This window comes from Ambystoma mexicanum, chromosome 3q, assembly GCF_040938575.1.
Source record: "Ambystoma mexicanum isolate Mex_15411 chromosome 3q, UKY_AmexF1_1, whole genome shotgun sequence".
Lineage (NCBI taxonomy): Eukaryota > Metazoa > Chordata > Amphibia > Caudata > Ambystomatidae > Ambystoma > Ambystoma mexicanum.
Window position 1 is genome coordinate 1,063,729,072 of NC_090926.1, and position 72,089 is coordinate 1,063,801,160.

Below are 72,089 nucleotides of genomic sequence, written 5' to 3' on the forward strand. Positions count from 1 at the left end.
TTTGTATAGTTGATTGTGAAGCACAATTGTTGGGAGCAGCATATCTGTTTTGGAGAGACAATAAGGCTTTTTGGTACATCGATCCTCAAATTAACAAATCCTCCAAGTACAGTTAAACATGGTGGCCTTGCTTCTGGAGGAAGGCTGCTACTGGCGCCAGGCACTTTGTGAATGTCCTGGGTGCCGATTAGGCTGAATGGTAGAACCCGAAATTGATAATGGCTTTCGTCCACTACGAACCAGAGGCATTTCCGGTGCCTTGTGTGTATTGGCACATGAAGTATGCTTCCTTGAGGACTAATGCCGCGAGGAAATCCTGCAGCTGCATGGCTCTTATTACCTCTTGGAGCGTTACCATTTTGAAATTTTGTTTGACGTCGGTTCAGTATTCGTAGATCCAAAATTGGTCACCACTTGCCATCTGTTTTTTTTTTTTAACCACAAAGTACCTTCAGTACCCTCCCTTTCTGCTCTCCGAGAGGCACTTTATCGATGGCTATTTTTCTTAGCATGTGCCGTAAGATGTGATGGTGTGAGTGAGATACCGTTATTGGGGGAATTGTGATCTGTGGGCGCTTGAACTCCAACAAGTGGCTGTACTGGATTACATCTAGCGCCCACCTGTCTGTAGTTATGGATTGCCACTCGTTGAGGTAGAACACCACATTTCCTCCTACTTGCCCTCACAGCAGTCGTTTTTTACTCTGCTGACCTGTTTGGGAGGTAGAAACTCTGCACTTTCTTTGCCCCTGGTAATCTCCAATGCGCTGGGAGGATTGGTAATTGCACTTGTAGCCCTGAGAATAATATCCAGGTATACTGTAGCCCTGGCTGCCTCTGGAGCCTGAGAATCTTGAGCTACCCGAGAATCCTCAAAAGGACCTTCTGTTTTGTAGAGCAGTGAGATTTAGCCATGTCTGAGTCTGCCTTCATGGCTTTAAGGGCTTAATCAATTCTGTAGCCAAATAGATTTTCTCCTTTGCACGACATATCAATAAATGTGCTGCATTTCTCTGCGAAAGTCTGTGCAGCGTGGCCGTGCCTGGCATCCAAGGACTACCCCATTGGCTTTATAATCTGTTTAAAGCCAATCTGTTTAAAGCCAGTTTTGGCCAGATCTACAGCTATATTGATGCTGTGATTTGACACCTCTTCTCACACCAACAGCATAGCCTCGTCTCTGTTCTGGCAGGTGTTCCAATAAAGGGGCCAACCGGTGCCACATCTCTCAATCTTAGCGAGCAACAATAGCCAAGGCACTGGCTGCTTTTAAAGTTGACACTCCAATGGTGTGAACCTTTTTTTTTACCAGACAGCAATTTTTCCATTGCCATTGTCTGGAGGAGATGCCACTTATGCTGTGTGTGAGCCTTGCTGCCACTAGGGGCTGGTTGTGAAATAAGGCATTTTGGAGTGGAATCTGGAGCCTTAAACTTCTCCAATATTAGTTTCACCGCAGGCTCGATAAAAGGAAGTTTTATGGTGCAGAGGCCCTCCTGCCACACGTGATCCAGAATTGGTATGGAAAAGACACCTTTCCTTCTTTTTCCCCATATGGATACAGAGGAAACAATCCTTCTCTTCATCAGGGATTAGGCCAAACTCCTGGCATGCTTTCGACATCATGGAGTGAAATGTTCAGATATCATCCAGGCGTGAAGGTTGTGCCGGGCTACCCGGTGAGTCTTTGTCTGGATCTGTGTCCCATGTGTCAGCTCTCCTTGGAGAGGAAGTCGTATTTCTCGGATACGTGTCCTGGTCCGTGTCAACCAATTCACCGTCTTCTTGTTCCCTCCTTTGTGGACTAAATGTACGTGGAGGTGGCAGTCTAGGAGTTTGCCTCCTAGGGTGTGCGCCCTGGTCTCGAGAGGGGTAAGATGCATCTCTTTGTTGAGGGGAAACATGCAGGTCTCCATAAGGATGGATAATTGGAGCTGGAGGAAGAGGAAGTCTGGCATCAAGCTGACCCAGTAGATTGCAGTGTAGAAAGGACCTGCATGGATAGCAGGGATTGAGGATTTAGAAGGAGTATTACATTTGCATACCTATTCCTGCAGATGTTGATGGTAGAGAAGGAGTGTGAGACCTTAGAAGCAGGTCTACCATTGCAGATGGTCCCTGGATGGTTCCTTCCTCAGGATCCGATTCAAATACCCCTTGGCATTCGTATGGAGGAGGCTCGAAATCTGATGTGATCTCGTGCTGCAGAAAATCTTCTGGCATGACAAATGGGTTTTGAATTTGGGACATTTCCAGGGAAGCCTGGTCGCGCTGTATCATGGTCCCAGGTGGGGTTTTTTTTATATATCCTTAGGGGACAAAACATTGGCTTCTAATTCTGAAACCTCCAACCTGGTGGTCAATAGATGTGTCGGCTTCTCAGCAGGTGATTCTTTTTCTTGGTCGACGAGGTAGTCGCCGAAGTGGTCTACTGGAGACGAGCCATTGACCCTGACAAAAATGTGGTCATGGTTGATTCAGTCGATGGGGTTCACAGTTTTGACGATTTGGTAGTTGACTGTCATTAAGATGACTCGTGGCCAGAGGAAAATCTGAGATTCTGACGAGTAGATTTTTTTCACAGACAAGGCGGAGGAGGTCGTCGTAGCCGGTCTGGTTTTATGTTGCCCTTCGAAGGAGATTTGCGGGACGAGTCAGTGGATTTTGAGGATGGGTGATAGCCCTTCTCTCGGCTTGTCCTAAGGGTACTTCATTGAAGTCGCCGTTGAAGAGTGTTTAGACCCCGAGTGGGACTTCACCACTGGACAGTGGTCTTTTTTAGAGGAAAAGTGTTTGGCCTTGGCATGGCCCGTAGACGATTTTCCCTCACCCATCTTCTGCTTCTTAGTCGCCGGGTCCTCTGACCTGGACCTCTTGTCAGAGGGAGTGGTTGCACTCCCACTCGGACGAGCCAACCTGCGATGCCGGATAGGCCACCACTTTGAGCTTACAGATAAGGCGTTGATTCCTTTCCTGAAGGGTCTTCGCCGATCCCTTGGCAGAGGTTTGAATAAATGACGCCATGTTGGTATGGTGACAATTAAAATATGGCAGTGTTAAATACACATTGATCCGTTGAGGGGCCAATTCCTACTGTTTCCGTTCTATAATTTGAATAGCCTAACTAGCATCCAAGTCTAGTGGACCATAATTAGATCTATATTTTTATTGTATATAAATGGAAGACGTCCATGGTGACAATATAGCGCTACAATTGCAGAACCCATGCATCTGATGGTAAAGATCATATTTGATAATGAGTCAAACGAAATGTCTTAAGTCTTTATAATGCTCATGGGCTTTAGGGCATGTACCCAAGTATAGTTTACCTAATATGGTCGTGCATATGCTGTCATACATAAGTAGGTGCGAGAACGGTCATAAGAAAAAGGTAAAAAAGGTCCTAGATTGTGAGAAATCCACTTCAATAGGAGAAGGCTGTGATTAGTTGTGAACCATTGGTAAAATACTCGGGAGAGCTACCAGGTGATTATCACCCATATAGAGGGGGAACTAGTATAGAATCACTCAGAGGATTCCTTATATCTTGATCGTTAAATCAGTGAAACCCAAGTAATGACACCAAGGTTCCTCACTTCTGGAGGATTGCCAGCCTCCGAAATGGAGTTTCTCCGTGAGGTTGTGTGGGAACGACAAGGCAACAGCCTTATAGAGGATGCAAGGGGATTTGAAGAGTAGACTTGCAGCAGAAGCCAGTGCAGTTCAAGGAGTGTCAGCGTAATAGTCGAATTTGCAGAATCCTTTGAGTCGTCGTACTGCTGGATGCAGGACACATCTCAGTGGTGCCACGGTGGTTGCCAAGGGCTTCCAAAACGGCTTCGCCACTATGCAGGTCGGAGAGGACCATGGCTTGAACAGCAGATCAGAAGTGGTTTCTGGAATAAAGTACTATTTTCTGCAGGAAAAAGTTGGGATCAAGCCTTGCGTCTTGCTTGCCATGTGTTGGTGCCGGTCAAGGGGCTTTATGCCGAGGGCCAGCTGTGATGCAATACCTTGGTGGTTCATAGAAGACAGCCAGGATGTTTTGAGTTGGTCAGCAGTAGGAATTCAGTCTTGGAGGGGTTGAACTTCAGGTAAGCACTGGACATCCAGAACAAGATCAATGTGAGGCTGGCCTTGAGTCTGAAGGTCTTCAATGGAGGATATCATGAGGAAGATCTGCAGGTCATCTGCATATTCGTAGATGTGGTAGTTGTACTGGACAAGGAGGGTTCAGAGCAGTTCAATGTTAAGATTGAATATCGGAGAGCCATTTGTACAAAGTGAACATACCGCTAACACGGATCCCCATGTGAATCATCAGCGAGTGGTTGTCTAGTGTCAAATGCTGCCGACAGGTCAAGGAGACCCAGGAGGCAAGTGTGATGCTGGAAATGCATTGGAGGGACAGGGCCTCCCTGTCCTTGTCCTGTAGTCATTTTTCATTTGTGTTCTGTATTGTTTTCTGCCCAGGAGTCCATGTGGGACTCCTGGCAGTGCAGCTATTCCTGTTTTTGGTTTGATGTACAGACCCATGGGATACCCTTATGGCACCAATGGGTGGGGGTACAACCCTGTGCCCCTAATGTATGTTTTTGGGCACCTGTGTGTGGCTGACAGAGCAGGGCATGGGCTGGTGGCAGCTCCATGCTGAATTTGACAGGTGCTCTGAGTAGCCTCCATTTTGGGATACCCAGGCCTTGCCATTGGAATCAGTTGATTCCCGATAGGAAACAAGATGGCTCTTAGAGATTTTGCCACATGCAGATCCACAGGGGTGATTTACAGCATTAAGTGCCCGTGTGGATTAATGTATATTGGACAGACAGCCAGATCCGCACGTGAAAGATGGACTGAACATAAATCTCAAATACGGTGTAAAAATGAGAAATCTTCAGTTGCTAGGCATTTTAATATGTCTAGACATACTATTGCACAATTGAGGTTTAATGTTTTGGAAGTGGTGAAGAAACCACCCAGAGGAGGTGACTTTTTGAGAATATTAGCCCAGAGAGATGTTTTGGATTGACCTCTTGGGGACTTTATCTCCAAGAGGGCTTAATGAAGAGTTCTTTGAATTGTTTTGTGTAGGTGTCGAGGTATGGTTGGTGAATGGTTTAAGTCGTTCATAATGCATAAATTTATATGTGTTTGAGGTCACATGGAGTGATTTGTGTTTTCCGGGCGTTACATACTGGTTGTTCCATTAGAGGTGTATGGAAGAGTAGTTATTGGGTTTGTGTAATGAGTACATAACTAGTTTACTTGGTTAATTTTTGAATTTGCCGCGTAGTTCATAATGCATAAATTTATATATGTTTGAGGTCACATGGAGGGATTTGTGTTTTCCGGGGGTTACATACTGGTTGTTCCAGTAGAGGTGTATGGAATAGTAGTTATTGGGTTTGGGTAATTAGTACATAACTAGTTTACTTGGTTATTTCTGAATTTGCCGCGTAGTTAGGTATGGTTGATGGACAGCAATTGTTTTAAGGCACTTATTTATTATTTTTTTAATTTTTTCAAAAATGCAGTCTTTCTTCTATGTCTATCTCCTTTTTAAATGCACACATTCATCTTTGGTGTCTTTTATTTTTTGTTTGATTTACTCACTCAGTACCTGTGTGCTTAGTTAGCATTACCTGTGTATTTGGCAGGTTGCAGGGAGCTTTGTGCATTCTTTTAGTATTCAGTGCCGGCGGGTCATGTGACTTTATCATGCGACTACCAGGAAACAGTATAAAATGAGCCAGGAAGTGTGTTGTGGGTTGGGATCTGTTACGTGAGAATTGGAGAGGAGCCGTTGAATCTGAGGTGAAGAGGTGCGCTTCTGGAAGTAAGTTTAAGATGTGTGGATGTGTTTATATTTATTTATGTTTGTATTGGAAAGGTGGTGTTAGTTTGTAAATGGTATATTTTGTGTTTGTTTTTTAGTTGCATTATGCATTTCTATAATCGGCAGGATGCTTTACATTGGATGCGGGGTACTGGAAGTCCTGAATTTGGATTGGATTGGCTATTGATTTGCCTTAGGTAAATAATATATGTTGGAAGAGTTGCACAATTTAAATTTTGGGTTTTCTTTGAGGATTTGGGCTTTTTAACTTTGTGTTAAGTTGATGTGTTGGCACAAAGATGAGGTGGTGTCACAAGGTTGTGGATTTTGGTGATCGTTGAGCTTCACAGATTAGTTGCCAATGAGTAATAGGTGTTTTTTGAACTAGTTGTTTAGTCATTAAGGTTTGGTGATTTAACTACGTGTAATTGGAGCCGATAGATATGCTTTGGTATTCCAGAGTTCGGCAATCACATTTCACTTGTTGAGGACGGCAGGAGTATTCGCAGGGATCCTGGTTCTGTGTACGTCGTGCACAGACTGATGCACAGACAGAGACTCTATTTTCTTTGACAACATTCCCACTGTGAGGTACATCCGTATAAGTGTTTTAGGTTTTAATGCATTTTGAGATTTACATTTGGAGCCATACCAGTTGTACCACTGAATATACAACCACTTGTGTATGTTATGTAGAATTGTGGTTGGACTTATGTGTACATAATTATTTAATGTATTCTCTTTATTTAATGTGTTTAGTTTGTCCAAACTTTTAATGTTATGTGAGATGTCCTCTAATTGTATATATATATCTATACTTGCAGATATTTTTGCTCCTGAAGAAGGGGATAGTCCCCGAAACGCGTAGAGCTTGAAGCTGCAGTTCAAAATTGGGAGCTTATTTTTTTGTCTGGTTTGATTTGTTTTTCATGCTGGCCATATTGGAAGTCAGTTGATACCTTTTTTCTGTACTTTTATGAAGATTGTGTTACCTATGTTCTAAATTGACAATTCTTTCTATATATAAAAGTGCAAATGTTATGAAATTTGACTGATTTATTTCAGCTTGTAAGGTGTGCAGGGGACGGGAGTGTCTTTAAGTTTTAGACACTTTGTTTTAGGAAACAAGATGGCCCCTGTGGCCTCTTGCTTTCTATTGCCCGTTACCTTGTTTTCCCAAAGTCCTGGGAAGCCCAGACTCCGTCCCTTCACCCTGACTGGCTGTTCGGTGGCAGTTCCATACATGGTGTTGTTGTGAAGTCCAGGCCAGACTGGCTGGAGTCTTCCCAGTGACTATGTTGTGGGTACACCCTGTGGGTGGAGCTGGGTGAATGGAGTGTGTGACCAATATGCACTTGTGGAGGTCTGGTTTCTGGTGTTTGACACAATGACTGAGACAGCCCTGGCCGAAACTGGTATGAATGCAGTGTGTAGTGTTGAATGGCTGGGTACTTGTCCCCATACACATTCCTTGTTGTGTGTGTCTGAGAGGGAGGAGTATGGCCTGAATGCACTGTTTGACTGATTGGCTGGACCTCTCACCACTGGAAATTGTTCAGAAGCTGAAGTTGAAACGGATGCTTAATCTCAAAGCCGAGCCTGAAGAAGGTTGACTGCTGTCTCCCTTCGCCGAAATATGAAAGCTGTTGAGACTGATCCAAGAGAGTACCTGGTTAGGCGCCCTCTTCCTGTACTCCGAGGGACGATTGAGCACCATTAACCTTTGCCGATGCGCCCTGGAAGTCAGACCCTCGAAAGGCTGCCAACTGGAAACTGGGACCGCCGAGGAGAATGAAGATCAGCACAGGACATTCCGTCCACTGTCGACCAGGGTTCGCAAGTTTGCTGCAACCGCTGGAGGCCCGTCGAAGCAGCGTTGTCCAGAAGAGGGGACCTCTTCACGCCAATCCGCTGACGACCGGAGCTGCACGCTCCTTTGCCTAAGACTTTGATTCACAGATGCGCTCATGCGAACCGCAGCCCGCCTTATCCCGCTGGAGAAGGTCAGGCCATTGACACGCTGAGGAGCATCCGCCGGTGGGTTTCCCACCACCCAACGACCGTAGAGACGCTGGACGCCTCGACGCCCTTGCTGGGCCACAGTTCTTCACAAACTGTTTGCGGTCCTGAACTATCGCCACCAAGGTGCCCCGCGCACGCCTCTTCCTTGCAGGACGTATTCACTCCGCCATCTACGAGCACCGATGGGACCATAGCTGCCGCCTCGACGCAGAGTTCACCTTCGTGGGATCTCGACTATCCGTGGCTCCTACTTTAAAGGGAGCCGCTCAAGAAGCATCAGTCGATGACCCGACGTCGAACTCTGCTATTCCAGGTACATTGGGGTGGTAGAAACATAGAAGGAAATAAGACTTATAGAACAATATATGCATGGGCTTGTGATATATCTTTTCTTTACAGGTTGCCCAGGTTGGGGGGCGGGGGGGCGATCTGCACACAGAATTGTGTCTAGCTAACAGGGCCAGTATTCTGCCAATTGTTCCAACCAACTGCTTTCCTCATAGGTCTATTGTTGGTTACCTTTATTAAGTGATGTGTGACATTTAACAAGAGTACAGTTGATGCACGTTAATGGAACCTAATAATGGTGGCACCACTTAGAACTGTTATTTACCATTGTAGATTTTCTGAGCACAAAGTTGTTATTGTGATTGTGTACATAACCTTGAACAGACTGTTTTAACTAATACAGTGTGTGGATATTACTTTGTGGGGCCTTGAGGACTACACTGTACTTAAGAACCAGCCTGCATCACCTCCTGAGAAGCTAGGCCTCGTTTGCTCGTCCATTGCTACAATAGAGAATCTTGGCTGGGGTCCTCTGTGCCTCTCCTCTGCCATATAGTGAGCAGAAGTACAGATTCCCCCCACCCCCCTCCAGTCTTTACAGCAAGGAAGGCCAGAGCATTTTTAAAAGGTAGCTTGTGCTTCATATGGGTCTGAAGGCAGATTGGTAGGATTGAAGGTTATTGGCTTTGGTTGCCACTACGCTCAGATTTTGACTCGGAAGGGAATATGCATGCTGGGGTGGTAGTTGCCAAGGTAGTCGGGGTAAAGTGTTGATTTCTTAACAAGCAGGAGAATTTATCCTGTCTTGCTGTTAACGGAGAGATAGTTAACACCCTGAAAGAACTGGTAAAATCTTCAAGTGGCAAATTCAAATGTTTGGGCATTTTTATAGGTGACATGTATTTGCCAGGCACCGCCATAATTGTACTACCTGGCCATAAAAATTGCAAAAGTTAGTAAATTGTTTTTATCTGGCAAATGCCTATATAAATCAGAAAAGTTGGCTTTAGCAATAGGATCTTGTACTGAATTCCTGTAAACTAGCATTGACAAAGTAGCCCGAGACATAACACCAGGCACTGGTTTGTAGCCCGAGACATAACACCAGGCACTGGTTTGTGTACTTAAACTATTACTTTTAAGAAGACTTAGAAATGCTGGTATTCCCTTAAAAGTACAAAGTTATCTAGCTATGCAGCAGATGGGGTGCTGTAGATGCAGAGCAATATAGGATAGGTGGGAATGGTCATATGGACTAGCACTCCCCAGAACAGAATGGGTTAAAGTCCAAACCCCCAGGTGCCGCTTACCTGCTCACATCCAAACTCTTACCTTTCCCTGGCAATAGTTTTGGCTTTTAGGCAGCGCTCACAGCATCACCTAATAGCAAAAAAAGAAAACGCCCCGCAGATGAGCTGACTAAGCACCAAGGGAGGAAGCCTGCAGCATGATTAGGCACAGGAGACGTCAATTGGTTTAGCAATATTGAAGGCCTTATGATGTAGCAATCCCAAATAAAGATCGCTGCCACAATAGCTACTTCGTTTATTAACTCCCTTTGTAGCAGCGTGGTACTGGTACCATTTACTTCACATACTGCAAAGCTGGACAGAGGCCCTTTGGCAGCCATAGTAAATTTAGACGCCATGGAAGGTGCTCTGTGGAAGCCATTGGGAGTTTTCACACCAATATTATGCACAGCGGTTGCTAGTATGCAGGCTCATGTACCAAGCCATAATTAAAATATGTTTACGGGCTAGGAGGGGCAATCCCGGCCACCCCCACGCACCAATGGCGCTGCAGAATGCAGACACCACCCCGTTCCAAAGAACTGAGAATGTAGCAGCTGTTTCTGAATTTAGTGAGCAGACTCGAACACATGAGACCGTGCCGAGTAAACAACCCCGTGTGAAACCAGCTGCACATATCACTGTGTCCACATCAAAGCACAGGCACACTGGTTTAACTCACGATAAACAAGCACTACTCGGGACACAGGATGCGGGGCGGGCACGTGGGAGGAGACTAACGGTTTCCAGCCAGGATTGTCCCCAGGTTACAAATGCCTGAGAAATGTGATGAGTGTTTTTGTGCATGTAATCCCACGGATACAGATTGGCTGAGAAGCAGCACACATGGAACTGATGGGGTAACTAGGCAGAGATGGATGACAAATAGAAGCTTCCCAAGGTGGGCACCATGGGTAGGACTGCAAGGATATAGATTAACAAATGACACCAAATCAGCTGGAGAAGTCTGCAAGAAAGTGGAATTTTATTTGTTTGCTTGTTAGGCGCCTATAGAGCAAGTACAAAATACTGTTACAAAGTGCCCACAGGGCGAGGGGAGGGAACAAGGGAATGAAATACATTACAAAACAATAAGGGCAGTGGAGGGGGAAAGGATTAACCTACAATGCCTTGCGAGTATTCAGAACGTGCAAGTGCAGCAAGGAAGAGGGCAGAGAGGGGCAAGTGCTGGGGAGTCCAAGCTCAAGGGTGGGCCACAGAAGTGCTTTGGTTGATTAATGCTACAAGGCCTGGAGCCACAAAAGGTCTAAGTGCAAACCTCTAGGGAGGAGAGTGTGCCAAGGCAAGTGCTGAGGTTAGACATGAGCTGGGCGGATTGGGTGTGGGAAGTCAGGGGCCCCATGGATGCAAAAGGGCCCGGGACACCAATTGTGGGGTTTAGCAGAGGGGAGGGTGAAAGTTTTGAGATCCCTAAATTTAAGAAATTAGAAGCTGCGAAAAGGGAGCAAACAAGGAGAATAATGGAGAAGGGATGTCACTAACTGGTGGGCATGTAAGAGCTACTCATCGCATGGACACTAGAATGAATAGATGGCCAAGTGTTTTGGACCAAGAAACAAAAACGAAACCGGATTAAATCAATCCTCTGCAACCTCCAACATCGTCTGCTAGTAGACGGCAATTAGAACAAAATGGGTATTAGGATTAGTTCCTACAGGAACTTCAAGGCGAAGATCACGGCAAAATGCGCTGTTGGGACAGCGGCACTCGCTATTGAGGAAGACACTACTGCAGGATTGACACATTCAAAGGGCCTTTTCTCAACTACAATAGATCTTCAGGATTACGCGGAATGCATCCATCTGTAATGGGCACAAAGGCAGTGCAACCCACCTGCATGCATCCGATGGCAAAATGCGGCTAGGCAAACCATAGCGCTGTATAGGTTTATTTTAGACATTTATGTAGAAGAGAAATGCTAAGTGGCAACAAGAAGTTGAGCGGGAATACTGCAGCCCCAAAGGGGTCTTTGCTTAAAACTTTCATAAACCAAAGTAGCAGTCAATGGTGAGTAGGATCAAGGGCAATGTATACCAAAATATTGGCAGAGCAGCGCATTGCCCATAGGGTATGTAAGCTACCAGAATGCCGTATTGTGTCAATGAACAATGCTTCGTTGCACGTGAACTCTGATCTGCAAGTGTTGCATCCTTTAACATGACAATATACACACTATGGTTGGTATTCATTAATGTAGGCAGGGTATCTCCTGTGACCTCCAGTGCAACTGGGAGTGGGTAGCATTCCAAATGAATCACAAAAGGTTAAGATGTCACTTCTAAACGATCACCGACTTGATGGTAAAAAAAATTGAATATCAGCCTTCATGCCCGAGCTCAGCCTCCAGGCCTTGGCCTGGGATTGGAACCTATGATGCTCTGCATTCTCCTGTGATCAAGACAAACACGTGGCCCCCAGTGTCCCAGTCAAATGATGCATATTTATAAAGCCACAAATATACTCCAGAGCCCCCTTCAGAATAGTCCAATAGTTACCCTTTTAAATCCCCCCCCTTAACTAGATTGGCCACCACAACAGTGGCCAATGACATCAGGCAACAGTTGGGTTCCCACCAAACCCCATCCTTTGTGATTAGAGTTTAGTCTGCAGTAACTAGCATAAAGAAAAACAAGCACATACAAATAACGAGAAACGTTAAAATTTAAACTTTATTTGGCCAACACATTATGTTCCAACTAGTATGGTGGAATGCTTTCAGAAACAAGTTTGATCCCACTCAAACCTCTCCCACACCCACTCTCCCACAATGCCCAATTGCGTGTCATAGGTTGCTTCGTTCAATGAGACTCCCCACTGTTCCAACCAGAGGTGCACTCACAGGAATGCCAATGAAATGACAGGTAGTGGGAAGTCCATCTGCCTTGAGGGGAGGAGGCTGTTTATGTATGTGCAAGTGTGAACACGATAACGGCAGGCACATACCCACTGAGCAGTGCCCATAATACCAAAGGACGGAAGGCTGGCAACAAAGGCACCTTCCCAAACTGGCCCATCAGCAAGATGCTAGGGCACATGAAAGTAGGCAGACCATTATGCTGCCAGAGGGACCAGAATACCCACCAGTGACGTGCATGACAGCCCATGGCTTAAGCGGAGAACTCCTGCAGACAGGTAGGTTCCAGAGATTCAACAGCAGGCAGATTACAAACCCAGCAGAAAAGACGAACACTGCACCACTGCTGCTCTCGTCTCCTGACATCGTGGGTTCAGCTTCAATTACCAAATATCCACTGCAGAAAAAATTAAATATCCTGCAGAACCCCATGGGTCCATAATGCTTTAAGCAAGACTAGAGCGCTGAACCTTCAGCTGCTCAAGTGTATTAGCAAAAAATGTACAAAAGGAAAAAAAGTAGTGAAAATAAAATGCTCATTTTCTGATTGTTCCCAAGTAGTCAAAAAGGGCTTCTCCCAGCCGATGAGCAGCAACACTTCAACTGTACAGGCTGGCTTGGGTGAAATGGAGTCGCAATCCCTGGATTCAGCCACCTCGTCCCAGACCTAGATGCACGCACTTGCATTTTCGCTGCTTAGTGTCTCCTGGGTTTGTATGGGGGTGCGCAGGCTGAAAGTTGCTTTACAGCTCATCTTTGTGAATGTGTTGGTCATCATCCTCGTCTTCTAGATCAGGCTCATCGGCCTCTTCCAAGTCTTCAAGATCCTAGAAGCAAAACACGATTGGTGAGGTCTCAGAAATAGCCCTGTGTTTACTACATACTTGAAACGAAGGGCCAAGCAGACGCAGTGCTCAAGCCAGAGCTATTCCCATGTGCTGGATTCCAGCCATTCTTTGCAAGACCTACTAAGCCAGGGGCACCTTGGTGCAAAAGAACAGGAGTGAGTATGTGCGCAAAACTAAATGGGCCACTTACATCATCGTCAGCAGCCGCTCCATCCTGTCCTCCACTTTCCAAGAACTTGGTGAAGCCTTCCAGGGTTCGCTCCCCGTTGTAATCAACGACCTACAATACCAAACAAAGTTAAGTCATGCCATGAAAAGCATCACTGCATCAACAAAGAACATCCCACAACGAGGGCCGCCGAGCAGTGCCATTGACAAGACGCAGGAACGATCATAGCGAAGGATTTCCTGTTGGGCACCCTCTCCTGCCAGGGCTGTAGAAATAGTCCTAGATATTGTTCTGCGTTGCATACACTCGCATCCAGAATTTAACGCATAGTTTCTCTGCTATGGAATGAAAAATGGAATCCAAATCAAACTTTTAACTTGAAGTGACCACTACAGGAGTGAGCCAAACCACAAGGCAGCCTAAAGGCAGTCAGAACAAGGGTGCTAGTGCTCGCAAGCAAAGCGCTCCAGTGCACAGAGCACATTCAACCAGGTAAACAAGCTGAATTAAGGCCCAAGTTCTGCATAACCTGAATTTGAGCAGGGTAGACTCAGCCTTCCATCCTTCACAGGCTGAGAAAAAAGCAACCAGCCGAATTAATGAAATTAGACCTCAAGACTTAACCCTATGAGGCCAATATTTCCCAGCATGCCACTACAGTCAGGAGACATTCATGTTACCCTACTTTTGGAATAAGAGTCGAAAATTGGCAGGATGCCAAAAATCTGTAAAAGATGTGTTTGCAATTCTATACATTCAATCCATTCCTTTCTCAGGACCATAAATTGACAGGCTAAAGTAGTTGCTGTATATGCCATGCAGCCACATCCACTTCAGAAGGTGGCGCTGAACTCAGACCCCGCCCACCCCCGACCCCACATCCCCCTTACCTTGTGCTCTTCTCCGGCTGGAAAGAACTTGAGCGTTGGAAAGCTGTGGATTTTTACGGCCTCAATTTCATTGGTTGTCGAGTCCATCTTGGCAATCACAATATTCTCATGGTCCTTGTACTTCTCGCCCAGTTTATCCCAGATCGGCGCAATCTGCTTGCAGTGGCCACACCATGGAGCATCTGCCAAAGAAAACTATCAATGCCAAGGCAACATGTGGAAGAGGAGCAGCTACAGAATGCAAGGAAGAAGCGTCAGGAATAGGATTTTAGTCAAGTAAACTTCCCTTCCAAAACAAAAAACGTCTTAAGCCAGCAAGTAAAGCTTAGCCATACTAACAACCAGATAAGATGCCTTCGTGTACAGAGTACAGTCTAGCGTTAATGCATAAACTCCAGATAAAATTCTGGAGGAGGAGAAAGAACCCAATCTTGTCCACCAAAAATTGAGCACCCGTCTGTTACCAGCAGAGCTAGCAAATTGGACTTGAGCAAAGCAAAATAAGGAATTAACGTGTGGAAATCCTGTCGTGCACTGTGGAGCCCACCACTAACTAATAGGTTAAGCACTATGAAATTCCGCTGAGTTTTTCTTATCACAGACCGATTCTAAAAATGTAATAGCAAGTTTAGTTTCTGCTAAAGCATACTTTCCAACCCAATAATGCCATGCATGGAATGGAGGGGCTTTAAGGTTTTTGGAAGCTTGTGGGCCCTTCTTTGCTAAGCTCTGCAACATTTTTGCCACTACGTGGAGCAGAAAAACCGCTGATGCACAGTTGAACACCATGGATCAAACTGAACATCCACCCAGCACCCCTTCAACAAAATCTGCCACATGGTACATTTTAATATATAGAGAAGTATTGTACAAATACATGTACATCGCTTCTATTACTTGACAATTTAAGCTGTGTCCGTTAAACAAGGACAACGCACACTGACACATTGTAAGTTACATGTGGCCAGCGTTGCTGTACAAAAAGCTATGCTGCGGCAATGCAGGCTATAACAAGTATAGAATGGGACCACACACATCCAAGTCAGTGAAAAATACATTGATAGCACATTTGTACCGATAGTGTGAATGCAACATTAGACCACTTCCATAAGCAAGTCCTCCACTTCACTCCATAACAATGCAATGACTCACAGAATTCAACGAACACATTCTTGGCTGCATCAAAAACCACTTCCTCAAAGTTTTTGCCGACGAGCACTTTGACAGGGTTCTTATCCCAATCATCGGAAACCTCCTGGCTCATCAGGTGTGGCTGTGAAAGAGAAAGTGTCAGGAAAACAGAATTGCCAACAGCTAACTTTCTCCAATCGCTGGGCCCCACACGATATGGCGCATGCAAACCATTATCTGCTGACCCTTCCCCCTGCGAGGTCTATACAGCCAATTGCACCGCTTGCACCCCCCCCAGTCGCCCTCTCTCAAGCAGAGTCTTCTACACACTGCTTGTAATCTTCAAAAAGAAAATAATCAGAAGACTTTCCCCTAGTTTATGCACAAACCCAGAAGCCCTACCACTTGGCACATTCTCAAGCCAGGCAGTTAATTCACCCACCTCGCAGAAAACGCACAATGCACACGCTGATCCCACTTGTTAAAACTCAATACTGCCCTAGGGACCTTAGAGCACACAGCTGACGATTACCTGCTACTTCTGAAACTACACAAAACGGTGCCCACACACAACTCCAAGCAATGCCTCCTCAACTTTTTGCTCCTCGAACACCCCAACTGCTCGGCCACGTAGGCCATGCTTTCTCACCTTCACTTTGCCCTCTAGGAACTGGTCACAGAACTCCTTTATCTTGTCAGCGCTCAGATCATCAGACTCTGGCTTGTACTTGGTCATCTCCTCCTCGAGAGTAATTAAGCGCACGGATGGGCATTCCTCCTTCTTGAGGCCAAAGAACTCAAGAATGCGCTGGTTATCGTTGTGGTCACTGTCGATGAAGATGAAGAGGATCTGGGGAAAGAGCAAACTATAAGAGGCCTGAAAGCGCAAGATTGAGGCTTTCAGCTTAGACTGGAGCGTGAAAACAAAGGTCATCCTCATTGCTGAAAGCTCCCCATGCAAGACCTGGACCATAGGAGCACTGAAACCTCAGTGCAATAGCAAAAAAATGTGTCCTGAAAAGGGATGTGGCGCAAACAAACTGAGACCCATGAACACTCAGTAGATCGTGGCTGCATTCAGTAGGGAGGCACCATACCTTTCCTTTGAAGTGCCCTGCAGCTTTCTTGAAGTTTTCGAGTTTGCCGTCATAATCTGTCACACTCTTCGGCAGGAACAGTAAAATGTGGGTCTTTATTTCTCCGCCGAAGATTTTGGGGGCAGTCTAGACAAGGAAAAGATGTGTGAAAGAGTTAGTAGACATTTGCAACGTTATGCAAGTAAATCCAATTGGACAAAATCTTTCAAAACTACAAATGCTAATACTCACCAGGGGCTAGACCCACCCGGAGCACCCATGCTCCTTGTAGCCCCCCGCCCTTCTATTTTATTAAGGAACGCATAGTGCCAGGATACAAGTTATGGCGTACCACTGCATGCAGCCCTACAGATAAGGGTTGTACCAACACTCCCAAAAAAGGAGTAGAAATACTAGAACAAAATGGGAAACCTGCACATAAGGAGTCTATTCTTCCGCGTTCTCACACACAGCACCGTGGGTATGTGTGAACCAGTAAGAACACTGGTTAGTGCCACAGGAAGAGACTACTAAACTATCATTGCCTGGCCTGAAGAGAAACTATTTACTACAAAAAATATGTGTTTCACAGTTGCATGTGTACCCTTATAAAAATACTCTCATTTGGAATGGGAATTGTTTTGTACTCCCTAAAAATCCTTTTACTCAACTAAAAAAATAAATGAGTGTAAGAGTAAAATACTCCCCCATTTCAGCCAGGCTGACTCAGTTCACCCAACATCGTGAGCAGTTATTCAGTCTTTAGTATGTTCCAGTTCAGAGACCCCCGTTTAATCTCACTCCTATCTGCCAAACTATATGCTGTGAGCAAGCAGTCCGTGTACCTCCATCCTCCTCTGGAGTACCTTTTGCCAGGCAAGCAGGGGTTGCTCATACATAAAAGACAGGGATTCCGCACGCGTCCCATTATAGACGAGCCATGTAAGGCCGGAGGTCTTGTTACCGGCCTGCATAGCCCTTTGGTCATGCTGATAGGGGAGAAGCTCCAGCGCCCCCACGCGGTTTAGAAAGCCTATGGGCAGAGTTTGCCACTTCGGGCCTGCGCCAGTACATGAATCACATGCTTCCAGTGTGCATGGTGCAAGACATTCAGGGGAGCAGAGCGAGCCCGGAGCGGCACAATAATCAGGTAAGAGATTTATTTTTTAACCTGTGTAACACAAGTATGCATTTCTGCCTGTCGGACAGCACAAACATGCATGAAGCTCACAAGCCAGTGAGCAAATGAGAGAATGCGCGTAATGTGAAAGGGTTGAGAATAGTCCGTTGTCCAAAGCCTTCCCAGCAGTTTTTTGTGCGATTGTTCAAAGAACAGAACAACCCCCCGTTCCCCCCCTCCACCCAACACCCGAGGTTGCGCTTTTTGCCGAAGCATTACAGTAACAGAATGGTTAAGGGGCCATTATCCCTAAACTGTTTGTCCCACAGGAGTGCAGGGATAGTGGCTACATCGCCTACTAGGCACAGACATACAAAACAAGAGTGATCACAAGTATAAGGGTGAAACCGATACAGGTAAGCGATAACTCGTTTGCCTTTCGTGGTTACGTAGACAAAGCGGGTTGAGCATGCAGAGCTTGCAAAATCTACTGCCCACCATTAGCAAGTACCTTTTTCATGGTACTCTACCTTGCTGGAGAGTATGGGATGTCTAAAACTCATTAAACAGTTACCAATAAAAGAAGTTTCACTGTGCATGCCTGGCCTTGTGTGGCAGCATTGCGCCCGTAGGCAGGACTAGTGTGTACAAAAAGGCCCCGTTTTGTTATGTTAGGATGCAAAACCTGATTTTATAACTGCGTCCCCATGTTTCCAAGTGCACAGAGCTTGCAGAGAAGTTTGGCTTTGTGATCTCCAGAGTCAGCACACTTAAATGATGGGTTCTGCCAACGAGGAATCAATGGTGATCGCGTGGAGGCATAGACAAGAGATGTGCTGGTGTAAGGCCAATGAAGGATAAGAGGAGGGTGTATTACTGCAGGTGACTGGGGGGATAAATAATAGTGTCACGTATTTGGGGAAAACACAGGGGTCAAGTTTAGGTGTGTGGGAAGCCGGGCCATTTGAGTGATGTGCATTTCAGTTTTAACAGCGACATAAGATGTGCTAGGTGAACATAAGGAACCCACCCTCCCGCCAACACAACCACAATCCCTTCACCCGATTTCTCCCCATTACGTTTGTCAAGTAACCCCCCGGTGCCAGGAGAGATTGGTAAAGGACTCAGTCAGCTCCTCAATCCAAAAGATTTAAAAGTCACTTGTATGATTGGTTATCCTTTGCAGTACAGGCGAGCGTGTGACCGTCTAATTTTAAACCAGTTAACTGTCTCCTTTCATAAGCCGGGCAGTGCTGTAATGGAGCAGGTCAAGCCTTATGATGGTAGGATGGGGGCTCTCCCACCAAGCCATGCAGCGATGTGCGCCGCTGGTGGTGAACGCGTTTCCATCCAATGTGTGTAAGCTGCAATCTGTAGTGTGCGAGAACGCTGCCATTTGCTGTTTATCACTATGAATATGGGTAGAGCCGTGAACTGTCAGAGGCGCTGCAATTTGCAAGATGAGTAGTTTTTTTTGTGGAGAAGTACTTCAAAGTTTACGACGTGAAAAACCTATGCATGAAATCCTGGCCCCACAGCATAGCTTAAAGCAGTGGTCTTCAAACTTTTTTGGCCTAGGTTCTTAGCGCCACCCCCCCACCCCCAGCTAAATTTGGGCTGGCCGGGCACCCCCAAAAATGCCAAATGGAGTGTATGTACAGATGGCTATTAACTATTGTGCGTCACCGCACCCTATTCCCAGTCTAGTCCCTGGGCTCCCCCACCTGCTCCCATCACTGTCACTGGGCTCCCTCATCCCACTCAGTCCCCGAGCTCTCTCCATTACAGACCCTGGGCTCTCCCCACCTGCTTCCACCACCATCCCGGTTCTCCTGGCCATCCTACTCCCACCAACCCGTTCCCAACACAGTCCCAAGGTAGTGAGAGCGGGTGAATTTTTTAAATTGGAGGGGCATAAATATTTCCCACAAAAGTGGCATAGCGACTGAGTGCAGCGAGGGAGCCCGAACCAATCAATGGAGGTTTGTGGGGGTTTTTTTTTCCGCCGGTGAATTCTTTTTTAAATAATGGGTTAAAATGTTGCATTTTAGAGCATACTTCAAACACATTCACACAACAATCATTCCACACAGCAACCACTCCATCATTCATACGAGCACCCATGACCATACACTTAAGCATAACAAGCACATCCATACACAAAAAAATTAACATAAACGTACCTTCTGCAGGGGCATGCACGTGGTGCTAAAATGCCCTGCTCCAGGATGCTCTGTTCGAATGACTGAGGTGGCGTAGGAGCTCCCCCCACACACAGACATGCAGTGTCCCAGCCAGCATTTCCAATGAGCTATGCAAGACTGGCAAAGCAAACCCCTCCACCCACCACCGCTCCTCCCTGCGTCGCATGGCTCAGTAAGCATGTGCTGCTGGGGAACTGAACAGTCAATGGGAAACAGTGTTTCCCTTTGACAGTGCACCCAGTACAGGAGCACCCTCAGCTGGAAAAAGCAGCCGAGTGCGCTCAGTGTTTCACTGAGCTGGCTCCTCCATAATGAGCGAAGGGGCCACTGGGTGAACACCCTCGCCCATTATGGATGAGCCACTAGGCTCAGACTGACCTAGGGCGATGCCTGCAGCAAAAATGCTAGCGCAGGCTAGTCAAAAATGGGAAACTTTTTCGGATAATGTGGGCCAGTTTGATGAGTTACTGCACTATGCAGCTAGTAATTTTGACCATTGTTTCTGAATATTCTTTAAATATCACAATTTGCTTACATTAACAAAAAAACACCCCCTTGGGTACTATTGTGTGACTAAGGAATGAATATGCATTTGCAACTGCGGGCCACTTTCATTGGTGCCTAAAACCGTTTTATGGTCCAGTCAGACCATGCGCAGCAGCCCCTGCCCATTTCCTCCAACCTAAAAATATATATTTACATTTCATGCTGGGCGGTTCCAAGATCCACGGAGAAATGTTTGCAAATGCCGGACCCGGGGAGTTCCTGCACCCAAGCAAGCACGCAAAAATTGTTAATGCAAATGGGAAACTGCAAAGGTCCTGATTGCACAGCCCCCCCCCGCCGTCACCCATATCCTACTGATGGTTTTAATTCCCTTATCCTTTAATTTTCAAGGATATGCATTTCTTGTATAGCCATCTGAACCGGAGCCATTAACCTGGCTGCCTCCTCACCCCATTGAAAGGCTCTACATACAGAGTTGCCAGAATTGAATGCCAAACATGCACCGTACCCACATTAACTACACAGCACACCGGATGTGCATCTAGGCGAACATTGCAGCCATCGTTAACATTAATAAAGACCCACCCTTTAGTTGGTGCATTCTTGCTCAAAGGACCACCTAAAACCATGAAAATCAATTACTGCCCTCTTGTTGCAGTGCACACGTGGTTCCCTAAAACCATCACTAATCACCTCCAACAAACGTTACAGCACCATCAATGTTGTCTTCGTGTCATTAAAACGCAAAGAAGCCAGCAAGGATGGTATGTAACTAGAGCCCGTGACAATACAGTCGACAAGACAGGGGAGGCTGAGACAGCGAGGTCCTGCAAGCACACAGACCAGAGACGTTTTTATGGGAGGGTAAAAGGGGCTCTTGCCCAGGGACCCCACCTTGGAGGGGGTCCCCACAAAACCAGCTGATCTTAAGTAGTAAGATTCCATTGTTCACCAGTCTTAAATAGCACACTTTAATGGGGTGCTGCTGAGGCTCTAAACCCTTTGCCTTTCTGCTTTGGCAAGTGCATTCCTCCTTGATCAATTCATCATGTATTTCTTTCTGCAATCACTGTGGTATACATAGTTTGTGTGTTCCTTATGGCACAACTCTGTAGCATTCATTCCTTCCTGTGGGAATTATGTGGACCATGTTTAATAGGCAATAGTGAAATGCATATTGATAGAGCGTCACAATGGCTCAGAAGTTAGCTCATGGTGTAAGCACCTATTGCAGAGATGTGTTCATATGCAAAATTAGAATATCACATTCCAGCAAGGCTGAGCCTTTCCTAAGTCTGAAGTTTATAAACCTGCCTGCATATGTACTTGGTTTTGCAGAACATCTGCTATTATCAGCAGTGTACCTGTAACAGATAGGGATTGCTATAAAAACGAACATATCATCCGCATGGTGAAGGTCTATACATTGGTTTGTTCATATGGGGGGGTTGTAAATCGCCACCAATAACGGCAGAAATTGTTAGACCAAGAGGTGACTAAAGATCCAACTTCACGACTATGGAACAGCGTTCATGTTTGTATCCTGGATTTGCCAGCAGACGATAGTGATCCTGGTCAAATCATCTAATATATTTTACATTACTGTGCTGTCTTCTATGAGGTTTGCCTTCTTGCATGCTGCTGATATCGTTTAGCCCATTACTTGATCTTTCTTATGTAGGACATTTGGGTGGAAGGGTTGGTAGACAGAAGAGAGCGGACAATATGTTACAGGCCTTAGGCAAGCATATTTTAAGGTCTGCTTGTTTAACACAAAAACGTTTGCTTTTTGGTAAAAGTCAAGGTTTTTATGCACGTTTAGAAATGAAAATGTCACAGGCCATTGTTTTGGAAGTATTTAAAGCTTTAAAATAAAGACAAACCCATATTAAATTTGGTAAAATAACAGATTGGTATGCTGGTCCTTATATACTTCCCTTGATGTAGAGAATGAAGCTAGACCATTCCCATTTTGCATAACCTTCTATAATATTTTGCTTCAAAATGGTCAGGTTTGGTAAAGTGATGGGTACTTTCCAAGTCCATTTTTTAATCAAATGATTGTTTTAGTTCATGGTAAGAACTGGAAAAAAAAGTGTTCAAATTCAGAAATTGCAGAATTGGCACAAATCCCAGCTTCACCCCTTAACCAATGTGTGATCATGGGCATTTAATTTAACCTTGTAGTGCCTAACCTCTAATATTGCCAGTCCCTAAACCTTTAAAAATTTTCAGCCCTTCGAATGATTTCCTTCTTATTGTACGATCTTCATAAAAGCCCTATTCATGGTTTCACTGTGTTAATAGTGAGCACATTTATATTTCACACCACAGGCATTTGTTCCTTTGATATCTAATGGCAAACCTATTTGAAAACCATATCCCACTTCTAATCGCAGTCTGTCTGGATAAAGACACCTTCCTGGTAGCTTCCAATCTGCCTCCACAATCCACGCTACGGTATGTGTAGCATTCTCCTTCATTCCAATTGGTGTATATCCATGCATGAGCACTTTTGCATTCTGTGAGGCAGCTAATGTGAGTTCTGTCCATTATGGTTACATGTACCTTTTACATACAGTCTTGCATTAATACTACATCTACCTTCCTGGATGTTATTGATAAAACATATCCTGTATGTACTAGAACAGTAACCCCTTTGTAGACTTAATGTTGGTCTTCAAATGCTACTTGTTTATAATTCTGATTAGAGCAAGAATGAAGAGGGCAGGGGGACTTAAAGGGAGTAAGCGTGCTTCAACCTATAGGTTGTGAGCGCGACGGTGGGGGGATGCGACCAGTATTCCTGATCCCTTAATGCCTTTTGTTTGGCTGGAAGGGGTCGGGGCAAAGATGGCCGTGCCCAGGGCCCCAAAAGTGCTTAAGATGGCCCGGGCACAGACAAAATATGCACCTCGTGTGTGTCTTATTAATTCGGTCCCAGGTGCAGCCGACACGACTGGCATTTGCCTCTGTGCCCGGATGGTCCCAAATTGATCTCTCTGCCAGAGGAGCACAATGGCACTGAATGCTGCTGGATCTTGGCCGAATTTTTGTTCAAGCGGTGTGCAAAATAGGTGGAATCACAAAGTTGTCAACCACCAACATATAGCCATTAAACCATGTCTGCGCCAATAGCAAAAGGGCCAGTTTGTAAGTGGAACATGGAAATTTAGATCCTATGTAAATAGTTAAGTGATTTAATGCATAGCTGGAGCACTTGGCAAACAACAAAGCAAACCTAGATATGAAGTCAGTCTGCGAACACAAATTGGATTAAGCAGGGTGGGGGCTTGGTGAAGGCTAGCGAGAATACACGTGACGAAGTGGGCAAACCAGTGTTGGGTTAGGTAGAGACGGGAACAGGAAGGACTTGCTGAGCGTAATGAAGGAGCACCCAGTGTGGGGGGAAAATGCTGGCGCATTGGCACAGCCAGTGGAAACATTTGCTACAGTGTTATTAATGGCCAAGTGTTTTTAGGGAATAGCATAGCGGGCATAATTTAATCCAGGTACTGGCAAATGCAGCCAGCCATGAACTTTCTTTTACCATAGAATAACCGATTAAAAAGGGGTGAAGTAGGCACCCTAGCTAATAAGGATGGAGCCAGCATAGACATGTTTTCATACAATAGCAAACACTCAGGACATCCTGTCCTCATTCTCCCTCTGTCACCCCCCTCCCGCTATTCCCTGCTCTTCCTCCGGCCCTTCTGCTGCCACCCCTGCTCCCTCCTTCTCTGCCTTTCCTCTTTCCTCTCCAGACGAGGTTTCTAGACAAGTCCGATATATGAAAGTCATCAAAACAGGTTCACCCCTGTTCCTCCAAATCTATCAAGATAGACTCCCTGGTGCCTGCCCTGGCAGATTTCTGCAATGACTCCGTCACTGCAGTCTTCCCACCCCCCTGAAGCACTCCCTTGTGCACCCTCTTAAGAAACCCTCTGCCGACCCCTCCTGCCCAGCTAACTATCGCCCAATCACCATCACTCCCTTCCTGGGCAAGCTCCTGGAGAAACTGGCCATCTCCCAGCTCAATCTCCACACTGAATCTGTTGGTTGTCTTCATGAGCAAACTGCTCTCCTGAACATCCGTGAAGACCAGCTCACCAACCTCAACTCCAACACCCCTTGCGTCATTATCTTGCATGAACTCTCTTCTGCCTTTGACACCGTCAACCATGCCATCCTGCTCAACCGTCTCCGTGATAACCTGGATCACTGGTCAGGCTCTGGCGTGGCCAACTTCTTTCCTCTCCGACCGACCCTCCCAGGTCCAACTTGGGTCCTTCCTCTCCGACAACTTTTTCTCTACCAGTGGTGTCCCCCAGGGATCGAACCCCTCTCCCTGGCTGTTCAACCAATACCTGGCACTCCTTGCCCACTGCATCGCCGCTCTGTCACAACTTTGTGCTATGCAGATGATATCCAGCTACCCTCGGCCTCCTCCTCTCCTTCCCTCATCTGACTGCCATCCAGGAATGGTGTGCCGCCAACGACCTCTGCCTTAATGTCAGTAAGACCGAGATTCTACTCATCGGCACACCCACTCCCTCCTTCCCTGCAGCTCTCTGGCCGGCCGCTTGGCCCTCCTCCCACTCCCACCTGCAAGGCTAAAAACCACTGGGTCATCTTCTGCACTCTCCTTCTCCCCTCACATCAGACGTCTCTAAGAAGTCACTAGCAGCTGCACCTCCTTAGAGGTATTCTTCCTTTCCTCTCCTTCCCCCAGAAGCTCACTGTCTCCAGGGCCCTGGTCCTCTCCAAGCTGGACTACTGTAGCAGCCTCTATCTAAATCTGCCTGCCTCTACTATCCGCCCTCTGCAACTTATCCAGAACAGGACTGCGAGACTTGCCCTTGGCCTCAAGCCCAGGGATCGTATCTCTCCAGGACTGCAATCTCTGCACTGGCTCCCAGTGGCTGCAAGGATTAAGTTCAAAACCCTCTGCATTGTACACAAGGCCCTCTGGGGTCTGGGACCGAAGTACCTTCAACTCTTATCTCCCTTCTCGCGCTCTTCGCTGATCTGCCTCCAAGTCCCTTAGGGTCAGTCGCTTTTCCAAGCAACGAGTTGGTGGCAGATCACTCTTCAGCAGGGACCTCTTTGGAACAGCCTTCCTGAAACTTGAGAAACACCTCCGGTTCCGTTAACACCTCAAAACCTTCCTCTTTGCTTCTACTTCTTTCTCTCCTCCCCTCCCTTGCTGAACTCCTGACCAAAATTGCACTGGCTATCTGGCCACTCTTTGATCTCCACTTACGTCTCCACTTCCTTGCACTTGCCACTAGCTGGCTGTTTATGTGTCATTTATTCCACTTCCCATGTACTGCACTTCCCCCCCTCTCCCTTCCCCCTGCGCACTTTTCCTTTCCCCCCCTTCCCATGCACTTGCGCGATCTGAAGGACACCTGGCCTAGTAGGATCGTGGTTTGTCCTCCCTTTGCCCCCCCCCTTTGCCTCATCGCGCCTTGAAACACTTGTGTATAGGCGCGTTATAAATGCCATATCATAAGCAGCATTATGTGGCACAGCCAGCAGAAAAAGCCTGCACTGGCAAAATACGATCCTCATGAAAATGTGTTGGGAAATGCTATTTTGGTGACCAGATAAGAGTTACAATGGTGCATTTTACAGCATAGTTATCCACGTCTTGGGGAGCACTCTCCTTGGATCTCGGCCGGATTTTTGTTTAAGCTATTAGGGCTAATTCACGGATCAGCCGCCCATGTTCATTTGTGGGAAATTCGCGCCCTGGCAATTAAATTGAAGACCTGTGACGACATCCCAGTATTAATAGCACGAAGTACCTGCTCAGTGAACTCGATGACCAACGGCAGCTGGTTGGACTTGATAAAGTTGATGATGTTCTCCTTGCTGATTTCTTCGTCAAAGGTGTTTCGCCCTTCATCAAACTGTAGGAAGACGAGGAAAAGGGTATGTAAACATGCAACCTCATGAATGGTGATGTCACAATATTTTCATAATGTATTTCCTATAGTGACTCAAATATTGCTATTGGATTTGGGTTCTTGGAGCATTCAGCAGGGCAAAATCTTGAGGGTTGTGGCATCATTCCAATGCTTAACTACGGCACTCGAGTCGCATTAACACCCAAGCCAGACGTTTTTTGGCAAGGCAACATTTGGCAAAGTTATCTAGATTCATGATCACACTAAGCAGACCGATAGAAAATAAGTCACTTTAAAAACACAAAGGTCAAACGCATGAAACCCTTTATAATGTCCAGGGTACTGTGCAGTATCAACCAAATCAAAGGTCAATTAACACAATGAAGTAACTTTAGTTTGTGGAACCCCGGAAATGCATTTACTAGCTTGTTTAAACAAAAACGTGGCTAATTATAATGCATGTATTTATAATTGTGGATTGTTTGATCAGCAAACTAGTTTGTATTTGATATGGATAATTTGTTTACAAGAGCTAGAAACGCACAGAATTGGCACAAGTGCCAAAGGGTGATGGTGCGAGTGGATTTGTATTTGGGCAGTGCAAGGACTGCTCGCCAACTGCCTGCCACTCAGAGTAAATCACCCCAATGTCACAATGGAACATGCTGTAAAAGGAGGAGAGGGATTGCTGATGTGGAAGTTGGAATCTCACTGAGAATTCAGCAAGCATAATTGCAGCTAAAGAAAGCACCAGCTGGTGTTGGGGCAGTCTAAGCAAGCCATTAAAACACAGGTGGTCACTGAGAATGTATCCCCTCAACGAGGAATATGCATGTAGTCGCTACTGTTCGATTCAAGAACGTATACAGGAAATGTAAAGCACAAGAAGCCTTACTCATGTGCAAATAGCCAAGTCTTAATTGAGCATCTGACGTCAAGCCATTTCAACCACTAGTGTGAACACTGGAACCAGTTTGCCACTCACCTTCTTAAAGAGCACAAGTACATCTTTCTCAATCTGGTATTTGGCAAATACAGCATCACTGGAAGCAATTGCACATGGAATATCATCCACTGCATCTGCCGCTTGAAGGAACGTCTTGGCCAAATCGGACTCCAAGTCCTGGTGAAATAATCGAATAGCTTTAGAAAGAGTTCAGGTGAAGACCAAGCTATAGGGTCTCACAGAAAGGGAGACCGCACAAAGAGCAACAAATTCATCTGGAACCAGAGCCATAAAAATGTGCTGTTACCTTAATAAAACCAATCATTACAACATCCTGTGAGGACACAAACTTTTCAGCTGCTGCTTCGTCCTCCAGAGTTAAGGCAGCTGGGCCAGTGCGCTTCTTTAGCCAATTCACAAAGTCGGCTGCTTCCCGGCCAGCTAAAGAATAGAAATCTTCATTATGCCACAGTAACAGTGCAGCATTAAAAAACTTAAGATGGCGACTAGAGATGTGCATGTATGTCACGGTTAGACAAAAGCGTCATCCAGAGAAAAACAGAGCAGAAGCCGTATTAAGAGCAGAACAAAAACAAATTCTACTTGGTGCCATTTAAATACACTAGATGATTACAGGAGTGTTATGTTGAAATTGAGGCAGATTTCGGGACAAAGTATGGAGTATTTGATAAACGAGAGTTCATTCATGCCATACACAAGAATGTTCATACATATTTACTAATATGACAGTTGGTCACCAGGATGGAGCAACCCAAGTGTGAGACAGGGTGTTAAATTAGAGGTAGATTCGTACTCCAATGGCTAGCAGGATCATTTTGTGCCCAGGGGAGTGTGGGACAAGTTGGAGACAGGAAGCAGGTAAACAATTACGTAGTTTAGCGGGTGGGGACGGGATGATTTTTTTGCGTGGAGCTATTCGGAAGGAGCCACCCATTGATGACAGTGTGCCATGGAAGAATATCTGGGTATGAGTGGGTCGGATGCATGCTAGAGGAGCAAGCTGTCAGCAGAGCTTTAGCACAGTGATGATGATATGACATTTGTAACACGCCTATACACAAGTGTTTGATGAGCAAGGTGCTGCCATATTTTAAAAATATTTTGCTAGACCCCGGCAGCAGTGGTGAAATTAAAATTCATTGGGAGTGCTGCAGCATATGAGCAGCGTGAAACCATTGTAAAAGGGAGACATTAGCGAAGGAGGGAGAAACGCACCCCCCACGGGTGAGTATTAAAAATATAATGACCGAAACTAAAGGCAAATGTAAATATAGAATAGAGATGAGGAAGAACGAGCCTTTGAGGTGGTCTATAGACCAGTGAGACCAGGACTCATACTTGAGACACCACTAGGGGAGTGGTAAAGTGGACATTAATGCTGAATCTGGAGGAGATTTGGGGGGGGGGGGGATGAGCCATAGTGTGAAAGGAGGCAGAGCCAAAGTAGGATGAAGGAAGAATGGGCAGTGTTAATTGCAGACCTAGAAAAGAGCAGATTCTGGAGCCTGCTGCAAACGCCAGAGTACTGGCAGTGCAGGTACTGTATAGCGTGTTAAATTTGAATTAGCTGGCAATGCATTAATATACCTAGATTTGGAAGTGGTGGGACACAAGAGCGCCTAGTACAAGAAGGATTACAATTTTGTGTTTGTTTTATTGGTTAAAGATCAACTCCACCTGAACTACATAACATACAACATATCAAAACGAAATTATTAACATTGACAGGGGAAATAAAGGAAATTAACGGAAAACAGAATAAACTTTTTTAAAGATGGGCATAGCTTATTTAATCGGCTCGGAAGATAACTGCAGGTGAAAGCAAAAGCTATTTGAGCAATCAAAGGAATTGCAAGATGGGTTAGCATAGGATAGATGAAAGCTTGGCAGGGTAAGTGGGAGAGAAGCGAGGAGAAGGCGAGTTAGGAAAAGGTCATACAGGAGAGCTTGCTTGCTTAGGTGGGCAATGCGATCACCACTTACCAGAGTACTCCTTGGCTGATGAGTCATCTCCATTCTTGAAGAACTTTATTGTTGGATATCCTCGAACCCCAAACTGCTGAGCCAAATCAGACTCCTCTGTGGCATCTACCTTGGCCAACCTGATCTCCGAGTCCTCTGCCTTCAGTGCAGCAGCAGCCTTGGCATATTCTGGGGCAAGTGCCTTACAATGACCACACCAAGGAGCATCTACAAAAAGACCACCATATTAGAATTCCAAAATTGACTAAAATGTTTGATCTTTAATTCCACCCTCGCATCACGTTAGTATATCGGCTCCCAAAAAAGCATCAGAAAAGGTAGAAAACTGGAAACCAAGTGAACAGATTCATAAGCACTGCAACATGTATTACATATTATAGACTAACATCTTAGTCAACAAATGCTGTGTTAGATTAACATTTACTGCCCTATCCGATTGATTTAAACCCCTCAGGAACCAATTAAAGAATAAAATCGCTGTCCAGATGTCTGAGGTGCGGTCCACCATAGATACTGGGACATTCAATTGAATAAATGAGTACCAATAAATTACAGTAGTGCCAATTTGTATCTAGAGGATGGAACGATATACACTTGATGCATATTGTGACTTCGATTCTACCACAAAGAAGCCAGTTTGGCACAGTTCACCCATGGACACAATCCAGGAATTCATACACAAGCAGTGCACTTAGCTGCAATATGCACACTTGTACAAGTGTACACAGTTTACCTCTTCATTAACAAATGAACCAGAATCTCATGGAAGCATAATTTGCTCCTCTGCAAGAAGGTTCCAACTTCTCTGATGTATAAAGGGGTTAAGTGGTTTTATGCCTAGGCCCAGTACGTGATCAACACGTAGGACACAGACGTAGGCCTCAATCACCACTGTGTGCCTCCTTTCCCCAGACATCAGCACCTTGTCTACCGAACATGTAAGTATGCCAACATTAAGCAGGAGCAACCAAAACCAACTCTACTTGTCTCTTTAGGCACCCACTAGACCAGTAAATCCTAATATTGAATTTAGTCAATGTAGATGGCCTGAAGTGAACAGGCATCTGAACCAAGGACCAAGAAAGCAGTTGGACAAACGAGGCCTTGCACAGATAAGGGGTAAAACTAAGGTGAACTTAAGATTGTCCTTCAAGTAGAAGAAAACCCTACTGTTGAAAACCAATTGGGACAAAATGCAGTGTTCAAAATTGAGGGGAACTGTTTAGCTCCTGCTTGTAGCCTAGAAGAGCCTGGTTGGCTGCACACCAACAGGTACCAGGAGCTACGGTTGGCTCCCCAGGCCAATGGCTGCTGAACAAAAAACATTTGTGAATTAACTCTGCACATTTGGGGCAATCTATAAATATTACGACACATCGATATGACATTTAAAGCAGAAGGGGGCATAAAAATTGGACAACGTGATAGGATTTCATCTTGTGTGGAAGTTCAATTTGTGGAACTCTTCTGGTACCCCAGTAGTAGCTCCTGGTCACTGGTTAATGCTAGATAGCAAGCAGCTGTGTTCAGCTCCTGCTTAATTTCTAACCCGGAAACCGCTTCATGCTAATACTACCTAAAAAGTTAATTGAAAGCCCATCCAAGTCAATGCGGTTGAGTGTGCCACAAAAAAATAAGACATGATCAGGCCAACTCCTTTTGGGCAGTAGCTATGCAGACCACATGATCTCTTCTCAGCAGGCATTTTGAGCCTTCATGACTGCTAGATGCGATAGGCAGGTCAGACTCATACTGAACCCATCAACAGGGATCAAAATCCTCACCCTTTATGGTCAATTATGTCTGTGCGAAATTGACTCCAATTGATGGTGCCTGCCTCAAAATTGGTTCAGAGCCGTCTAAGAAATGAATATCCTGTACAAAATAATCAGTAGATGTTCCGATCGAAAGTGCTGAAGGGGGGGGGCGTTTTCATTAGCTTAGAAAAGTATTTAGCTCCAACACTAGCCTACATTCAACAAACTTGTAGCATTAAAGTTAAATGTAATGGTAAAAGTGGGCGGGAACTAAAGGGTATGACGTTCCCTTACTTTTTGGGGCAATCAGTGATTGTTCTGAGTAACACTCCAGTGGTACACCATGCTGGGCTATCTTGAAGGTAGGTGCTGGCTTGCTGTTGGTTTCATTGTATGCCTACCAAGGATGTAACACTCATTGCCAAGCAGTCACAACGCCCAGTTCTCAGCACCGACTTGTGCAATTAATCATGGATTGCTAGTGTCTGTACAGCTATTGAACAGGGTCCTGTGGCTAAACCCTAGGCGTGTCCCTTAAGAGGTGGGCGGGTGGGTGATTGGAAGGGGGAGACCGCTCAAACCTGCATGTTGTGGATACAATGACCAACTATCGTTATTTAAATGCTGCATTTTCTTTCCATGTTTTCTGTGTGGTAGTGGAAAAGAAAGGGACAATATGGTGTTTGCTTTGTGGGAGGGGCTGCTGTGGGAGCAGAAGGGGGCTGAGGAACATACCCCTACTTTGTTTAGTTGCAGTTCGACCACCGATTAAACGTCAGTTTGTACCAGCTATGGGTGTTTGAGTTGTAGCATGCTAGATGGCAGCCTGAAGCCTCCACCAAAAGCAGCTTTTAGCTGCACAAAACGGTATTTCGTCACCGACTACTGAAATACTGGTGACAGCGGGTCATTTAAGACGAGGGTGGCGAAGCTGCAGTGGCACACCACATGCGGTGATGTTGCTTATACCGTCCATAAAAAGGTTGAGCAGTCACTTCCAAAACATTATATGGGGATCATAGATTAAGAACCCACAGCTTGTAGTAAGGGAATCCTCTGCCCGAAAAGTGCTTCTTCCACGTCCTCTGAAGCTTCGGGCGGAAGCGCCAGTCCGGGGAACGCCCAGAAGGGCGGAAGCTCCGTTTGCTTGTCAATCAGGGCGGTACACATGTAATACGTGCAAAATGGGATCTATGAGGGGCGTGTGCCCGGTACCAGCAACCCGGGACGCCACACCAAGGACACCCTCCATTCACCTGAAAAGTGAATAAGCACACACTGAAAACCGAGCTACCCAGCCCCATTTCACATGGGGGCAAATTAATCACTGCCTCACAGTAATAGCGGGCCTGAACTGCCAGTGTTACTGTACACGGATGGGTATACGCCTTCCTCGGTCACCCTCCACACAGACAGCCCGGTTCACTCCCCGCCCAAACACCCACTCCCCCGGCACTCACAAAACTCCACCAGCAAGCCCGCGGTATACTTCTGCAACGCCTCGGGGAAGTTGGCCTTGGTCAACACTAGTACATCTTCCTCCTCCGGGATATCTGCCAGCACCAGCAGGCCCAGGAAGAGGCACGCGAGGGCGGGCACTAGGAGCCGGGCCATGACAGCTGCGAGTTCGGAGACTCGAAAGGGGTTGAAGCGAGCAACGGGCCACTTGCGCTGCTCGGGTCCTGGTGCAGGCCTGGAGTCGCTCGCGCCCGGACGTGGCAGTACACCGGCCCCTGCTACTGCTGCTACTTGAGAAGGGGGAGCGCCACTGCGCACGCGCCTTATATCACCTGGGAAACTGCTCGTGTAGGAATCTGACTGGGCCGCGTCTCGCTGTCAGGCCCGCCTCTCGCGCTACCAGAAGTGACATTTGGGCAAGGATGACGCGGAGGCAAAAGACCCGGAAGAACAATAAACTGGCCCTGTCTCTACGATGTCGTCTTTTCACCGTGTGCTAGATTTTTTTTCCTCAGTGTTCGTTGAAAAGGCGAAACTTAACAAAACCATATGAACACAGGCCAATGTTATTGCATTCATTGAACATAACCTCCACGCCCCTCTTCCTCGTCCCAGTGCTTACTTTTGAGACCCCTGTCTCAGTGACAGGAACCCTTTTACCAATTCTAATTACTCCACCCCTCCCATGAGGTATATTACCCCTTTAACTCATTACCCATCAGATAAAACGTGTCCGGTCCGCTGGACATGATCTCGCTGCTGGGCGTGTGAGCAAAGGAAAGCCTGCAATGTGTGTGCCCTGCGTACATTACATAGCTCTCAACCATTTGTCTTGCAAAGGCGGGTGAAATCACCCGATTTTGTTTTTGGCGGGTGAGACGCCCATTGGAATGAATGGGCGTGCAGGAGGCTTGGCGGGTGAGTCAGCCTTTTGCAAGGCGGGTGACACCCGCCAAAAGCGGGTGAGTTGAGAGCTATACATACCAACATTCTGCAGCACTTAAAGCGGGAGAAATTAATTTTTCAGATTGAGTTACATTGGGGTTACAATTATTTTTGGCTGGAGAAAGTAAAAAAATAACATCTTCAAAGAAAAAATTGCAAGCCTCCTGCCTAATTCAGGAGGGTTAGCATCATGTATGCCCAGCCCTGTACGTCGGCGACTGGAGGGGAAAGCAGCCTGCATGCATACCTGCCAACCCTACCGATTTTAGTAGGCTACTGCTTTTTATGCAGTTCTATCACCTACATATTTGAGTGTCATACCCTACTGCTTTTTTAGAGTGGCAGGTAACTTATGTGAGTCTCAGACTGCTGTCTGAGTCCAGGCCCAGGACAGGATGCAACGCATTTATCATTCTGTGTGTTCGCATTCTGTTTGTGGAATGGGCAGCTGGCAGGTAAGTGATTATTTTGATTGATGGGCTCAGTTCCATCTACATAGCTGACAGCATTGTGAACCTGATCTGCAATTTTGACAGGTCAGGTCACCACCAGGGAAGGCAAGTGGGCGAGCTATTTCGCCACCGCACAGCTTGTGCCTGCCAGAATGAGTGGGGCATCACTGTTAGCCTCTGTCGGGCTGTGCACTGCAGAAATACCTGGTAAAGAGCAATGAGAGACAGAGACGTTGATTGGCCACTCTGTGGTATGATCTGTGAAGCTAGGTCATTGAAATTGGTGATAACTAACATTAAGAATTATACATTTAAAACATGTCACCATCTTTACATCGTGTGCAAGCTGATCAGTAGTGTATTTTAGAAAGCTTCAGTGGTAGGCAAAGTCAAACATATTTCAAAAACAAATTGCAAACATGAAAACAATGAAATCTGAATAAGTCAAACTTGAAGTGGCTTCACGGGCTGCAGTGGCCCTCGACGCAGTGGCCCTCGAGGTCGAGGACCCCACAGGCCTCATCTCTGCAGAGGCCCATACTACTGCTACTGATACCGAGAGTGTACTGTGCCATGATGAAGTATCATAAATACATGTTAACTTTGGTATAAACACTGTGTTATGTGGGCTCATAGGCTTCGTGCCCCACCAATAACAAATTCTCTGGGGCTCAAGAGACTGGGAAGCCAGCCTTCAAGCCCCTTTGGTGGCACTTAGTACAGTCTCCATGTTTTCAGGGACGCTGATGCGCGCAAGGGTGCTTTTTTAAAGTGTCAATAGCAGAGGTATGTCTCTGATTTTCTAATTAGGGGTTGCTTTGTGTTCATGCCAGGGAGTCACTGATCAAAGTTTTTAAGTTAAGGCAATAACAGAAAAGTAGGTCTTCACAGGCAGCTGGTAATTCCCCAAGCCCCTGTTCGGGTGGTCAGGAAAGGTCCCAATGAGAAGGAGAGTTTCATGTTGTGCCTGCCATATTGGTGACTGGGGAAGTAGCGAAGTTGGCGCAATGTGCAATTTTATATGTATCTAGCGTAGTTCATGAGAATGGGATATGTGTTGCTTTAGCGTTATGCTGTGATTAAGTTGATGCAGATTTGCACGCATGCAGCAAGATAAATGTCATAACCTCTGATGAAATATAAATGCAATATAGGTATGGTGCGCCATGAAGCGCTATACAAACTGGACAATGAGGAGCTGCATACTTCATAATGTGCATGCGAAAAAGGAGATTTGTCATGAAGGAACCAGCAACATGCATACATGGGGGTCTCCAGGGATATATGTTGAGGACAATTTGGGGTACATGGAGAATGTACAAATCTGTATGCCTGTGTGCTTTTCATATTTTGGCCAGGTCCTGCAGTCAGGGTTTGCGAGGTGAACTCTGTGTTTCAGGGTTGGATGCTGAGGGAAGGCAATGCGTAGCCATGACATTATCAGGTGGTCAGTTCCAGCCAAGTTGGGTTTTTTCAACTTGGCAGTATTGCGGAAAGGAGATGCAATCTTTTTAAGTGCATTGAAGCTTGTTATTAATTTTCCATGGGATTCCAGCGATCTGTTCATGGCTGAGTAATAAACCTGGGGTGAAGAGACACCCAAGGGCAGAGTCGACCGATACTTTATGAGTTTCGATTATTTTCCCAGATTGTGTCTGGAGGCTATGCGTGTTGAATTGCGAGGAATCAAGTCGAGTTGGGTGAGATAGTTATCATCAGTTCAAAGAGAACCTGTTAATTCTTCCACTCCCCATATTGTTTGAAGTGTCCTTGCAAACCACGTGCAATCACGTCGGGTGTTAGAAAGTCTGAAGCCACCTGGAACTTGTAATTAATTGTGTTTGTCTTTAATTGTGTACCTATGTGATGATCTCATGACCTACCACAGACAAATCCTAAAAAGGGGTGTGCTGTAAATATGAGCTGATAATGGTAGTTAGATAACGGTGACCAATGAGAGCGTGGGAAGTAGAGAAGATTGGATTTCTTTTGTATACGTTTGAGAAATCATGTGTCGGGAGTGATATATAATAACATATGCGGCAGTGTTGTAAAAGTGGCAAAATGTATATAATGTGAAGAGTTTGTGTAGTTCAGGGAGACTTGGGTTAGTTTGACTCGATAGTGTCATCTAACCCCTCCTGGCTGATTGTTCAAAAAACTTGCTTTACATCCAAATGTGCACTCACTTCTTAAGTGGTGGGCCTGCTTTATAAAGGTGATTTGAGGCACATCCACACATTTGGCGAGCCAGCCAGGAGCCCAGGATGTTCCAAGACGTTATTTATGTATTTATTTATTTCTAGAGTGCCAAAGCCCGAAGACATCCTGGTGCTACATAAACACAATGGACTAAGAGATGGGACAGCGTAAACCGACGGGAAGCTGGCTGAGTAAAATCAAGTAAAGATGTGAATCTTCAATTGTTTCCTGAAGGACTGTTGATTGGTTTCATGCCTTAGGGCAGGAGCTAGCATTATCCAAAGTTGAGCCGATAAAACATGGAATGCTTTTCCAAGGCCTCTACTCTTTTTAGTACTTGGTACCATCAAGAGACCCCCTGTATTTGAGCAAAGCTCCCTTACCAGAACAGAAGGTTTGATTAGTTCCTTTAGGTGGCAAGGTGCATTAACATACAAGCATTTATGCGCTAGGGTAAGAGCCTTACATCTAATCCTGGCTGTCACTGGTAACCAGTGTAGCTCCCTTCTTGCATAAGTGATATGATTCTTTTATTGTATATTAAATGAATAGCGTAATTTTGTAGAATTTGCAGGTGGCATATTTTGCAGATGCTTGCCCCAAGAAGTAGAGTGTTGCAATAATTCAGACAAGGCAACATTATTACCCTTCCCAGGATAGTCCTATTTTTCTGATTCAAGAATGGTTTGACTTGCGTTAATACTTTAAAATGGTAATGTGCATTGTTTACTACATTGTACACATGAGCTTCAGCATCCACTGCCGCATTAACTTTATTCTTTACCTTGATGATGTTATTTTCAATGGTCAAACATTGGGGGTTTCCTGTCCACACAACTCGGCTGCAGGGATTCTCTGCGAGGACCAGTCTTTTCGTGCATGATAAAAGGAGAGGCCCACAAGCACCATATTGGTTAAAAGCCTGTCTGTTCCCCCAAGGAGTGGTGACATGGTCCAGCTGTGCAGGGCGAATTGAATGAGCACGGCTTCAGAGCACTTCGAGTTCATTTTCACGTGATGCACTTTTGGCAGGTAAAGAAAGGGGGAAATAATACCTGTCAGTTTGCTTGTCTGGTTGGCTGAAGCCCTCACCTAGGGGTGAGTTGGCATTTTATGGTAAGCCACCCATAGATAACTTTCTGAAGTATACCCTTGGCACCCATCATTTTGTATTGACTGTGCAGATATTTTGCCTTGCTTTCCTTGGTTAGTCGAAGTAGTGAAGGGAATCTTCCTGTTGTCCGGGAAAGACTGTGTTGTAGCAGAAAATACTATACTAGTAATGAAGGGAGCTGGAGCAGCGGTGTTGTAGTGGAAGGCATTGCGCCCCTTTCTTTGTTCGAGTGAAGCAGATATTTCTGAGATATTGGCCGGCGTTTGTTTTTTGGATAAAGATGGTGTCTTTTGTATAAAAGTGAGAAGCATAATTAAAGTAAATAACTAAGTGAAGTGATTTTAGTGAAAAGGGAGCAAGGGGAGTGATTGTGAGGGAATATTAAGAAACTGGCAAGGGGGGTAAAGGGGGTTCCTTGTGTTGAAAATTTGTGCCATAGATTTGGCTTCAGTGTTTTAAGTCATTTATTTTGGAGTGAAATTTTTGGTTAAATTGGGTTGGAGTATGGAGACTCCATTGAATCATGTCTGTAAGGCACTTGCTCTCTATAAGGTGAAGATGCTAAAATACCACCGGGAATGGCTGCAGGAAACTAAGGGTAAAATGCACAATTGTTGGCCTAATGAGAGGACCTATGATAAAGAGATATTGGAAAACCTGTATACTTTTTTCGTTTTTAGGAACAAGCGTTCGAAGTTAGAGAAGTGGTTAAACATCTTAGTGCTATGGAGGATGCATGAGAAAAGCGGGATGGCCCATGACGTTAAAGTCTCAGAAGAAGGTCCGAAAAAGGAGGGCACAGGAATTCTTTCTGCATCACCCCCATATGGGTGCTATCCTTTATCAGCCGCAAAAGGGTATACTACCCCCGAGGTCAAACCTCCATTTTCTCCATTTGCCACTCCAGTGGTTGGAAGAGAAACTCCTTCAATGGTTAGGGCTGCAGAAAGGTTGAGAACGGAGAGCGCAAAGGAAATAACTCCCTTCACATCTAGGTTAGCAGAGAGATTAAGGTTGGAGGAATGAGAGAGAGTGAGGCCGGCAGCCAGAAGAGTAGATGAAGGGTTGAGAATGAGTGAAAAAGGGGAGACTATGGGCCTCATTATGAGAATCGCGGTAAAATCGCAGTCATTACCGGCATGGTGGTATTAGCGTGTCCGTGCACCCTCGACGCCGCTAATAGTGGCTTATTACGAGAGCGCGAGCATGCGCGAACCCCCATGCCGGTAATGGCTGCACCGCCATGCCGCTAACGGCCCCTCAAACACCCCGATAGCGCCATCACGGGACTCGCCGATAACGCCTCTGCCCAGGAGCAACCCCTTAATAACGGACCTGGCAAGACCATCATGCAAATACCAGACTTGTAATACCAGACCCGGAAGTAACGGCATCGCGCCGGAAAGGGAAATGCGCCACCGGCCATCTTAAAAAACACAATCCATTGCAATCCTCTCAACACAGCAGTGCTACAGAGTGGAGAGCAGAACCAAACATCCCATCATGTCAAAGGCAACCCGGAAGTCCACCCCCGCTTGCACAAGAAGCGCTTCTCTGATGAGGAGCTCAACATGCTTGAGGATACGCTGGCAGCCCATGCGGATGAGGTGTTTGCGCATAACTTGAAACACGAAGCCCAACTGAGAAAAAAACAAATATGGGAGGAGGTGGCACGGAAGGTGACATCGGTTGGTGCCACTCCCCGCACGGTGAAAGACTGCAAAAAGAGGTGGGACGATCTAGGTCTCCGGGTGCGAAACATACTAGCATCAAACCGCAGGGAGGCATGGCCACAGGCGCCGGGGACCACTCACCCACCAAATTGATGCAATGGGAGGAGACCTGCAGCACCATGATAAATATGGAGTCGATAGAGGGCTTTGGTGAAATGGAGACGGGTGCGGCGACATCAGGAGATGGAGGATGAGTGACCCCGTAAACCCCAGTAAACTAAAGCATGATTCAGCACAACAGATGTGAAAGTGAACCAAGCCAATGCATGGGCCATCATACACACATATATACATCCATGTCCAGATGGTGGCCCAAACCCTGGCACAATAAAACGCATGCTGCGTGCCAATACCATTACCAACAGACACCCAACACACAGGGATCAATCACATGACACACATCACGCAAACCGCAATACAACGGTATTCCACATAGAACACAACAGTCCAGAAATGAGAGTGCACGGCGTATGCCAAATGGCACCCCCACATTGCAAGTACCCTGAGCGTCACACCTACAAGGAAGCAATGCATGAAATGTGAAATACTGAACAGCACCAAATCATGCATCTTGCACGTACCACCATCACTGATGCCCTGCATCTCTTGTACCCCCACAGGCACAGAAGCAGAAAGTGATGGCCAGGAGTCTGCCCCAAAGGCCACTACATCCACTAAGGGTACCAGGGCCAGACAAGAAGCCAGTGGACCATCCACCTCCAGGGCATCAACACCTAGAGTGCAACAAAGGCCAGCAGCACAGGTCAGAGCAGCTGAGGAGGAGACAACACCAAGCAACAATACAGCCACAATGGAGTCGACTACTCCTGCAGAGGGTGATGGAACCTAGTCAGCTACCACAAGTTCCATAGGGGAGGTAGCAGCCATTGTCCCCCTCAGTGATGTGGATGGCCACGCAGAGGAATTCTCTGACACAGAGAAGAATATCCATGTTTTATGTCTGCATACACCCAGCCCACCCCCCTACACTCCACACAGGGCACACCTGTATGCCCCAGGCTAGTACATGCCACATTACTGGCCAGTCCACATCTGTCCACAACATCAGAGGGCAGTCCAGCATTTTGCCACCCTGCCACTGCACCTTCCACCTCCACAGCCCCCACAGACATGGAGGCCCGCCTCACGAGGGTTGAGGCCTGGCAGGACTGTTTGATTGAGCTGGTCCGCCGCAAGATTCAGGAGGCAAATGCGGCTTCCATCACTGCCATGAATGCCAACACCATAGTGATAAGGGACAGCTTAGCTGCGGTCACAGAGGTCCTTGGCAGGATCTTGGCGAATATGCAGCAGCAACAAACAACGCCGGCAGTGGCACACCCATCCACCTCCACCCCATCCACCACACCTGCCAGCTCGACTCCCTCTAGTCCTGTGCACATGGCCAGGCGCAGTGCACGCCAAACGGACATGCCGCCGCCAGACCCGAAGAGAGGCCGGAAGTAGCAGGACCACCCTGCATGTGCCAAGTGCCACCTTGCAAAACTCTTGAATGGAACATCATGTGTGTGTGTGATGACAATGGGTGTTGGGGGTGTTTGGGGTTTTGGGGGGTATGGGATATTGGGGGGGTATGGGGTGTTGGGGGACATGGGGTGTTGGGGGGGTATGGGGTGTTGGCGGATATGGGGAGTTGGGGGTATGGGATGTTAGGGGTGTTGGGGGGCGGGGGTAGGGGGGAGGGTATGTGTGAGGTGGAGGGTTCTAGCACTACATTGTTAATATTCCAATACACCCATTGTGTTCAAAATCATTTCATGACTGGACATTGTTCATTTCGTGTGTGTTTATTCAATTCTTGACAGTGCAAAGTGCCCAACTCCCCACACACGCTGTGTCCATATCCACACAATCCCAGTGCCCAGTGTAGTACTAACACAGACCCATTAGCATCCCTGTGGTTCAGAAGAAATCATCAATCAGTGATTGGCGCACAGCACGGCCATCCTGTGCATCGCAAACTGGCAGGGGTGCTGCTCCTCCATCATCATCCTCCTCTCCCGGTGCATGCAGGTCAATGTCAGGTGGCATTGGTATGTTTCTCTGGATGATATGATATGATATGATATGATAGTTTATTTATATAGCGCCTATACACAATGTGTTTCAAAGCGCTTCAATGCAAGGAAGGGAACAAGGGAAAATACAACAACATTCTTACAGGCCAAGAACAGTAAGGATGTGAAATTAACTATCGTACTTGGCCTGACGACATTTCAGATAGTGCAAGTGCTAAGACATAGATAAGGAAGGGAGGGGGAGAGTGGGAAGGAAATGGAAACAGACAGGCAACTACCGTACTAGGCCTGACGACATTTCTGGTAGAGCTGGAGGAAAACAAAAGGTGAGGGAGAGGGGTGCAGAAAGGGAGGGGAGGAACAAAACAAGTGACTATCGTACTAGCCCTGACAACGTTTCAGATAGTGCTGGAGGGAGGGGGGGGCATCAGTAAGGGGATAGGGGAGCGACAGACGAGGTTGCTATCATAGTAGGTCCAGGGACAATTCTGATAGAGTAAGTGCATAGAAGAAATTAAGGGGAGGAGGGGAGGAGATAGGAAAAGGGAGGGGATAGTGGAGGGGAGGGGAGAACAGAGATTAAGCAGTCAAAAAGAGTGGAGAAGCAAGAGAGGAGAGCTAATACAATTGCAGAAGTCAGTAGTAACACATAATGTTGCAAGCCAGGATACAAGATGAAGATGGAACAGCATGATTCAGGGCCACCATGAGTACAAGATGCAAAGGAAGTCCAGCATGAGAGTTGAGAAAGGTTGACGCACCGTGAATCAATGAAGTCCATAAAAGTAAAATGCAGCATTGGCCACAAGATGGTAATGGTGAAACCAGAATGTATCAAGACAGACTCCTGTGGGCAGGAAAGGGGGGGGTGCACAAGGGAACAACACGGGGGCACCAGAGAGTGTGGGGATGGCCTGGATGCACATGTTGTGCAGCATGGCACAAACCATGGTGATCTTTGCCACCTTCTTAGGGCTGTAAAGGAGTGCTCATTTTATCTGTGTGATCCAAACGAATGTTGGGCTATTATTTATGGATCTTCTTTATTGGGACTTCAGATTACAATTGTGAATTTTTTGCTCTCCTTGCGATTGGATTCTGTCAAACAATCATAAATTTAGTCTGTGTTGTTCTAATAAGGTTCAAACGATGGTGTTCGAGATGCAAATTATTTTTAGTTTGTATTATTGTGTTCTTTTTACTTGGTTTACGATTTTGGAACAGAACAATTTTATGTAATCACTGTGATTTTATTGTTACGTACATTTCTAGTATTATCTTCTGCGTGTTGCATAAAATGTTTGTGAAGATGTATATAATGTTGTTTATATCAGAAATCATTGTATAATTTAAATTTTACTGGAAACTATATTGTTTATTGAAAAGTTGATAAATTCAACTAAATCAATAAAAAAAAAAAGGAGTGCTCCACCGGACCTGCTGAGACAGCAGAACCGTGCCTTCAACAGGCCAAAGGTCTGCTCGACCACAACACGAGTACGGGTATGAACCCGATTGTACTCCTCTTCGTGCCTGTTCTGTGGGTTCCGTACAGGGGTAAGTAGCCACGACTTCAAAGGATAGCCACCATCTCCTGCATGGGGGCTGTAGTGATAAACAAAATTGCAAATTAGCCAATCAGGTCTTTAGATGACAGCATTAGCCGCTGAAAGCCAATAGTTTATTCAAAGTATGTGCCAAAAATGCTGACAGTAGTCTGTTGTAGCACTTCCATTACGCAGTAGAGAGCTACAGGGAATATGCAGGCCTAGTAGGGGTGGTGGGTCACATTATGCATTGTAGATAGACAGGCAGGGCGAAGGCCCCAGCTCTGTAGCTAATAGACATTATTGGAGTGTTTGGAACATTATGGCACCTATATAGCGCTTAGATAGCCAATCTTAAGCGCCATGAACACTAAGCTATGAGTGCATGCCTTTTAGAGCTTGCTCACATGGGGTTAATTCATCTCGGCTTCTCTTAGAATATTCTGTCTTTCTAACGGTAGCCCTGCATGGCTTCGTAAACAAATCCTCTTTCTCTGAGAAGGCACTGATAAGACATTCCTGAGCTTTCGCGCAGATGGGCTCCAAGTAGGGAGGGGCACAGAAAAGGAGCACAGTGGAAATTCACAGAGTTGGGTTTTTCCATGAGCAAGCCTATATTTTGCACAGGGAAAGTTCTGGAACTGTGCGTCATGGACTGACAGCACGAGATTATAAAAATGCATGGCCACATGACTCAGGTGGGAGATCGATCTGTGGACTTGGTTCGAGCAAGATCAAGTGTCCAGAATCTGTGGCTCTGTCGGCACCCTACAGCGCTGTCCTCTGAGCGGGGCTTGTTACAGCTAGCTTATCAGGGCCAGGGTCTCCCAGTGCTGATTGAAGGAGCGTAAGACTGTGTTTCTCTATGTTTCTCTAAGTTCTATGTTTCTCTATATTTTGCATTTCTCTAAGTTTTGTGCTTTGTAATCTTCTCTAACTTGAATCCCAAGATGTTGCTGAAATTCACTGTTTAGAATAAATACTAAAACTTTTTGAAGGTGTCATTTGTCACTAGCATGAGTTCACTGCTCGGCACAATAGAACCTGTATTTTGGGCTGAATTGGGTAATTTTTGCTCCCAAGGGCTGGTCCCGAGGAAGATTTGCCCAATATCAAGACATTTGGTGGCAGCTTGGGGATTTGTGCAGAGCAGTGCCTTGCTTTGAAATGACAAATTATGTGAGAGAACACAGTGCAGAGTGATGAGCAGGCTGTCGCATTTCCTTGGTGGTCTCACTGCAGCTCTGAGACACAAAAGACTTGTGTCGGCTTGCCGTGGCCGATAGCTTATGTGGTTAAGACTCCCTTCAGTAAATCAGTCGTGACTGACTTATTGCTTGGGAATGGAGCCAGGGAGCACATGGCGATAAACAAGCGGGAAATGGCTATGTTTAAAGCGCTCCGATGAATGGTCAAGAAAGATTTATGTTCAATTAGGAAAGAATTTTATCATGCGGTTTCCCCAAGTTTAAAGTAGTAATTTGAAATGCAAAGTGAGACGGAGTTCTCAACTCTATTCTGTCCTGAGGGCAGGAAAATAGTTGCGAGGATTTGACATGCAAATTGTGAATAGTAATTCAACCATTGATTCAGCCCCAGTGTGCTAGCGAGTGGGGGGCTGTAATGTACGGAGGTGAAGGTTCGCCTTTTTTTAAATGTATGATTTTGAAGTGTTGACATTCCTGAAGATAACGTGGGAATGAGCCGTGTTTAGGAGAAAGAGTAACATCTATGTTGAGAGCCTAAAGGGTTTGTTTTTCTTTTGGCAACTGTAAATTCCATGTGCTGGTGGTGCATTCTGTTTAAAGGAAACACATTAAAATGGCTACATTGCATTTTATCTGTGCCATGTTTACAATGGGTGAGAGACTCACTTAAAAAAGGAAGTGAGTGAGTGGTATTTGGATTTTCGATTTTTGTGTATTGATTTGAAATTGCAGAATCAGTTTGCAGTGGTTGGGGGGAAAAGACAATTTATATTTTTCTAAATTGCCTCTAAATTGCCCCTAGAGTATGTAACTGTTCCCACGCTATGCCATGGATTTGTACTGTTGCGTTATAAGTGATGTATGTTTTGGAAATAGTGACCTGTTGACTGAGGTACATGGTGAAAAATGTTGTTGACACATTAACAGCCCACAAGCAATATAGAGTGTGGGTTGCTCTTGCAGAGAAAAAAAACGTGCAGGGAGCTGCACTACACATGGCATGTTTTAAATGCACTGAAATAAGTGGTTATATTCTGGCAATGGTACAACAGAATGAAAAATCTGTGTGTGATAAGACAGCACAAAGATTTAGTGGGTTGCGGGTTCTTTTGAAAGATCGCACATTGCATTGGAGTGAGTTTGTGAAGCCAACCTACAAGGTTACGAGGAAAAAGAAAAAAAATGTATGCCTTTAAATGGGACATTGATCAGTTTCAAAACAGGCTAAAAGACGCTTTGACATTTTGCTAAATTACATGGAGTAGAATCTGATGACAAGAAAAAGTGCCTCTTTTGAAAATAAGAGTCTTGCTGTGTAGAGCTTGTGCCTTGAAGATAACTTGCACTGTCTTGGGCGAGGTGCGCGAGGAAAAAAAAAACTGTTGGAGGAAGGCAGAAAAGCAGAATACTGCGCTCCTGTTCAGTGAAATGGTGTTTACAGAAGCTGGCAGATATGGGAGCTTTTCTGAGTTGCTGAAAGCACTGCAGGAAACAGTTAATCTGAATGAACAGTCTGAACCGAGTGCCTTTCATTGACGCCGCCACAGTTTAAGAGTTATAGGCAAAGAGATAAGTTTGCTGCGTGCTCATGGCGCTGCCATGGAGCTGCACAGGAAAGATAAACAATGACATTCCTGCATTCCATCCCCTGTGAGAGATACCGTCAGTGTGAGCAAAAACTGAGGAGGGGGTGCAAAGACAGAATGCTGAAACAGAACTGAAGGCAATAATTGCTGTGAGTGAGAAATTGAAAAAGAGTGCAATCTACCTTACATGCTGATGTATGCATGCTTTCTAACACCGGCATGCAATAACAGAGCTGATCAGAAGTAAAGAATTTGCCCAGTATTAACACGGGAAGGAAAATGCTGCATGCAGAATGGGCGCATCGCATCTGAACATTTGGGGAACCTGTGCATCTGTGAATGGGCTAAGAAAAGACAGCTGCCCATTTCAAGAGACATTGCCGTGCAAGCTGCATCCCCATGCGCCATGTGATGTGATGTGAAGTGAAGAGACATTGCTGTGCAAGCTGCATCCCAGTACTCCATGTGATGTGAACTGAAGTAAAGCGCTGTGCACTGGAGAAGAAACCTCTAGGCGCTTTGAGAAGTGAAAATACACAGCTGGCAAAATGCAAGCTACATTGCCAGGGCTGGAGTAACTGACAAAGACATTATGGTGTTCCAGATGGAATCAAACTGACAAAGGTAGCCGTTTTGCAAGAGACAACATGCAGAGCGGGGTTTTGGAGTATAACATGAACACTGCACATTAGCCATGATCCAGAAGCCTCACGGCTTAGTGCAAGAATGAATGATTTGTTGAAGCAACAAAAGGAACTGATTCAGACTATCGCTCTCAAAGGGGTGGCCCAAGAAATCAGCAGACACCCTTTGGGGAAAACGACAAGTGGAAAACGACAAGTGGAAAACCAGAGGCTTGAAAGACACTAGCTGTATGGAGAAAAATAAACAAAACTGCTTGTGCAACTGCAGGCGGTATTGGACTGAAGGACTTTACCTTTGAAATATGGAGTGATGCCAGCAGGGCAACCTAAATCAAGATCATGAAACACTGGAAGCAAGATGGCGCCTGGCATTCGTGATCGCTCTGGTGACAAAGAAAAGCATTGATCCATTGAGAAGTGCGACCTGGGTACTTATTATATGGCTTTTGTAAAAGCACAGATCAGTCTGAGGTACCATTGACCAACTATGATCGCATTGCACAAATGAGTTTATGATTAGGCAGTTACACCCCGTATGGTTGAGTGCAAATAAGCCCCCAGTAACATGCAGAAGGGTGACAAATAATTGTGGTAGCAATGATAAAGTGTGTAGTTACCTGATGAGACTTCTGAAGGTGGGGGTGGTGTTAAGGGAAGGGGTGGATAACGCTGATATTGAAGTTTTGATGACATCCTAACATGAAGAATAATGACATTGTACTTTTGATGAAATCCTAACATTTCTGTTTGTATTTTGCCTAGGCAAAAAACCAAGACAGTTGCGTGCCATGATTGGGGTAGATGTGTGCAATTTGCGGGTGACACTGATCAGTCAAGCAGACGCATTCTCAGAGAAAGCGAGTCACTGCGAGATGATATGTGAACTTTGAACCTGTCCTGCACCGCACTCAATGCTGCTAACATGCATGACGTATGAGGACATTTGTTCTGCAACCTGCGAAAGGTGTCCAGCAGAGTAATAACTTTTGCTGAACTGGCACGGTGCAGATTTGGCTAGTTACCAAACATTTGATGCTGCACATTCAAATGATTCAGTTGCTGGAAATAACTTGGTTGATATGTTTTGCCTTTCTAGTTTAAAGGACTGTGGACAATGGGTTGTGGACTGTGACATCATGCACCACAAACAGCTGTGTGACACAGCACTTGAATGCTAACACATTGAAAAACGTTTTTTAAATGCACTTTTTGAGATGAATCTGAAAAAACGAAATGTTTTGCTCTTCCAACTGAATTGCTTTAACCAGAGATGCTTTGCTTTGAAGAAAAAAAAACTACTACGTTGCACGTAGGCAGGAAAATGATTTATGAATTGTGTGGGCAGCAGGATTATGCAAGCAGGGGCGTAATTTATTTTGAGATAAAATGAGTGCGCACATCAAAGTCAGCTGTGCGTTGGTTAAGGTTCTTAATTTGTAGTAATGCTGCCAAGTGTGTGAGCTCTAATTTGAGACTGTAACCTTTGAAACACTGGATACTTTTACAGCCAGCCTTAAGGCGGGTAAATGAAACCATGACTGACTTGATGTTTGATTTTATGACACAGTGTGTGACACGGTTTTTGTTAAACCAACCAGTTTCATGTTTTTGTGGGGACAGCTGTCTCCAACACACTAATCCAAAGAGTCACCTTTTGATTGTAGACATTTAGTATAATTCCTTGGAAAAGCGCTACAAATGAGTATCCACATGGAATTGCTAGCGTACTGGCCTGGCACATTGTCGGGCATCTTTTGTCACTGACTCATATGACTGGTGTCTATGAAATCCTAGGCCCAAATGTTTCAGTGAATGGATTCAACGATTTGTTTAATTTGTTTAATGTGATGTTTTTTCTGACCAAGAACTGCAGCGAGTGTTCTCGCCAAGATTTTATGGACTATAATTTGACTAAATGCATTTCACACAATGGTGTGATGAAACAGCCACTGCCGGATGGTAGTATGGTGTTTGTAGCTAAAACTAATATTGTATATGATAGGCATCCCACTTGAAGAAGGGTATTCTCCAAGCCACACAAGGTAGAAACTGTGAACATGTTATATTTTCCAGTAGTAAGGCAACATTTAAATTGTAGGCTGGTAATGCACACCTCTATTATTACAGTGATACACTTGAACATAGATTTATCATGAGGCAATGTTTCCTTAGTACTACCAAGCTGCTACAAATGGAGTCCATTTCTATGGCCCATCACCAGAGTGCGCGTAGCTAGGGAGCTAGATTCATTAATTGCGGGAGCAGCGGGGAGTAACAGGAGCTTTAAACGATTTTGACATAGAAACTGTGCACAATAAGCTAGCCACTATGGGTTTTGATGCCACCTCTGCTATAAAACATCTGGCCTAGTGGGGCCCATTGATACGCCCAACACTGCTACAAGTATTGGCCACCACCTCAGATGGCAGAATTTTAGGTATGAAGACATTTTTTCTGCCACAGGGCAGGTCAACAAGACTGCTAAATACACACGATGCATTTTATGGCAAACATTGTTTAATCAGCAGGTGTTGGCTTTTCACTCTGAGTGGGGGCGACCATCCTCAACATACTGGCACACAGAGCTACAGTTACCAGCAAACATATGGATCAAATCGCTTGCTTTTGATTGCATGAATAACACATGCCATGCTTTAATGCAAATTAGTAGAATTGTTTTTATTTAGATAACCTGGTGCCCATGGGTTCACCTTGCTCATGAAATTAGATGGTTTCTGGTTGGGTTCCACATACATGGGGGAAGTGTCTAATCACACAGCCCATAGTCACGTTTGAATGCCCTGGGATCAGGGGGAGGGTAGGCCCTTAGAGTGAAAGGCTGCCAGGTTTAGAATTGGTAACCATACATAAATGCAATAGTGCATTGTAGATTAGACTACACTGGATTGCCTTGACATTCTAACTGCATGCTGCTTTTTAACTGACAATCAGTTATACAATAATTATTTAGGTATTTTTGTGTAGGCCAGGTTTTGGCTAGAGTAAATGTCCATGTTCACTTTGTGTAGGTATTTTTGTGTAGGCCAGGTTTTGGCATGGGTATATGTCACTGTTCACTTTGTGTACATTTTTGTTTAGGTAGTGTTTTTACTAACCTTGCATGCCACGCTGACTAACCGCTAGAAGATAGTTTGCTTAAACCTCTTGCAATGCCCCAAGGTCTTTATCACTGCACTACATACTATGTTGATGGGTATTAGTCAGCATTGTCGCACACACTTTGAATAGGGGTGGAGTGTAGTGATACACAAAATTGCAAATTAGCCAATCAGGTCTTTAGATGACAGCATTACCCGCTGAAAGCCAATAGTTTATTCAAAGTATGTGCAAAAAATGCTGACAGTAGTCTGTTGTAGCACTTCCATTACGCAGTAGTGATCTACAGGGAATATGCAGGCCTAGTAGGGGTGGTAGGTCACATTATGCATTGTAGATAGACAGGCAGGGCGAAGGCCCCAGCTCTGTAGCTAATAGACATTATTGGAGTGTTTGGAACATTATGGCACCTATATAGCGCTTAGATAGCCAATCTTAAGTGCTATGAACACTAAGCTATGAGTGCATGCCTTTTAGAGCTTGCTCACATGGGGTTAATTCATCTCGGCTTCTCTTAGAATATTCTGCCTTTCTAACGGTAGCCCTGCATGGCTTCGTAAACAAATCCTCTTTCTCTGAGAAGGCACTGATAAGACATTCCTGAGCTTTCGCGCAGATGGGCTCCAAGTAGGGAGGGGCACAGAAAAGGAGCACAGTGGAAATTCACAGAGTTGGGTTTTTCCATGAGCAAGCCTATATTTTGCACAGGGAAAGTTCTGGAACTGTGCGTCATGGACTGACAGCACGAGATTATAAAAATGCATGCCCACATGACTCAGGTGGGAGATCGATCTGTGGACTTGGTTCGAGCAAGATCAAGTGTCAGGAATCTGTGGCTCTGTCGGCACCCTACAGCGCTGTCCTCTGAGCGGGGCTTGTTACAGCTAGCTTATGAGGGCCAGGGTCTCCCAGTGCTGATTGAAGGGGCGTAAGACTGTGTTTCTCTATGTTTCTCTAAGTTCTATGTTTCTCTATATTGTGCATTTCTCTAAGTTTTGTGCTTTGTAATCTTCTCTAACTTGAATCCCAAGATGTTGCTGAAATTCACTGTTTAGAATAAATACGAAAACTTTTTGAAGGTGTCATTTGTCACTAGCATGAGTTCACTGCTCGGCACAATAGAACCTGTATTTTGGGCTGAATTGGGTAATTTTTGCTCCCAAGGGCTTGTCCCGAGGAAAATTTGCCCAATATCAAGACAGGGGCACAATGAGGTATGTGTTAGTCGATATCAGACCTGTCGCCTTAGTGATGACTACCATGGCTGCAGCTATTCAGTGTTGACATGCACATGTCCCTGGATGCATGCACACAGGTTCATTTCACACAATGTGTACGGTAATATGTTCTTCTGGTGTGCATTGCGTCGTCCAGCTGATGCAGGGCGTTCACTTGCATGCTGATGCAGATGTAATAGCGCCATTGCCACAGGTGTGATCATGTTCTGTCATCCATCGCTTGACATTCCCATGGTGGCCTGCTTGTACGTCTGGCATATTGTCATTGCTGTGCTGCATTGGTCTTATGTGTGGCATTGATGTGTTATGTTCAGGTTGGGATGTTCAGGGCTACAGTGTTTCGCTGTATGTGCATTGTCCACTCACCACCCAATCTCACCCAGATGGAGTATGCATTACACCCGTCTCACCCCCCCCCACTGCACTGCCATGGGCCTGTCAGCCAATTTATCAAGTAGCCAGACGCGTCGTCCAGCATGTCGCTCCATGTAGCGGGGTAGCGCGGAGTTCTGCAACACCATGGCATCATGTGTGGATCCGGAATATCGGGCACAACAATGTATGATGATCTTGCTGGAGTCACATACCATCTGCACATTGATGTAGTGGTATTGCTTGCGATTGCGGTACACCGCCTCTATGGCATGAGGGACCACCAATTCTACATGGGTGCAGTCGAGGGCACCAACACAATTGGGCATGCCTGCCAATGTGTGGAAGCCTACTTTAGTGTCAGCAAGCTCCTGGGCAGTCTGTGGTAGGGATATGTGGGTGCTTGCGTGCTTCAGGGGGGCATCGAGCACTTGGGTCAGCATGCGTGAAAAGAGAGGTTGTGATATGCCATGCAGCTGCCCCACTGTGTGCTGGTAGGTGGCTGTGGCCAGGATGTGGAGCACAGTCACTACCTTTTAGTAGAGGGGGGATGGCAGTGCGGATTTCTATCAGGCTGACAATGTCATCGTGTATCATGTCCATTATGTTGATGATGGTGTCCCGGTCCAACCGGTGCAGGGTGTGGATCTGCTCAAGGGTTAGATTGAATGGACTGGCTCTGATGCGAGTGATTGGTGGCTGCCTATGTGGTACCACTGGCTGCACTGGTGGGACTTGCTGGGCCTGGCTCACCCTCCTTCTCCTCCTGTGTCTCCTCTGCGCTGCTTGTAGTTGTTGTTGTTGCTGTTCCTGTTGTAGCAGTAGAGGCATGTCCTCCAGCCCCAGGATTGCAACAGCTAGTGGGATCATTTTGATGTGGGAAGGGGTGTGGTGTGTGGGTGTGCTCCTTTTGTACTGGGACAGGCTCCATTGACTCCACCTGTGGTGATTGTGTGCACCTGTGGCAGTTGGCTACGCTGCAGGTTGCTATTTGCGGGTGGTCCGCGATGCCTGTATTGCCGCCATCATGCAGGCCCTATTTACTGCCTTCTGGATGCCGGTAAGTGCATGCCCGCGTTACTTGTGATGTCCTCCTGTTAGCGGCATCTCAGTATTTCCTCCGCGAAAGGGTGCGGATACGCGCGCATGCCGGTATGAAGCGGCACAGTACGGGCGGTGGCGGTTTTGCCTGGTTGTTGGCTCGTAATGGGCCAGACCCGTTAGCGATGCCGGTAATACCATTCCGCCTTCCTTTTTTCATTAACTCCATGCTCGTAATGAGGCCCTATGCCTTTTACCTATAGGATAGAGAATAGGCTGCGAATAGCAGTAGAGACACATATGCAGAAAAAAATTGGAAGAAGCGCTGAGGCTAGCAGAAGAATAGGTGGTGCTGTTACGACAGCAGAGAAGTGAAGAGCGGGAAGAAGTGAATAGATAGGCAAGGGACGTAGAGGAAGGAAGGTGTAGGCCTGGACAAGTTCTTGTTAGGTTGGATAAATCAGTTATCAGAGAGTTTAACGTGGACCTGGAGGATGGAAGTATTGCTATGGGTACAGGATTCGAGCAGGGAGAATTGGAACTGCCACCCTACGGTAGTGCTGAGTACTCTTCCGTTCATCCAGAAGGAACAGGGAAGGGCATATACGGTCCCTTGATCACTCATGGACCCGAATAATTTGATGAAGATGCTTCCTTCCCTCACTGCAGTGGGCGGGATATGGATTTATGCATTAGAGAAACATACTGCCAGTATAATGTTGGCCATAAGGGACATGAAAAGCGTATTCATGGCTCTGATGGGAGAAAGGTCCGACGAGCTTTGGAGATGAGCAGGGTATCTGGGAGTTCAGTTAGATACAAACACCTACGATGGGGCAGCATTTCATAATTACAGGGCACAGGTATGGAGGCCCTGCGAGTTATGTATCCTAATAGCCCGATATAAATTCTATTTTGGCCAAAACAGTGAAGTTGTATGATGATCCTGCCACACAGATCCAGTTAATTCAGGAGATGTGGAGGGCAGAGCTTGGAGAAGTGTGGGATAAGAATGTGGTGATTTTTTACCACATGCTAAAAAAGGCACTTCCTAATGAAGTCCAGCATGATCAAGACAAAGTAGCAGGGATGGAGGCCAAGAGTTAGCCTGAAATACAGGCATATATTATACAAAAGGAGGCAAGAAAAGGAAAAGGAGAGTGCAGAGCAGGCACAAAAGCCAGAGGCCAAGTTTGATCAGAAGAAGATCGCCAACATCTGTTTGGAAGGAACAGTGATTAATAGCACCACGGAGGGAAAGCAGGGACAATTGGGACAGTAGGGATATAGTGAATTGGGTAGGACGCAAGGTTGGATGGACAGGTATGCTCCCGGTCCAAGGCAAATGAGAGGGTTTCCAAGGGGTAGGGGAGGATTTTCATGAGGAAATGAGTCATTTGGTGGGTTTGATTAATGGACCCCCGGTTTAACGGGCCAATGGGAAATAACTATGGAGGGTTGTATGGGGTTCAGTGTTGGTCGTGTGGGAGGATGGGCCACGTAGCGCGAGACTGCCAAAACAGGCCACAGTATTTCAATGTATGAGCTCAGTAAATGCAGCCCTAGACCATGCCATATGCCCCAGGCTCTGTCCAATCCCAGCAGACATGGGTTGAACAGAAACCAGTGACTGGGGATGCACAGACCTTTGTGATTCCACCGACCGTGCCAGCGCAGACACCAGTACAGACATGGGAGAAAAATCGTTTTACCCCAAGGAATGGTTACTCACAACACTGGAGCAAGCGTCTTTGGAGGGAATCCTTTACCGCTCCCCGGTGCTAATATGTACCAGGATTAGGTCAGCCCACAGGGATCTCTGATGTGTCCAGTCCTGTCCATTAAGGTCGATCCGGAAGAGGAACCCCCGATAGGTGTGCAGGTAGGTGACCAAATGTTTTAATTCATGCTCGATACAGTGGCTACAAAATCTTGCATCAAGGAAGCTGAGGTCCTCTTGTCAGGCAAAACAATGGACCCACAGGGATTCTCTGGGGCTATTTTTTCAGTTCCTTACACTGAAGATCTACGTATTAAGGGAGGTACTGTGAAACAGGCATGATATCAAGAGAAATGACACAGACAACAGAAGTCAGTTTTCAACTAGCGTTATTAAAATGTCAGGATGGTATAAGACCTAACTTGCCCTATAATTAATGTGTAGATTTCTATATCCTAAAGAAAACTAAGGAAAGTCTGAGTCTGTAAGTCAAATTCTCTGTCTGTGTCCCAAAATCTATGCTTGACCTCACATCTATAAATAAACAAAGTGTGGGATTACACTTATCCAAAGCAGAGTTAAAAGTTAAGTGTTAGCTGCTCTCAGCTTAAGTTCTTCTTGGGCCTTATATGTCAGGCTATATATAGTTCCAATAGCTGTTGGATTAACCAATGTTCTGTCAAATCTTGAGGTTCCCCTCCCCAAGCTCAATTAAGCACAGGTCACAAAAAGAGGGTTTTGAGGTTCTCTTCCCCAAGACAAGGTTTCTCAGTTCTTTAAGTTCTCAGGATTCCCTTGTCCAAGATTGTAATTGTAATTGCACTGTAGTACTCAATTGACTTGCCACAAAGGGCCTCATCACGAGTTGAGCGGTATCCTGTAATACCACCCAACTGTAATAGCGTTAGCACCCACCGGTCTGGTGGTACTACCACCGGATCACAGGTTGGGCGTTAACTGTAAATCCCAATTCCCCATTGGGTGCATTGGATCCAATGGGGCATTTTCGGCGCTAATACAGCGCGCTAATACATACAGCGGTAATGCCACTGAAAACAGGGCGCTAAATGGGATTTTCACATCCAGAAAAAACTGTAGGTAAAACAGCCCAACTCGTGATGAGGCCCAAAGTCTCAGGCTTCTCACCATTTAGGGCCACTTGGTCTTGGCGCAGTTGTCGGACTACACGATCCACCCATCATTGATCATGCAACCAGGAGCCCTGTGCTTCTCATTGACTTGATTTGCACTGAAGGTGAACTTGACAATGGGGAGCTTTCAGGTGTAGGTGCAGTTGTCAGACCACACGGTCCACCGATCTCAGGTCGCATAACCATAAGTTCCTCCCCTTTTGCCTCTATTGTTACATTCTTGAACATCAGTCTTTTGCAAGCCTTCTCCACATTGGTTTCTTAACCTCTTTGCTATAGTTTTGTATACAATACTGCTTTCGCTCAGTCTGACACCCCTTGTCGGTTTATTTTGCCAATGTCCGTTGAGTGTTTAATATGGTGGTATTTAATATACCTTGGTTTTACTTCAAATAATATTTGCTCTCCTGCCCGGTATTTAATATTGCATATTTTCATTCACAATGTACTTCTCATTCAGTTCTGTATTTAAGCCTGTGTAAATATGTTCAAACAGTATTGTTTGTTCAGTTCGGTATTCAAGATTAAGCAATTGCATTCACGTAGTGCTTTTCGTTCAGTTTGGTATTCAAGATTGAGTAATTGCATTCAAATAGTGCCTTTCATGAGATTCAATCTTTTTGTTTAGTTCGGTATTCAAATTTGAGTAATCATCTTCAAACAATGCTTTTTGTTCAGTTCGATATCCAAAACTGAGTAATTGTATTCAATTCTATGAACTGCTACTTGCCTGCGATACCATGGGAGCACTCCGGTGCTTCGAGTCCTCTGACCCACTCTGGCACTTCCTGCTTCACCGCGGAAGTCCCTGCTGCTCCCACTCACCTCCTGGCTAGTCGGGATGCGGACCGCCTTTACTTCTCCTCCTGTCCAGGTGCTTCTCTGCACATGCCGGCGAAGGGAGCGGCTGCCGTATGCAGCCGTTCTGCTTTTCTTTAATTTGACAGCTCGCACTGTTATCTCTCACTGCAGTGGATTCCCAGTCCTGCACACACCATGCTGCTCATTGCTTCTGGTCTTGTGGATCCTCCGGGATAGTGGCAAGTCTCCCAACCTCTAGATCTCCTGCCACCAATGCCATTCCCCTCCCCTGCACCTAGGCAGCTCTCTCCCCCTGCACACAGGCAGCTCTCTCCCCTTGCACCCAGGCAGCTCTCTCCCTCTGCAACCAGGCAGCTCTCTATCTTTGTACTGATTTTGCCTCTACATTTTATACACATGAGTCTTGTTACTAGGTCTCAGGTGTATGTTGTCAATTGGTATTGCCTGACCATAATACATACAATTATTGGGACATGTCTGAATATGAACAACGTCTCAGGATGCTGACTGAAGAGGAAGTATGGATCCTATAGAAACTAATAACGAAGTAAAGAATCAGGAGAACTTTTAAAATATGAAAAAAGAAGATTACACGTGCACAAAGTGCTGCAAAGAATCAACCGTTCAATAATTGAACGGACGCTAAAACTCAAGGTAGATTAAGTCATCATAGAAGCTGGCTATACATAGTGAATAGAATACAGGCAAAGCTGCCTTTGCATAGGAGCTGGACATCGGTATCATGAATTTAGTAAGCTCGGACCCATGAAGGGGAACAGGAAAATTGTCTCGCAGCAAGAATAAGCTGAATCATGGAACTGCATGGTGAGGCTGTCTGGTCTGAAGTCAAGAATGAAGTGGCAAGGGTGGCTATCTATTCTGGAAAGGAGTGAACGTGCAAAGGATGAATCATCCCATGTTAAGGGGCAAAGAAAGAACATAAAGGGTGCCAAGTTTTATTCATGTACAGCATTTTAAACCTTCAAAATGGACCAAATTGTGGTCTACCGTCACTTGAGCTAAGGATGAAAATAGACTTCGAACTTGAAATCCTGCAACACAATAGTGACAAGGATACGTTTGCAAGGCCAAGTTCAAAGACAATCTTCATGGCAGAAGGCTTGGGTGATGAGAGAGGCTGGGCTAATTGGGTGAGGAGGTAGAGTCAGGCTCATCTCCTTGCACCTGGGCCTGGGCTTATGTGCTGCTAAGTGAACTGAATGTTCCAGACGTGGCATAAGCATGCCAACCAATTATAGTGGTCCATATAATGAAGGAACTTACAGTTTGAAAACCAATGAGAAACTGTGTATCTAATGTTTCTGAAGATTACATGTTTTAGAGGTAGGCATGTGTTGTCCACCTGAGTGTGGGCAGCCAATTACAATCCTAGTTCCTATAGATAATATACTTAGATGTTCCCCTTAAGTCTATACCAATCCTCAGTAGGTTTTTCATTATTTGCCACGTAGAATGATGTCACCTCTGACATATTTTGTGTTTAGAACCATGTTTTTATTAGAAGATCGTTGAGAGAAAGAAGAGAAATGTTCATTGTAACTCCCTGTTTTAGATCATTGTTAATAAAATAGTACTTTGCCATCTTCTTGAGTTGGTTCAGTTATTTGGACTCAGACTTATTCTGTGAACCCATCCATTGCATGCACATTCCTAAAGGTCCCTAAACTCGCATGGTAGCAGTGCGTATGGTTCTAAAAGAGCCAAACCAGTTCAACTCCAGAGTTTCGGATGATCAGGCATCCTCCGCCATTAGCTGGAATATCGCAGAGTTTCCTGTGGAGAGCGTACGATAGAAATTTGCAAGAAGAACCGAGACGGTGGGCAGGTCTCCCCTTTGACAAAATCCATGCCCGTTTCCACGGGCACTCTGCGGATGTAAGGCGGAGTGGTCAGATTGGAGGAGGAGTCTATACCAAAGGCCTCGAGTCAATTAACGAATGGTGAGTAGACTAAGGGGAATGGCAAATAAGGGGATGAGATTGTAATAATTTTGAGTATCAGGAAATAATTGTAGAGATAAGAGATACCGCTTAGAGATTCCTGACTCAAGGGAGTTAGAGGGAGACATGTCAAATCCCAACGGGGGTAGAGTTAAATATAAAACGCGGAATCAGGATTACGTAAGGTGGTGTCTCAAACCCTGTGTAGGGTATAAAGTAAAGGCGAGGGAAGAGGTGATCACAGTGTTTATCTTGTGTAATGTCTGACTAGTCTGAATGTTGTTTGTTGAGTAAAATATCGAAGAGCGATCGAGATTGTGAAGAATTAAAAAAATAACAGTGTAATAAAACAATTGGCACCAATCAAGAGAATAGATAGCAAGTCAAGAGAATAGATAGGCTACGGAAATAAGAGACTTGAGAAGCGATTGATTGTGCTTTGCTCATATTTCTTTTTTTGTAAACGTTGAAAAGTGGTGATTTAAGGTTTATTTAACAGTCTGGTAAGTATCAACAGACAAGTGAAACTTGTCATTATGGGGGATACTCCTCTCATGCACCTATGCAAGACACTGCCAAAGCATATGCCCAAGCCCAAACAGTGTACGGCGGAATGGGTAAAGGGCACAGCAGATAAAAATTTTATGCCGTGGCCACAAGGGGGATCATTGTCAAGAGCGGTATTGTAACACATGAACACATACCTGCAAGCTGCATTCACAGGGAAGAAATTAGAGAAAAGATTAGCAATTTTAGAGCTCTGGAAGATATATGAAGAGGAAAGAGAAGATCCACTACCTAATGAGTGGATGCTTATTTTATTTTATTTTATTTATTCGGATTTATTTAAAGCGCACGTCAGCCCGGGGCATCGTGGCGCTGTTACATGAAGACATACATAATCTGGTTACAGTGGAAGGAAGATGGTTACAAAGCAATTTTATTACAAGACACATTTTGTATCAGACGTATGCGAGCTAGTGTGGGTGAAGGAAGGATGAAGTTATTTGAATAGAGTGGTTTTGAGAGATTTGCGAAAGGAATACAGAGATGGTTCTGCTCTGAGTGAGTTAGTGAGGGCATTCCAGAGCTTATGTGCTATGTGTGGGAAGCCAATCCCGCCGGCTTTGTCTCAGTGGGTACTCGGAGTTGGTTGGCGTGATGGCTTCTTCTGGGACGGATGGAAGAGTTCTTTGTTATAGTTTCAGATAGGTAGGGGGATGCTGTGTGATTGATGCACTTGTGTGTGAGAGTGAGGATTTTAAAGTTGATTCTTTCCTTGACTGGGAGCCAGTGGACGAGTCTTCTGGCCTGTGAAATATGGTCAGTTTTGGGGATGTGTAGTGCAGCGCGGAGGGCATTGTTTTGCACTATTTGGAGCCTGCTTAGGTTTTTTGACGATGTGCCTGCCAGGAGGGCGTTGCAGTAGTCCAATCTGGCTCCTATAGTAGCTCTGGCTATGGAGAGGCAGTTGGACGTGGTGAGGTAGGGTTTTATGGCGTAAATGAGTTTGGTGGTCAGGGCAGAAGCTGAGGCGATGGTGCTGGTTTGTCTGGTCATTGAGAGTGTGGCGTCAATGTAGAATCCTAAGGTCTTGACGGCAGAGGAGACAGGTATGCTAATACTGTCGATGTTCATGTGAGAATAATCGGGGCTGAGTTTGGTTAGTGTTTCATTGGGGGCTAGGATGATGATTTTGGTTTTGTCTCCGTTTAGGCAGAGACCATCGATAGCCATCCAGGTTTGGATAGTCGAGTAGATTTTGAGGAGGGCTTCTGAGTCTAGGTCGTAGTTTCCGGATAGGGGGAGGAGAACTTGCATGTCATCTGCGTAGTTTGTGTATGCTATGTTGAGGGAGTCCAGTAAGTCAAAGAGGGGTTTGGTGAATAGGTTGTAAAGGGTTGGTGCAGTGCAGGACCCTTGTGGAACTCCACAATTTATAGTGGTGGGGGGGCGCTGGCCTGGTCAGAGTACACTTTCATGGCCCTACCTTCAAGGAAGGCTGTGATCCAAGTGGTTGCCTTGTGAGAGAAGTGTGCAGCATTGAAGAGGTGAGATGTGAGAATGCTGTGGTCGACCAGGTCAAATGCTGCAGAGAGGTCGAGCAGAAGGAGGAGAGCAGGTTTGCCTGTGTCCATTATTTTGGTAATTTGATTCTTTAACGGCCGTTTCAGTCCCATGGCCTTTGCGGAAACCTGATTGTCTTTTGCCTAGGATGGTGTTGGTTTCCAGGTAGTGTTGGATTTGATTGTGTGCGGCTTTGTCTAGGATTTTGAGGAGAAAGGGTACGGTGGTGATGGGGCGATAGTTGTTAGGGGAGGAAGGATCGAGAGAGGGTTTTTTCAGGAGCGGGCGAACCCAGGCTTCTTTTAGGCATTGTGGTACAGTTCCAGATGCGAAAGAAGCATTGATGAAAGCCGTAATGATGGGGGTGAGGGATTCTGAGCAATCTTTGATTAAGGAGGGTGGGCAGATATCCCCTTTGCAGGTGGAAGGTTTGATTTTTTTGAGGAGGTCCTTGACTTCCGTCTCTGAGACTTCTCTGAAAGCAAAAAGGGATGTTTGTGAGAGAGAGTTATTGGTGGGAGGTGTGGGCGAGCAGGTGGGGGTGTTGAGAGCTTTGCGTTGGGAGGCTATTTTGTCTTGGAGTGTTTTAACTTTATTGAGGAGGGCAGCCTGGATGCCTGTGTACCATGCTTCATCCTTGATGATTTCGTCTGGGCTGGAGGCAGGTGTGGCGAGTTCTTTGAATATGGCGAATATTTCTCTTGATTTGGAGCTGGCATTAGTGATTCTCTGGTTGTAGGATTCGGATTTAGCATGGAATATGGCTTTTTTGTAGGTCAAAGAGATCTCTTTAAAATCTTTAAGCGAGGATTGGTTAGGCGCTGCTTGCCATCTGGATAGAGCTTTGCGTTTCTTGGTGCGAAGGTCAGATAGTTCTTCAGTGAACCAAGAGTTGCAGTGCATTGATTTTTTCCCTTTTCTTTCTTCTAGAGGGGCAATGAGTTTGATGGCTTGAGTGAGTGTGCTGGAGTAGATGTTGGCTAAATTTGCGGCTGCTTTGTCCTTCGGGTCAGCTAAACCAAGGTTAATGTCCCCTAGAAGGATGCTTTTGGTGGTGCTTTTGAGGTTGTTGCCTATGTTTTGGAGGAGTTGCTTTTGGTAGTTAGCGGGTGATCCTGGTGGTCTGTAGGTGATAAAGAAGTTTATGGTGCAGTTAGGTGAGAGGGCTAGTTTAGCAGTGAGGAGATCAGCGTTGTTGTCCCATTGTTGATTACACATTCTTATGGAGAGGGTGTCTTTAAAGATGAGGGCGACGCCGCCACTACCTTTAGAGTTTTTACGGTCCTGTCTGAGGATGGTATGGTTTTGAGGGAGAGCGAGGTGGATGGATGGACTGGAAGCTTCATGGAGCCAAGTTTCGGATATGGCAAGTAGGTCAAGATTGTGGGTGGTGATAAGGTCATTGATTTCAATGGCATGGGCATGGACAGAGCGTGCATTGATGAGAGCACATCTTAAGTCTGGTCGTAGAGTGTGTGTGTTGGCGTTGGTGGTGTTGGAGGTGGGCGGTGCATATTTGGGTGTGTGAGGCTGGGGCGTGATAGATGCAGCATGATGGGTGCTAGGGTAGTGAGCGTGGTCAGAGAGGTAAGGCTGTGCAGCTGATGTATGGGTGCGAGAGCTGAGTCTGTTGTTCCTAAGGAGTGTGGATTGTGGAGTGCTGCGGAGAGTTAGGAGGTGTTTGGTGCGTGTTCTTAGTCTACAGAGCCTGAGGTGGAGTGGGTGATGTCCGATCGGATTGGTATGGTGGTTGAGTGTGGAATGGAGTGCAGACGACGGTGTGGTGTGTATGAGGTCAGATGGAGGGGTAGGGCATGGGTGGGCATGCTGGTCTGGGTGCACGTCCGGCATGCTGCAGTTGGCCAGAAAGGAGAGGGATTTGATGAAGATGGATAAAGAGGAAGGGAGGTGCGTAGGCGCTTTGGGGTGTGTGCCAAGGGGCTGCATTTGTAGACAAGAGATGTACAGGTAGGTGGGCAATAACACCGTTGGTCAGGGCAGGCAGTTAACACAGTAGATCAGGGCCGCTGGGGGCAGGCAATAATACAATTGAGCATGGCCGCTAGGGGCAGGCAGTTAACACAGTAGATCAGGGCCGCTAGGGGCAGGCAATAACACAATTGAGCAGGGCCGCTAGGGCAAGCAGTTAACACAGTAGATCAGGGCCGCTGGGGGCAGGCAGTTAACACAGAAGATCAGGGCCGCTAGGGGCAGGCAATAACACAATTGAGCAGGGCCGCTAGGGGCAAGCAGTTAACAAAGTAGATCAGGGCCGCTGAGGGCAGGCAGTTAGCACAGCAGATCAGGGCCGCTAGGGGCAGGCAATAACACAGTAGATCAGGGCCGCTAGGGGCAGGCAATAACCCAATTGAGCAGGGCCGCTAGGGGCAGGTAATAACACAATTGAGCAGGGCCGCTAGGGGCAGGCAGTTAACACAGTAGATCAAGGCCGCTAGGGGCAGGCAGTTAACACAGTAGATCAGGGCCGCTAGGGGCAGGCAATAACACAGTAGATCAGGGCCGCTAGGGCCAGACAATAACACAATTGAGCAGGGCCGCTAGGGGCAGGCAATAACACAATTGAGTAGGGCCGCTAGGGGCAGGCAGTTAACACAGTAGATCAGGGCCGCTAGGGGCAGGCAGTTAACACAGTAGATCAGGGCCGCTAGGGGCAGGCAATAACACAATTGAGCAGGGCCGCTAGGGACAAGCAGTTAACACAGTAGATCAGGGCCACTGAGGGCAGGCAGTTAGCACAGCAGATCAGGGCCGCTAGGGGCAAGCAATAACACAGTAGATCAGGGCCGCTAGGGGCAGGCAATAACCCAATTGAGCAGGGCCGCTAGGGGCAGGTAATAACACAATTGAGCAGGGCCGCTAGGGGTAGGCAGTTAACACAGTAGATCAAGGCCGCTAGGGGCAGGCAGTTAACACAGTAGAGCAGGGCCGCTAGGGGCAGGCAATAACACAGTAGATCAGGGCCGTTAGGGCCAGACAATAACACAATTGAGCAGGGCCGCTAGGGGCAGGCAATAAAACAATTGAGCAGGGCCGCTAGGGGCAGGTAGTTAACACAGTAGATCAGGGCCGCTAGGGGCAGGCAGTTAACACAGTAGATCAGGGCCTCTAGGGGCAGGCAATAACAGTAGATCAGGGCCGCTAGGGGCAGGCAATAACACAATTGAGCAGGGCCGCTAGGGGCAGGCAATAACACAAATGGGCAGGGCTGCTAGGGGCAGGCAGTTAACACAGTAGAAGACAATAGATCAGGGACATGTAGCATGGTAGTCAATTATGGTAGTCAGGCTGTTGAAAGTTAGACTTGAGCTTGCGGGCAGCGCGGGAGAGGTGGCGTGAGACGCTACGCCTGAGATGTGAAAGGGTCATGGTGGACATTGGCTAGCTGGAGGCTGCATGCGGAAAGAAGTTTTGTAGTGGCGTGTGGAGGACTCACCTACGTTCCTTTGCTAGAGGAGGAGCGTGCATGAGGCGTCGAGCCCTCAGCTACCCTTACCTCACCTGAAGCAAAGGGTGTTTCTACGGAAGAAATAGGAGTGTGTCCTTTAAAGGAACTAAGAGCAGCTATGGGGTACAGTAATCTGATATATGAACCCCCCGCTTACAGTAGCTACGATAGCCCGGAAGAAAATAAAAGAAAGGAAGGGATTTACAAGATCATACAAGACAAGGAAGAAAATGGTGGGCGGTCAAATTTATCGACCGCAATAGACAGGGAGATTAAGAGATGGAAATGAGAAAAGAATAAGGCTGACGAGGTAGTGCTCATACAGAACAAATGGATGAGAGGACAGATATTACTCAAGATAGATGGGAAAAGTATTGAGGAAGTTAGGCAAAGAGAAGATAAGGACAAACAAGAAAGGAAGGATAAGGAACGAGAGAGGAGATTAAAAGAGGATGAACAGAAAAGGAAAAGCAGGGAGCGATGAGAGCAGATATATCAGGAGGAGCAAGAGAAAATAGAAGAATGGGCAGAAGAACAAAAAGTATGACAATAGGTCAAAAATGATAGAAGAAAGGGATAGAAAGCAAAGAAAGAGAGAGGAGGAAGAAGCACAAAGACTAAGGGACAAAAGATTACAGAGACGAAGGGAAGAAGAGGAAAGGAGGGAAGGAGTAAAGAGAGGAGAAGAACGAAGGCAAGAGGAAGAAAGAATTAGAAGGGATACGAGAAAGCAAAGGGAAATAGATGAAGAAATAGAATGGAAAACAAGACAGCGAGGTCTTGATGCCAGTCTCATTTGTAAGGAACAAATGAGGCCGAGCACAGAAATACAATGGGACAGAGTAGAAGAGGTTCTTCCGATAAAGGAAGTAACACCAGCAGTATCTAGAGTAACGCTAGAAGAAGAAAGATTAGATGCGGATAGCATTGGAGAATGGATCAATAAGGTCTATCAACAGTTAAGACAAGGTTGCGAGTATGGAGCTCGAGGGAATGATGATCGATCCCCCGTACCTCAATCATGAAGTGAGGCGGGATACCTGTTTAGTGATGAATGTTGCACATTGTCTTTAAGCAGACTGAACCTATGATGATTATGATTATGATAGGTTATTTATAATGCGCTTAATATGTAGAGGTTTCTAAGCACGGACACGGGGATCGAACCTCTGTTGCTCTGTGTCATCTTGCTTCCAAGGCGAGCACGTTGCCACTGAGCTATTCTCCCGAGACAGGGTGAGGAGACAAGGATGAGGGGGGTGATAGTCTTACTAGTTGGGGCCTACCCATCTCAGATAAGGAAAGAGAGTCTGATCTTGGGGCAGAAGGAGGGAGAACATTTGCCCCTGAACAAAGCCTGCAAATGGATAAGAAAGTAAGATGTTCAGATTTGGAACAACCTAAAGATAGAATGCCAGATCCCATAGCATATCCTGATCGTCCCTGAAGACGATCATTTAGTGGGAAGCGAGAGTCGCCACCATATAAAAGCGGGTTAAGGTCATTATCAACAAGGAGACAGACAGGGACGAGCGTCCTTGCCTTGGATAAACTAATAGTCTTTGTTAGAAAAAGGGGGAGCGAGACCACAATATATTCTATGGCCACAGATGGATAAGGATAATTTAAAATGCTAGCTCCCTAGTTTGACTTCGGGCGCTGGGAAATGGATATACAAATTAGAGAAAATGACAGCAGGAGGAAATATGATGGCTATAGCGGACATAAAAGGTCTCCTGGCAGCCATTCTTGGAGAGAGGGCTGATCACAAATGGAGAAGAGCGGGATATTCAAGTGTGACTGCACAAAACACAGCGCATGATGGTGCAACGTTTAATAATTGTAGAGCAGAGGTTTGGAGGGCTCTTAGTGTACATTATCCTGACACATCGGATATGGGTGCAATTATGACGCGTAAAATGAAGGAAGAAGGATTGGGAATACAGGAAGCAATGTGTGCATCTCAGGCGAATAATTTGCACCTGATGGACCAAGGTGGATATGGGTTTATGCCACGAGGCAGAGGTATGGGTTATAGAGGAAGAGGAGGCAGATTTCAAAATAATCAAGGTGGGTTTCAAGGTACACAGAATGAGAAACAGAAGATATAACACAGGAGGGACTAATAGGAGGGTTCCCCCAGTATGTTGGAATTGTGAAATGACGGGACATATTGCACATGTATGTGGGAGCCAAGGAAATGTACAAAATGGCCAGTTTTCAATAGGGGGACAGTTTACCCTCTACCATATACCACACAGAATTGAGAGGGCATTGCCCAATATCCCGCAACTTATCAGAGGCAAGCACCGCAGGTACAGCAAGTACAACAGCAGTGACAAGTACAAATGAATCTGCCACAAGGGCAGTCGCACCAAGCCCGTATGCAGACACAGCAGTGTACGAACACAGGACAAGTACTGACACCCAGAATAGGAGGTGTCACTGTGATAGGAGGAAATCCTTTCACAGGGATGGGGATGAGCTTGTATCCACAATAGGACAGCTCTCAGGTTGACTTGATGTGTTCAGTACTATATGTGACACCAGACCCCAAGAGAAACCAAGGGTCGATGTGATGATAGGAGGCGAATGTCACGGTCAGTACCCGTGATGACCATTCACACAACTACCCCCGGCCTACAGCGGGAACGCGGCATCCAGGAATTGCCCTAAGGGCCTTTAAAACTTAAGGAGGAACACTTGGTCCCAATTCTGGCGCCTCTGGTGCCAGGCTCATTACAGTGACTAAGGGCAAGTGTCACAGGTGCTCGTCTGAATCCAACATGGAGACCTGCACCAAAGTCCTGTTCCTAGACAAGACCATGCAGACTAGTGTTTTCGGTGTGGTAGGACCTTTGGGAAAGCCACACCTCGGCCGAAAACCCTGCTTTGCGTTATTCTGCATGACTGCAGCGTAACGCTCATCGTGTTCATCTCCCTGTTTACCTGAACTCCGATCCTGAAACCAGCCGCCGACCTACAAGGAAGAAAGAACAGGACATCATTATCACAGCGCTTACCTGGAAAACCTGATCTTGAACTCTATCCTGATGGCTCGTTCATTCACCGCTCCGAGAGACTGCTGCACCCTGTAACGTCAGATAAGGAGAAAACAAGAAAGACAACAGGCTAGCATCGATCACTCTCCCAAAGCCAGCGCTTTGCGCACCTGAACTTACCATCCACCTCCTCTGGTCCCGCCTCTGCGATCTCCCGGATTCCATCCTGTCGCACGCGACAGCTCTGTACCACGAACGCTGGCAGAGGCAACTCCTGTGGAGACAAAAGAAGCAATACATAAATCGGGCATATACTGAACAGTCAGGAAACACAGAAAAAGAAGTGCAGACACGGAAGGAGAGAACAGAGAAAGAAGAGAAGCCCGAATGATAAGTAAGAAGTATACACAGGGCATTCTCAGAACAAATAGAGGAAAGAACAGACTCAACTTACCTTGAAGCAGCAAGGCAATAGTCTGAGCCACAGCAGTTTTGGGCTTGATGCGCAGGTCTGAGGACCAGTGAAGTAACTAGGTCCTATAGGACACCTGCATCCACAACTGCGCCCCTGCACAGAGAAGCAGGATGGAGAGCTTGTCAAGTATAAACCCAAAGTGAGAAATAACCCTAAGGGAAGGGGTTTGGAACAAGTGGGAGGTGTGGGTCGCACCAATTAAGAGCACACCTCTAATTGCTTTCCTCTATCATAGGAGCAGTCTCCTCCAAATTTGACCATAGACCATCAGAGTGACCTCAGAAGTGACCTCAGAGGTAGTGCCCGCCGATGGCCTGCCTAGCATCGTTTGGCACCCCCGCGGAGACCAGGTGAGCGTAACTGCAAATCCTTTTCTTTTCATGTAGACACTGGAGCAACTCGTTTGTGTATACAAGAGGGAAATATCCAATGCCAGGTATTGCCATGAATGCTCAAGGGTTCTCTGGAGCTACGACTCAAGTTCCTTTTACTGATAAATTACCAGTCTCCATAGGAGAATGTGACATGTCCGTTCCCCGGTTATATTCACGACAAACACTGGTTAATATTTTGGGAAGAGTTTTAATGACGAAACTTAAAAGGATGATTTCATTTAGTGATCAAGGAATAGTGTGCTCCACTTTCGGAATACACTATTTAAATGTGGCAGAGTTGATACTGGCATTTATAGGGCAAGTGGCTCTGCGGGGTGTTCAAGTAGATCCAGAGATGATTTTCTTATATGGACTAAGCATTTTACTGACATGGCTGCCTGGCCTGGTGGGAAAGATAGTGAGAATACCTGATGAGTTTCTATTTAGAGCACAAATACCTATGGATGAGGAGGGTGGACAGACTATCCCTATAGAATTGGAAGCAGCCATAGTACGAAGGGAAATGGCAATGTTCGAGGGATAGATGGCGAGGGTAGACCATGGAGAACAGTGATAGTGTTGTACTTACATACAGGATCAGGATCTAGGAACCAGTGTAGGTAGGAAGCTGGCTGCTTCTTGCCGATAAAGGCCAAAAAAACCAAAGTGGGTCTCCTCAATTGAGGGTGTCCTTTCTCCCTAGAGACCGGAGTACACGTAGAATCAATGTGCAGTACAGTGGCTAGAATGAAAGAGCAAGTGCAACCGCGCACACCAAGCTAGGAAAATAGAAGAGAACAGAGTGTTAGATAAAAGTAATGGAAGGCGAAAGAAATGTATGCAAAGAGATATCACTAACCTTAAATGTAGGCAGGTGGGTCTTGGATGCGTGAATTTCATATCAGGATTCCTGGACAAAAGAAAGCACCGTAACCGGAAAGGATTGGTAGGTTAGTATGTTAAAAGGGGCTAACCCGACGGAACGAGGATACACTAAACATGTTCTTCAAAGGGTAAAGAAGCATAGCGTCCAAATCCGTGGAAATGTCTTTTATAATCCAATCCAGAAGGTATACGTTATTAGCAGAGAATCTGGTGACAGGAAAATGTTGCACCGTTTTTGGTGATGAGAAATAAGGAATAAGAGGAATCAGGATAGGATTAAAAGGAAAAGAGGAGCAAGGCACAGGAAATAGATACCTACGCGTAGGAGAGGTAACGTTGATGTCAAAATAGGGATTGGGCGTAGTGGATCCAGGGACGTTCCGAGTTCAGGTAACAATCAGTAGTGTCAGAGCAGATAAGGAGAAGGCAGTCCGGGAGCCAGGGATGTACCGTGGTCGTGATGTAGATGGTGATATCCATGCAGATTTCAAGCAAAGAGATGTCTGGGCCGTGCCGTGGTCGGGTATGCGGAAGAGCAACAGCTGATTGGCTGAGAAGTGGTGAGACTCTGAAATGTCTGAGGTGGAACGTAGAAATAGCAAGACATAAGGCAGGAGCATGGAAAATCCAGGAAGTTCCGAAAGGACCAAAAGCATTTGCAGGTAGTCAAGCTGTAACACAACTTCAATCAGAAGCATCAGAACTGTTTTCTGAACAATGAATATAGATCGGGAAGCGGTCAGCTGACCAGGTAGTCCAAGTCATTTCCCAGGCAACAGGACTCGCCCGTCAGGATACGCGCCTGTGCAACTGTTCTGCAATCAAACTGGTTGCCTGGACAACAAGACACAATGCGTTCTCTGCCGGCATACACAAAACTGTGATAGACGCCACAGCAATTACCACAAACGTGTGTGAGGAAAGTGATTCCTGAGGAATCTACGTCATGAGGCACACAGCCCCTGGCCAACCATGACATTATCCCCTCGTAAAGGTCGGGACACACGCCGAGAGGCGTGAAAACGGGCAAGAATCTGGGGTGCATGAATGTGCTCACTAGGTTCCTATGTCCTCAGGACCGCAGCATTTCCAGTCCACCAGGTAATAACGTTTACCCCTCCGTAGTTTGGTGGCAAGAATAGCACGAACCCCGTACTCATCAGAACCGTGCACGGGGACTGGAGCAGGGCGTGTAGGCAAATAGCTAGTGGGAGGACATGGCTTTAGGAGGGACACATGCAAGACCGGGTGGATGCGCCAATGTCGTGGCCAGTCCAGATGTACAGCCACAGGATTTATGAGGCGGATGATGGAATATGGGCCAACATATTGTGGTAACAATTTCCGTTTACCTGGGATATGTAGGTTCTTCGTGGCCAACCAGACCTTGGAACTGACTTGATAAGGAGGAGCCAGAAGACGATGCTGATCAGTGGATTTTGTAGACCTCTCCTGGGCTTGTAACATATGATCCCTAATGTCAGTATGTATGGCAGTCAAATCACGGATGCAAGCGCTGACCGCCGGAGTGCTGTCCGGCAGGGCCAGGTCTAGGGGAATCGATCTAGGGTCTTGTCCATCTAGGGAAAAACAGGGATGAGCCACTTGAAGGATGTTTTGAGTTATTATCAGCAAATTCAGCCATTGGCAGAACTGAGAGCCAGTCAGTCTGGTATTGTAGACACGACACGGGAGCTACTGCTCAAGTGTGGCATTTAATCTCTCTGTCTGTCCATCTGTTTGAGGGTTAAAGGCACTTGAATATCTGTCTTCGATACCAAAGGATGAAGTTAGGGTTTTCCAGATGTGTGAAGTGAATTGGTAGCCCCTGTCTGAAACAATAATAGAGGGTAACCCAAAGAAATGGAAGATGTTCTTCATGTACAGATCTGCTAGTGTGGGCGCAGAGGGGAGACCCACACAAGGTACAAAGACTGCTAGCTTAGTAAAATAGTCGATGACCAACCAGATGGTGTCATAGGACCTGACTGGAGGAAATTCAACAATGGAATCCATCAAAATCATATGCCATGGTTTATGTGGTATAGGAAGAGGTAGCAGAAGACCCATGGGACTACGGACCTGGCCTTTGCACTGGGCACATACCGAGCACGTTTTCACCTACTCCACAAAGTCCCTGGACATGTTCGGCCACCAACACCATTGATGTAGTAATTCCAGGTTCTCTAGTCTACCAGGATGCGCTGAGACCAGAGAATCATGACACCACCAAAGGGTGGAAAGGCGTGTCCCTTCATTGAGCATGTATATACATTGACCGGTGCCATGTACTACAGTGACCTCCAAGTCCTCCAAGAGCTCCGGGTTCAAACAAACCCATTCTTGGAGTTTACCTTTGTGTGTGGTGTGAGGGGTACATGCGCAAACCACCTGTTGTGGTGACAGAACTGTGATAACCCTGGTATCTGATGGTGCAGCCTCCCCCATTTGAGAAAGGGCATCGGCGCAGGGTGGCGGGGTCTGTAAGTGAGGGCGAAATCAAACATAGAGAAAAAGATGTGCCAACGGGACTGTCTGGCATTGAGACATTTCAGGGATTTCAAGACCAGCAAGTTTCGGTGGTCAATGTAAACGGTGAAGAGCACCATCAAATGGTGTCTCCACTCTGAAAAAGCATCCTTAATGGCCAAGAGTTCCCGGTCTGTCACTGAGTAGCTCCTTTATGCAAGGGTGAGCTTACGTGAATAATAAGCCACAAGGTGTGCCTTACCTGTGGTAGGGCACTGTTGAGATAAAACGACCCCTAATGCCATGCTAGAACCATCAGCCTCCACCAGAAAAGAACGTTGGGGGTAAGGATGCTTTAAGACAGGAGCTGTAGTGAAGGTTGATTTGAGGGTGTCAAAGGCTTTCTGAGCCGTTTCACTCCAAGCGAACGAGACCTTGGGTCTGGTGAGAGCAGTAAGTGGTGCCACAATGGAAGAAAAGGCATGGTTAAAACATCTGTAAAACTCGATAAAGATTGTAGAATCTTGACAGAAGCAGGAATCGCCAAGTCCAAGATGGCCTGGACTTTAGAGAGACACATCTGAACCCCTTTTTCTGTAATGTCGTATCCCAGAAACTACACTCTATTAGCGTGAAATACACATTTTTCTGCTTTTTGCAGATAAGTGGTTTTCTCAAAGTCTCTGGAGAACAGAGCAAACATGCCTCACATGAGATTCGTATGAGTATATTAAGATGTCTTCCAGGTATACCACCACGTACTGGTGTAACATGTCATGGAATATATCATTCATGAAATTTTGGAAAGTATCTGGGGCATTGCAAAGCCCAAAGTGCATGACCCGCTACTCGAACAGACCATACCGCATCTAGAAGGTGGTTTTCCACTCATCCCCTCTGCGCTTTCGGACTAAGTTGTAAGCACCACTAAGGTCCAGCTAGAAAATATGGTGGAGGCCCTGAATTGATCCAATAAAATGGAAATCAGAGGCAAAGGGTACTGATTCTTTATTGTCACTACATTCAAAGCCCTGTAATCTATACAAGCCCTTAGGTGGCCTTCGTTTTTAGGAACAAACAACAAAGACGTGGAGGCCGGGGACATGTAAGGCCATATGAAGCCAGTACCCAATGACCTGTTCAGGTACTCTTTCAAGACCTCGTCCTCCTTCATGGTGAGGGAATAAACCCGGGCTGTCGGGATTTTGGAACCAGGAATGAGATTTATGGGGCAATCATAGCTGCAGTGTGGTGGTAACCTTTCAGCCTTCTTCTTGTCGAAGACATCAGAAAAAAACTGGTATTCTTCGGGCATTTTCAAGACAGAAGTACTGAAGATTGCTCCAATGCATGAGACAGAATCCAACATCGCTATGCTAGGTGTTCTAGGGAACCCGGATGTAGGGTCAAAACAATTAGTGTTACAATGCTCTGACATAAAGGTGACCTCCTGGGTTATCCAGTCAATATGAGGATTGTGGATTCTCAACCAAGGAAGGCCCAATATTATCTTGTATTGTGGAGCAGCGATAAGATCGAAAGATATGGACTCCTATTGACCGAAGGTAGCAGTCACCTGGATAGACGGAGTCTGTTCCGTAACCAGGATTGAGAGCAATTCAATTCCATCTACAGCATTGACCATTTTGGGTTGAGCTTTAGACGTGACAGGAGCACCAATCTGACGCGCGAATTCTATGTCCATATAGTTGCCTGTCGCTCCTGAGTCAACCACAGCCTTGCCATGTAACTGGGTATGCAGTGACAATGCAAGTGATAACGGAACACGGACCAGTGCCTGATGAATATCAACTTTGGAATCCAACAATTGAACACCCGACTGTAGGACTCCCTTTACGGTCGGGTTTTGGTGTTTCCCTGCTTCCTGATGGGTTCCACCGGGCAGTCCCTAAAGAAGTGATCAGAAGAGGCACAAAACATACACAGGTTGTTCTTGCGTCAGTGTTCTCTTTCAGCACTATACAGAGGGTCTCTGAGGGCCCCGATTTGCATGGGCTCAGAACCACTAGCGGAGGGCTTAGAAGGGTCTGCACTAGGTCCCACAGGTAGCGTATTTCTTTTCTCACCTCTCTGTCAGGACCAAATCGAGTAATTCAGGGAACCCCA

The 72,089-nt window shown here is 46.1% G+C and overlaps 1 protein-coding gene across 1 annotated transcript; it reads right to left on the reverse strand.

Moving 5' to 3' along the window:
- Positions 1-12,107: 12,107 nt before the first annotated feature.
- On the reverse strand, positions 12,108-32,830 carry P4HB (prolyl 4-hydroxylase subunit beta). Its single transcript, XM_069655293.1, has 11 exons — positions 32,335-32,830; positions 29,118-29,324; positions 27,421-27,554; positions 27,153-27,290; positions 26,066-26,170; positions 16,446-16,571; positions 15,998-16,198; positions 15,370-15,490; positions 14,218-14,399; positions 13,349-13,438; positions 12,108-13,137 (listed from the first exon to the last, which is right to left on the reverse strand). The coding sequence occupies exons 1-11, from the start codon at positions 32,486-32,488 to the stop codon at positions 13,054-13,056; spliced, it is 1,542 nt and encodes a 513-aa protein (XP_069511394.1). The 5' UTR covers positions 32,489-32,830; the 3' UTR covers positions 12,108-13,053.
- Between the last annotated feature and the right edge of the window lie 39,259 nt (positions 32,831-72,089).

What these genes read in the sequence shown, in the direction of transcription:
- P4HB (XM_069655293.1), bottom strand. Translation starts at nt 32,488, where the DNA reads ATGGCCCGGCTCCTAGTGCCCGCCCTCGCGTGCCTCTTCCTGGGCCTG. An exon ending in CAGGGCACTTCAAAGGAAAG is followed by an intron (nt 16,199 to 16,445) that starts GTATGGTGCCTC and finishes CTCTTTCCCCAG; the next exon opens with ATCCTCTTCATCTTCATCGA. An exon ending in GAATGTGTTCGTTGAATTCT is followed by an intron (nt 14,400 to 15,369) that starts GTGAGTCATTGC and finishes TTTCTTTGGCAG; the next exon opens with ATGCTCCATGGTGTGGCCAC.